General features: G+C 49.0%; 3 protein-coding genes across 3 annotated transcripts; all 3 read right to left on the reverse strand.

Annotated features, from left to right (window-relative positions):
- Positions 1-1351: 1351 nt before the first annotated feature.
- LOC122121443 (PRAME family member 8-like) lies at positions 1352-4424 on the reverse strand. Its single transcript, XM_042695658.1, has 3 exons — positions 4147-4424; positions 2732-3310; positions 1352-1895 (listed from the first exon to the last, which is right to left on the reverse strand). Exons 1-3 carry the CDS (start codon positions 4422-4424, stop codon positions 1352-1354), a joined length of 1401 nt encoding a protein of 466 aa, XP_042551592.1.
- Positions 4425-13697: 9273 nt separating this feature from the next.
- Positions 13698-16891, reverse strand: LOC122121444 (PRAME family member 8-like). The gene is made up of 3 exons (XM_042695659.1): positions 16614-16891; positions 15066-15629; positions 13698-14241 (listed from the first exon to the last, which is right to left on the reverse strand). The coding sequence occupies exons 1-3, from the start codon at positions 16889-16891 to the stop codon at positions 13698-13700; spliced, it is 1386 nt and encodes a 461-aa protein (XP_042551593.1).
- A 12468-nt stretch (positions 16892-29359) lies between these two features.
- On the reverse strand, positions 29360-39340 carry LOC122121445 (PRAME family member 8-like). The gene is made up of 6 exons (XM_042695660.1): positions 39254-39340; positions 36239-36339; positions 32488-32784; positions 31076-31654; positions 29900-30341; positions 29360-29497 (listed from the first exon to the last, which is right to left on the reverse strand). Exons 1-6 carry the CDS (start codon positions 39338-39340, stop codon positions 29375-29377), a joined length of 1629 nt encoding a protein of 542 aa, XP_042551594.1. The 3' UTR covers positions 29360-29374.
- Positions 39341-53807: the final 14467 nt, after the last annotated feature.

Consider the following 53807-nt stretch of genomic DNA (forward strand, 5'->3'; position numbering starts at 1 on the left):
GCTCTCTCCCTTAGCCTTTTCCCCCTTGGCTGTCAGTCACTCAGCCACTTGACACAGTTCCAAGTCTGAAGTTTGGTCTGTCCTAACAAAAGTTTGTAGGAGAAAAGAAACTCAAGGATTTTCTTCCTGGACTGTCTGGAAATTGGTATTCTCCAAAAAATTCTCCTGTATACCTAGGATTACAGAAACTGAGCTACTGGTGCCTAAGCCTCACTAGTAATTTTGCTTTTTTCAGTTGTTGCTCATGGGGCATGCACTTTCAACCAGGGTACTGTCCCCGAGTAATTGAGTTCAATGCAAGAGCTCTAGCATTTGAGCATCACCACCACCTCTGGTTTTCTGGTGGTTCATTGGAGATAAGAGTCTGGTAGACTTAGGCTGGGAAGGTGGCTAAGTGGTAAAGTGCTTGCCTTGCACGCCTGAGGCCCTAGGTTCGATTCCTCAGCACAACATAAGCAAAAAGAAAAAAGCTGGAAGTTGGCCCTGTGGCTCAAGTGGTAGAGGGCTAGCCTTGGGCTGAAGAGCTGAGGAACAGCGCCCAAGCCCAGAGTTCAGGCCCCATGACTGGACCCAAAAAAAAAAAGAGTCTGGTAGACTTTCCTGCCGAGACTGGCTTTGAACTGTGATCCTAAGAACTCAGCTTCCTGAACAGCTAGGATTACAGGTGTGAGCCACTGGCACCCGGCTTAATTTTTCTTTTTGTTTAGTCTTAGGGTATGAACTCAGGACCTGACACTATCCCTGAGCTTTTTTGCTCAAGTCTAGCCTTCTAGCAATTTGAACCACTGACCCACTTCAGCTTTGGGGGAGAAAAGAAGGATAATTGTAATGAAAAGTCTCACAGACCTTCCTGTCTTGGTTGATCTTGAATGGGGATCCTCAGATCTCAGCCTCCTGAGTAGCTAGGATTACAGACATGAACCAATGGCACTCTGCTTACAATAACTTATTTATTGTCACACACTAAAATGAACAGAGTAAGTGACTTCATCAGAATGCATTCACTTCTACACAACCATTCAGGAAACAGAAATTCTCTCTTGTTCCTCCCAGGCTGAATGCACACCACTCAGATTTCTTTTTGAGAAGACAGGACACAGGAGCCCATGGTGAGTAGAACATCCCACATCACCGTCCTGACACTGAAAGTGGAAAGCAAAGGAACTTGTTCTCTCCTATATTTTGACCTAGGGAGTGGCAGAGGGTTTGTGTTCCCACTAGGATGTACCAGTGTTCTCCACTACAGTCCTCCACTCTACCAACTGAGCTATCGAAGGCTCCGCTGGATGTACCAGTGTTCTAAAGGAGACATTCAGGATCATTTCGAAGGAACCTAAGGAAACAGCATAAACTATTCCTGGGCACAAACCCCACAGTAGTTGAAGTCCCTTGTAAGGGAATATTCCTCTGTTAAAACCCAACTGTCACTGGGGGCCAGGTTATAGAACTGGTTCTTTTTACAGCCTGTGCATGAGTAAGTGCAGATCTGGACCTTATGGGCTGGCTGTAGGTCCCTCAGGATCTGTACCAAGCTCACACAAACCTGGGCAAATCTCTCCTTGTTGACTTCACATCCATACAACAAACATTCGTGGTCATAGCTCTCCACAGGGGCCGGATACAGCCCTCGCTGCAACTGCCTCAGCCTGGCTGTGTGGCTCAGCAGGTTCTGCAGGGCAGCCAAGGACATGCGGTTCCCATAGATGCTGAAGAAGCTCAGCTGGGAGCACTGGCTCAGGGCGGGCAGGATGGCAGAGAGCTGGGCCTCAGTGATCCCACAGTGCTCTATGGCCAGGGCCTCCAGGGTGCCAGACACTCTCTCCAACAGAGCTCGGAGGGGCCCAGGACCCAAGTCACCCAAATACACAGTCCTGAGACGCAGGTGCTTGAGCTGACTGGTGGAGGGACACAAGGACAGACACCTCAGGTCTGCTTCATTCAGTGGACTTGAAATCAAAGACAGAGTGGTCAGAGGCTTGAGGGTCCTGAGGAGAGAGCAGAGAGACTGGGTGAATGGTGGTGGTGAGCAGAGCAGACTCGGGTAGGAGATGGTCAGCAAAGGTTGTCCTGCTGCACCGAGGGAGACCAACCACACGATGCAGCTGGCTGAGACCCCTGTCACTCCACCATCCCAGCCTGATGCCTGTCAGTGCCACCTGAGCCTGGCCCAGGCCGCACCCTCTCCAGCCCACTCTCTAGTCCCCTCTCCTCACTGTCTGGACACACCACTGGGCTTCCTGCCTGAAGGACCCAACCACCCATGCATCTGAGCATCGCAGCACAGCATGCTTTCCTCTTCCCCTTGCTTCCAGTTTCTATCCTGTGAGCTCAGACTTGCTTCCTGTAGAGGAACTCACAGCCACTCACTTCTACATAGGACTCCACAGCGGGCTTCCTGCCCTGAGCACACTCCCAGCATGCACCCTGCTTTCTGATGTCATTGGAGACCAGGGCAGAACTAAGCAGCACCCTCAGGAGGAGGAGCCTCTTCCTGTGTCTCCTCAGTCCCCTCAGCCCCGCAGTCACCCCACACAGTTGAGCCCCTTTCATATCTACCCACCCCAAGTTCAGCTCAGCCCTGTGTGCTCACTGAGCTTTTCTGCTCAAGTCTATCTTTCTACCAATTTGAACCACTGCTTCACTTCCAGTTTGGGGGAGGAAAGGCAGATGACAATAGGTAAAAGTCTCACAGACAATCCTCTCCCTGGCAGCTTTGACTTAGAATCCTCACCTGAAGACCTTCTCCAGCTTCTCATGAGGGAAGAAGCCTTCACATTCATTAATTTGGCGATTTCCATGCAGCACCACTTCAGACAAGTATTTGAGTAAATTCTCCAAGATGCAAGAACAACATTCCATTTTCATCTTAGCCAGAGAAAGCTTGCGAAGGTTCTTCATCTGGGTCAGATAAGGAACCATACTTTCCAGTGTTTTGTGATGCCAGAAATCATCCACAACCAGCTCCTGGATGGAGTCCAGATGAAGCACTCCAAGAGTGCTTTGTATTTGAGAGGTGGAGCCAGAGGTGGAGGCAAACAGAACCTGCAGCTTCTTAGAGCACAGCTGAACCTGGTCTCTTCTTGTCTCCGCCCACTGGAGCACGTGGGCCAGCACACAATCCCAGGGGCCATCACTGATGGTGACATCCAAGAATATCCTGAAGGAGGGCTCCTCCCTCAGGGCTGCACAGTGATTGGCTGCTGGCTTGTCAGTCAGGGCTGCTGCTGAGCAGGCTTGAGACATTGCTATGTACCCTGACGTCCAGATGTTCAGGGACATATTCTGCAGATCTAACACTTGCAGTTTGCATCTACAGGGGAGACACAGGACAGTCTCAGAATAGACATGGCAGAACGGCCACTTTCTGCTTCATCATTATTTGATCTAGCCAATATAACGTACTATATTTCCTCCTCCTTTTTCCTAGTTTCTATCTTTGTCTTTTTTCTTTTTATTGTGCACGAGTAATGGGTCCTGAATACAGGGCATGGATGCTGTCTTTTACGTTGTTGTTCTCCAGGCTCGTTGTTCTACCATTGGAACCACACCTCAACTCTTTTTGGGGGGTGGGGCAGGGGTGTCTGGTCATGGGGCCTGAACTCTGGGCCTGGATGCTGTCCCTAAGCTGTTCAGCTCAAGGCTAGTTCTCTGTCACTTGAGCCACAGGAGCAAGGAGTAAGAGACTCAGAATTTCCAGCCCAGGCTGACTTTGAATCTAATTCTCGGATCTCAGCCTCCAGAGTAGCTAGGATTACAGGAGTGAGCCGATAGGGCTAGTCTTTGGCTTTATTTGGATTAGAGATAAGAACCTCAGACACTTTCTTACTCAGGTTGATTTTTCAACTTCTCAGCCATCTAAGTAGATAGGATTATAGGAGTGCACCATTGAAATCAAGAAACTTTTCCCAGCCTTTCCCCACTTCATCACCACAGCCAGCTGTAGGTGGTAATCCGGCAGCCATGCCTGCAGCCATCCCTAGCAACCCTCCGAACCCAGGGGCCACTTCCACAAGGAGCTCTGCAGGAATTCCTAGGATCCTCTGGACCCCAGGTCTCCCCTGAGTCCATCGTACTCTGGCCGACTCCAGTTTGTCTCATCCCCAGACTCTGTGGTCCTCCCTGGCTCCCAAAATGTGTCCCCCTTACCTGGGCCCCGCTCCCTGCTCAAGCAGCACATCAAGGCCCTCCAGGGTGACTTGTAAGATCTCCAGGTCAGCTGAGCCCACCAGGGCCCCCAGGGGGAGGCAGGCAAAGGGCCAGGCCTGCACCATGGCCTTCAGCACCTCCATGCGTCTCTTGGCAACCACCTCTCTGCACAGCGTGGAGAAGAGATCCAAGGGGAGGACGTCCAGAGCAGAGATGGCCAAGGCCTGGTCCTCTAGCAGGCTCTGCATGGCCAGCTGCCGCAGTGTGGGCAGGGACATGGTGCTCAGTGTGCTGGAGCCGCAGGGAGAGGGCCTGGGAGCACACAGGAAGAGGCAGCTTTAGCGGTTGAAGCTGAGAAGTCCCTTCTCAGAGAGAACTCATCTCAAAGTCCACATCCCGACTCCAGCCATGGGGAGATGTCAGTTCACGCCCTTTCCACATAGCCCTGATGCCCCCCCAACCACAGCGCTGGGACACAGGGCAGCAGGATGCTCCCCACATAGACAGCCCCAAGCTCATCATGGTCCCATCCAGTTCCAGCCACTACTCTGAGCTCTGGACCCAATTGTCAGGGATAATGAGGAGCCTAAAGGTCAGCCCAAGCTGTGTGTGTGTGTGTGTCCCTGTCCTGTGACTTGAACTCAGATCCTGATACTTTCCTTGGGGGCTAATATTAGTGCTCTACTACTTGAGCCATAGCTGCCTTTCTGTCATTTTCATGTTTAATTGAAGATCAAAGTATCAAAGACTCTCCTACCTGGGCTGTCTTGGAACACAGACCCTCAGATCTCAGCCTTCTAAGTAGCTAGGAGGCCTGGAGTTAGCAAAGAGCACATGAAACACCCTAGCTAATATACTTAAGATCTGGCCATCACTCAGAAGTGCTAAAAGAAAAGCCACAGGAATGCCAGCTGTCTACTCTCTGTCCTCTTTTCTATCCGGATGAGAACTACATCCAATAGGCTCCATTCGTTTTCAGTGTCACCACTGGTACTGAGCAATAGTTACACAGGAACAGGTTGGTGCTGTGTATGGAAAGCACCACCTCTGAGATGGGACCCTCACCCAAGACTGACAGAAAGACAGACTCACTGGGCTGCTCTTCCACCCAGGAGATGTTCCCCACTGCCAGAGGAGGAGGGGTTGGGGGGACACAGATCAGGACAAGGCTCCACCTTTCAGGAACTGCTTCTGTCAAGGAGGTGGAGCTGTATGGTGGGAGGTTCCCCAGCACCTAGGAGGACCTGGGTTAGAACACAGGACCAACACAGAGAAAGAGAATCTCCAAAACACCCAAAACTTGTCCTATAGCCACTCCCCCCACACACCCTCTGAAATGAATTACTATACAGAAGAAAGAGAGTCATAAAAAAGGGAGAGAAAGCCAGCATCCCCTAGAATGTGGGGCTTGAACTCAATGCCTCTTGTTTACCCTTAACTTCCCTACTCAAGGCTGCCAGTCTTCCACCAGAACCACATATCCAATTCTGAAATTTTGCTGCTTACATGAAGAGAAGATCTCAAGAACTAGAAATGTGGCTTACTGGTAGAATGCTTGCATAGCACGCATGAAGCCCAGGTTTCCATTCCTCAGTACCACAGCCAAAGAAAACACAAAGTGGTGCTGTGGTTCAAGTGGCAGAATGGTAACCTTGAGCAAAAGCAACTCAGGGACAGCTCCCAGGTCCTGACCTCCATCCCCAGGACTGGGAAATAAAAGCCTCATGGATTTCTATCTGGGCAGGATCTGAACCACCTCTGATACCAGTCTCCTGAGTAGCAAGGGTTAGTGGTATAAAACTCTGGTATCTGACTGGATTTATTGGTGCTTAAATTTGTATTGGTTTTTGTGCTAGCACTAGAGATTGACCTTTAAGGCCTGGGTGCTCTTCCTGCGGGCAGGTCAAAGCCAGTGCTCTACCACTTGAGTCACAGCTCCTGTCAAGGTTTATTTATTTTTGAGGAGATCAGAACCTTCTCCACCCAGAATATCCACTTACTTGGATTCTTCACTCTTAACTAACCTCAAGTTGATAGGATTACAAACAGGAGCCACAGATTCTTTTTTTTTTTTTGGGTCCGGTCATGGGACCTGAACTCTGGGCCTGGGCGCTGTCCCTCAGCACTACAGCTCAAGGCTAGCGCTCTACCACTTGAGCCACAGCGCCACTTCCGGCTTTTTTCTTTTTGCTTATGTGGTGCTGGGAATCGAACCCAGGGCCTCAGGCATGCAAGGCATGCACTCTACCACTGAGCCACCTTCCCAGCCTGAGCCACAGATTCTTGACTTGAACTCAATATTTAAATAATCAAAATTGAAGCGTGGCCTAGTGGCTCTCACCTGAAAGCCCAGCTCCTGTGGAGTAGAAATTGAGAGAATTGAAGTCCTATCCCATCAGTTACCAACCACTTGGCATGGTGGTTCTTATCTGTCATCCCATAATGCCAAGCATGAATTACTAGGGTCCTGGGGACTCAGCCTTGTAATCCTAGTTGCTCAGGAGGCTGAGATCTGAGGATCCAGGCTCAAAGCCAGCTTGAGCAGGAACGTCTGTGAGACCCTCATCTTCAATTGACCACCAGAAAACTGGAAGTGGTGCTGTGGCTCAAAGTGGGAGAGTGCTACTTTTGAGCAAAAAGATCTCAGGGTCAGCAGCCAGGCCTCTACTAAAAGCCCCACAACTAATTAAAAAAAAAAAAAAAAGCATGGATGTTTGGATCTGAGTGTTCAGGATAAATATTGAGACTCTATTTAAAGCTGGAAGAGAAGTTGTGTCTTTAGGAGTATAGTGAAAGCCTTGAAGGAAAAAGTTGAATGACAATGCCCAGACCTTAATTTCAAGCTCTAGTACAAACAATAAGAAAGTAAAGAATTATTGAAAAATTACAAGGCAAGCGCTGGTGGCTCACACTCCTAATCTAGCTCCTAAAGAGCCTGAGATCTGTGGAACAATTCAAAGCCAGTCTAGGAGGAAAAGTCTGAGACTCTTTTTCCCCCCTACAGTGAAGGGCTTTGAACTCTGGGCATGGCTCTGTCCTTCACCATTTCAGCTCAATGCTAGTGCTCTACCACGTGAGCCATAGAGCCATGTCTGGTTTTCTGGGTGGTTTATTGGAGATATTAGGCACACAGACTTTTCTCAACTGGGCTGCTTTTGAACCCTGATCCTCAATCTCAGCCTCCTGAGTAGTAAGGATTTCAGTTGTGAGCCACCCATGTCTGATAAGTCTGTGACTATGTTCAAAAACACAAAAAAGCTGGAAGTAGATCTGTGGATCAAGAGGTAGATAGCCTTGAGGAAAAAAATCAGGACGGTGCCAAGGCCCTGAGTTCAAGCCTCAAAATTGGCACATATACACACACACAAAACCAACCCCAGGGAATGGTAATGTGGCTTAGTAGTAGAGTGCTTGCCTAGCATGAATCGAGCCCTGCATTCCATTCCTCAGTACCACAGACACAGAAAACCAAAAGTGTTGCTGTGGCTCAAAGTGGTAGAGTGCTAGCCTTGAGCAAAAGAAGCTCAGGGACAATGCCCAGACCCTGAGTTCAAGCCCCAGGACAAACACAAAAGAAGAGGTCCAAATCACAATGCTCTGTGGCATACTGGACCTCCTGTCACCCCTGGCACTGGCTGAGGGGAATGCTGGCGGGTCCTCATGGAGTTGGGTCTTACCAGATGTGGACAAATCAGCAGGGCTCTCTGAAGGGAGCAGGCACAGGCAGTGACTCCACTTACCAGGGTTCTTAACTCCCCTGGCTCCTCTGAAGCTTTATTCCCCCTGTCTACTGGTCCTACCCTTGGCCAAACTCACAGTGTCCAATCAGAAAGCAGCATCTGCTCAGTCCTGAAGCTCCACCCACTTGATCCTGATTGGATTTCTGCCTTGTCCAGGGGGTCCTGGAGGAAAGGGGGAGGGTAGGGAGAAGGAAAGTTTAACACCCAGTCCTGACTTGTGTGCGCTGCAACGCTGGTGCTTCCCTCACTCCTCTGTGTCCTTCACGTCCAAGTGTGTGAGACAGACAGGCTTGCTCTGCTCTCCACCACAGGCCGTAGATGTTTTGCCTCTAGCTAGGAGGCCCATAGTCACTGACAAAGATAATCTGGCTGTGTGTGTGTGTGTGTGTGTGTGTGTGTGTGAGAGAGAGAGAGAGAGAGAGAGAGAGAGACAGACAGACAGACAGACAAACAGAGAATCCGACACAGACACAGACACAGACACAGAGAGTGTGTGTACTGGGGCTTGATCTCAGTATCTCACACACTGCCCCTTCAGTTTTGCAGATCAAGCCTAGCACTCTGCTCTACCACTTGAGCTACACCTCCACTTCAGGCTTTTTGGGGGTTAAAATTGGAGATAATAGTGTTCAGGAAACCAGGCACAGGTGGCTCATGCCTGTAATCCTAGCTACTCAGGAGGCTGAGATCTGAGGATCATGGTTCCAAGCCAGGCTGGGCAATGAAGGCCTGAGACTCTCATATCCAAATAACCAAATAACCACCAGAAAAATGGAAGTTGCAGGGGTCTTCAAGTAGTAGAGTCCTTGTTTTTTGCTAAAGAGCTCAAGGACAGTGTCCAGGCCCAAACTTTAAGCCCTTGGACCATGGAGAAAAACAAAAAACAAAAAACAAAACAGGCTTCAGGCATCTGGGAAGGTGGCTTAGTGGTAGAGTGCTTGCCTAGCATGCATGAAGGCATGGGTTCAATGCCTCAGTACCACATAAACAGAAAAAGGCAGAAATGGTAGAGTGCTAGCCTTGAGCACAAAGAAGATTAGGGACTGTGCTCTTTCCAGGACTTCAAGGCCTAGGACTGGCAAAAAAAAAAAATTCTTCAGGTCATTTTTCCTTATCTGGGCTGGTGTCCAACCTGGATGATCACATCTCAGCCCCCTGAGTAGACAGAATTACAGTCCTGAGCCACTAGCACTCAGATGATAAGTTTTCTGTGTGTTTAAGGGGAGAAATAAAGTGATCTTGTTGATCTGAGGTTTGTTTTTTGTTTTTGTTTTAGCTTTTTTGCTTTTGCCTGATAAATGCACCCAAATTCAATGTGGCAGTTTACTGCTAGACTCTCAGCTGTTAGGGATGCTGAAGGGAAAATTACTTGCAGAATGGCTTAGTACTACATTCTGATATCTTGTTTTGGTTAAACAAACCACCAAATAATGAAAACAGAACTATAAGCCAAACAACATGGCTCCTGCCTGAATCTTAGCTACTCACGTGGCAGAGTTCCAAGGATTGAAGTTCAAAATAAGGCTGGGAAGAAAATTGTGAGACATTTTCTTGTTGTTTTTACTGTCCTCAGGTTGGGCCTGGGCAATATTACTAAGCTCTTCAGCTCAAGGTGAGCGCTCTACCACTTGAGCCACAGCACCACTTCTGGTTTTCTGAGTGGTTTATTGGAGATGAGAGTCTCCTGGACTTTCCTGCCTGGGCTGTCTTTGAACTTCCATCCTCAAATCTCAGGCTCCTGAGTAGCTAGGATTACAGGCAAGAGCCACCAAGGCCTGGCTGTGAGACTCTTACAACCCATTAATCAAGAGGATTATGCCCTGAACTCCAAGACAAACAACAGAGAGGCAGAGAGAAGGACCTGGAGGCAGAGAGGGGGAGAGACAGATAGGGAGGGGGGAGGGAGAGGGAGAAAAGGAAGAGGAGAAAGGAGGAAGAGGAGGAGGAGGAGCAGGAAGAGGAGAGAGAGAGAGAAAAGGAGAGGGAGAGAGATAAGGATCTGGCTATATTATTCTGGAGAAATGCTATCAGGACACACTGGACTACAAATCGTATATTTTGTTTAGTTTAGGTTTGGTTTTTTTGTTGGGGGTGGGGGGGTCCAGTCCTGGGGCCTGAACTCTGGGTCTGGGCACTGTCACTCAGCACTTCAACTCAAGGCAAGCGCTCTACCACTTGAGCCATAGCACCACTTCCGGCTTTTTTTTTTGCTTATGTGGTGCTGAGGAATCGAACCCAGGACCTCATGCATGCAAGGCAAGTGCTCCACCACTGAGCCACCTTCCCAGCCCCAAATCATATATTTTTGTTGTTGTTCTTTGGTTTTGGTTTTGCTCATTTTCCAGTCCTAAGGCTTGAACTCAGGGCCTGGGCACTGTCCCTGAGCTTCTTTTGCTCAAAGCTAGCACTCTACCACTTGAGCCACAACACCACTTTCAGCTTTGTTTACGTGGTATTGAGGAATGGAACCCAGGGCTTCATGCATGCTAGGCCAGCAGTCTACCACTAAGCCACCTTCCCAGCCCCCTGTACAATGTTTTGCATTCAGAAAATAATTCAGCACTGCTTTCTATGTTAGCACATGTCATGTCTGTCTGTGCTTGAGTTAGATGCTGGGCTGTTGTGCTGCCAGTCAAGATCTCCACACTGAGCCATGTCCACAAGGCCTTCCTCCTTTCCTTCCTTCCTCTTCTCCTACCTTCCTCCCTGGGATTCTTCCTTCCACTCTCACTCCCTTTCTAGAACTCCAGTGACATCTTGATTGCTTTATACTTCTGCAGCCTTCTCTATTGAACTGCAGAGAACCTGTCTGGTGAGTGGGGTCTGGGGAATACCAGCATTCCAGGACACCTGCACTTGTGGTCAGACCCCTGAAGGGTGGCTGTGACTGCAATCAGGATCTTCACCACACAGCATCCTGGCTGTGGTCACAGCAGCCTGGATCCTGTTCCACATGGTCCTCTCCTTGGAGGCAGTCCCCACCCCGAAAGTCTCCAGCAGTTCTCAGGTGTAGCCATTTGCTCTCTCCTCAGGTGCCTGAGGAGCCCCTTGGAGTTCTTCATTGCTGCAGACGGCTGATGGTAGGTCAGCGTCCTTGTGCTGGGCATTGGCTGTGGCACCGTGGCTCTGAGGAACTCCCCAGAGTCTGGGGCACAGGCCTAAGACTACATCGCGTCCCTGCCTCCACTCTGACTGGGGGGATCCCAGGTTTGCCATTTGCCTCACAGGTGGAACGAGGCTCGGTAGACTTTAGGTGGCAATGAGAGCCAGTCCCTGGAGCAAGGCCCTCCTTCCCAGAGCCCCTCCCTGCTGGCCAGATGCCAAAGCCCTGGACACTCCTCACAGTTGGCTCAGGAGCCTCAGGTGTGGGCTTTGTGTGTGCTGACAACAGGCTTCTCTGCACTTGGCCGGCCTCTGCTGCCCCCTGCAGGTCAGACTCTGCAAGGTGTATGCACCACAGCTGTGTCCCCACCTCCCCATGCTGCCTGCCACCATGGGGGCTTCCAGCTACTCTTGTATTCAACCAGGGGTGGAAAAGGAAGATGGCTGCCTTGTGAATGATGATGGGTCTGGGGAGGTTGAGGAATCACTCCAGTGATTCAGAGGTGGATGTCAGCTTCACCATGTGTAGTGTGGTGAGCTGGCACTCAGGGCTGCAGCAAGGTGTGTAAGGCCTCACAGCCCCTGTGGTGAAGCAGTCTGACCCCAAGTGAGTTAGTGGGCTCCATGGTCAGTGCTCAATGCACAGGTGCCAGCGGCTTCCTGTAGTCATGTCACAGCAGGAAATCAGCCACGGGTTCTCCACTGCACCTGGATTTGGACAGGACTCCAATCCTTTTTTTTTATTTTTTTAGTAATCCCTATTTTATTTTTATTTTATTTTATTTTTAAATTTTATTTTATTTTATTTGAGAACATACTGTACAGAGGGGTTACAATTACATGGGCAGGATAATGCATACATTTCTTACCAAGCATTGCAGCCTCCTCCTTTGTTTACCCTTCACCTCCCTTCCCAGCCTCCCCCCTCCCCCCTCCATTCCTTTTTTTTTTTATCTTTTTCTTTTTCTGCCAATCCTGGACTTGAACTAAGGCACAGGCCACCTTTTCTGAGCCTCTCTGTGCTGAAGCCTAACCCTACCACTTGAGCCCCAGCATCACTTTAGGCTTTTTCTGTGTGTGTGGTACTGAGGAGTTGAACCCAGGGCTTCATGCATGCTAGGCAAGCACTCTAAGATTGAGCCACATTCCTAGACTTAGGACTAGTTTTCTATCAAAGACTCATGAACACTATATTTTCTTCTTTATGCAGGTACTGAGGATTGAATTGAATGCTTGGTTGTGTCCCTTTGCCTTTTTCCCCTTGGCTGTCAGTCACTCTGCCACTTGACACAGCTCCAAGTCTGAGGTTTGTCTGTCCTCACAAAAGGCTTATGGGAGATTAGCAACTCAAGGATTTCCTTCCTGGGCTGCCTGGAAACTGCCATCCTCAGGACTCACTCTCCTGTGTACCTAGGATTACAGATATTCATTTTCTGGTACCTAAGCTTCACTAGTAATTTTGGTTTATTTTTATTCTTGTTGTTCATGGGGCATGCACTCTGGACCTGGGTAATGTTCCTGAGCAATTCAGCTCAAGCAAGAGGTCTACTACTTGAGGCACAGTGTCACTTCTGGTTTTCTGGAGGTTCCACGGAGATAAGAGTTTTGTGGACTTTCCCTCTGAGACTAGCTTTGAACTTTGATCTTCAGATCTCAGCATTCTGAATAGCTAGGATTACAGGCCTGAGCTACTGGCACCCAGCTTAATTTTTCATGTTCTGTTTTCAGTCCTAAGACATGAACTCAGGGCCTGGACGATATCCCTCAACTTTTTTATTTTGTTTGTATTTTTTGTTCTGTCGTGGGGCTTGACTTTTGGGCATGGGCACTGTCACTCAGCTCTTCAGCTCAAGGGAAATGATCTACTACTTGAGCTAGAATGCCACTTCCAGTTTTCTGGTGGTATATTGAAGATAAGAGTTTCAAGACTTTCCTGCCTGGGCTGGCTTTGAACCAATATTCCCAGATCTCAGCCTCCTGAGTAGCTAGGATTACAGGCATGAGCCACCGGCGGGTGGCTCCCTCAGATTTTTGCTCAAGTCTAGTCTTGCACCCATTTGAACCACTGGCCCATTTCAACTTTGGGTGAAGAAATAAAGAAAACTGAAGACAAAAGCCTCACAGAGGGGCTGGGAAGGTGGCTCAACATGAGTAGAAAAGACAGGAAGTGGCCTTGTGGCTCATGGGGGAGAAGTGCTAGCCTTGAGCTGAAGAGCTGAGGGACAGCGCCCAAGCACAGAGTTCAAGCCCCACAATAAGGGGAAAAAAACCTCTCACAGACCTTCTTGTCTCAACTGGTTTTGAATGGGGATGCTCAGATCTCAGCCTCCTGAGTAGCTAGGATGACAGGCATGAACCAAAGGCACTCTCCTTACAATAACTTATTTATTGTCATAAAATAAAATGAAGAGAGGAAGCCTCTCCCTCAGGATGGGTTTATGTCTATATAATACAGGAACCAGGAATTCCCTCTTGTTCCTCACAGGTTGAATGCACTCCACTCAGATTGCTTTGATGAGGACACAGGACACGGGAGCCCATGGTGGCCAGAGCACCCCACATCACCGTCCTGACAATGAAACTGGAGAGCAAAGGAACCTGTCCTCTCCTATATTTTCCCCTGCGGAATGATAGAGGGTTTGTGTTCCCACTAGGATGTACCTGTGTCCTAAAGGAACATTCAGGTTCACTTCCAAACAACAGCATGAACTACTCAGGTGCACAAACCCCGCAGTAGTTAGACTCCCGTGTAAAGGGATATTCCTCTGTGACTACCCAGTTGCCACTGGGTGCCAGGCTATAGAACTGGTTCTTCCTACAGCCCATGCATGAGTAGGTGCAGATCTGGAACTTATGGACTGGCTGTAGGTTCCTCAGGATCTGCACCAAGCTCACACAAACCTGGGCAAATTGCTCCCTGTTGACTCTGCATCCATACAACAAACATTCGTGATCATAGCTCTCCACAGGGGCCGGATACAGCCCTCGCTGCAACTGCCTCAGCCTGGCTGTGTGGCTCAGCAGGTTCTGCAGGGCAGCCAAGGACATGCGGTTGCCATAGATGCTGAAGAAGCTCAGCTGGGAGCACTGGCTCAGGGCGGGCAGGATGGCAGAGAGCTGGGCCTCAGTGATCCCACAGTGCTCTAAGGCCAGGGCCTCCAGGGTGCCAGACACTCTCTCCAGCAGAGCTCGGAGGGGCACAGGACCCAAGTCACCCAAATACACAGTCCTGAGACGCAGGTGCTTGAGCTGACTGGTGGAGGGACACAGGGACAGACACCTCAGGTCTGCTTCATTCAGTGGACTTGAAATCAAAGACAGAGTGGTCAGAGGCTTGAGGGTCCTGAGGAGAGAGCAGAGAGACTGGTGTGAATGGTTGTGGTGAGCAGCGCAGACTCGGGCAGGAGATGGTCAGCAAAGGTTGTCCTGCTGCACCGAGGGAGACCAACCACACGATGCTGCTGGCTGAGACCCCTGTCACTCCACCACCCCAGCCTGATGCCTGTCAGTGCCACCTGAGCCTGGCCCAGGCCGCACCCTCCCCAGCCCCCTCTCCTCACTGTCTGGACACAGCACTGGGCTTCCTGCCCCCAGGGCCCAACCACCCATGCATCTGAGCATCGCAGCACAGCATCCTTTCCTGTTCCCCTTGCTTCCAGTTTCTATCCTGTGAGCTCAGACTTGCTTCCTGTAGAGGAACTCACAGCCACTCACTTCTACATAGGACTCCACAGTGGGCTTCCTGCCCTGAGCACACTCCCAGCATGCACCCTGCTTTCTGACTTCATTGGAGACCAGGGCAGAACTAAGCAGCACCCTCAGGAGGAGGAGCCTCTTCCTGTGTCTCCTCAGTCCCCTCAGCCCCGCAGTCACCCCACACAGTTGAGCCCCTTTCATATCTACCCACCCCAAGTTCAGCTCAGCCCTTGTGCTCACTGAGCTTTTCTGCTCAAGTCTATCTTTCTACCAATTTGAACCACTGGTTCACTTCCAGGTTTGGGGAGGAAAGGCAGATGACAATAGGTAAAAGTCTCAAAGACATTCCCCTCCCTGCAAGTGTTCACTTAGACTCCTCACCTGAAGACCTCATCGAGCTTTTCATAGCGGAATAACCCTTCACGGTCATTGATTTGGCGATTTTCCTGTAGCAGCACCTCAGATAAGTATTTGTGTAAATTCTCCAAGGTGCAAGAACATTCCATTTTCATCGTAGCCAGAGAAAGCTTGCGAAGGTTCTTCATCTGAGCCAGATAAGGAACCATACATTCCACTGTTCTGAGATGCCATAAATCATCCACAACCAGCTCCTGGATGGAGTCCAGATGAAGCACTCCAAGAGTGCTTTGTATTTTAGAGGTGGAGGCAAACAGAATCTGCAGCTTCTTAGAGCACAGCTGAACCTTCTCTCTTCTTGTCTCCACCCACTGGAGCACGTGGGCCAGCACACAATCCCAGGGGCCATCACTGATGGTGACATCCATGAATATCCTGAAGGGGGGCTCCTCCCTCAGGGCTGCACAGTGATTGGCTGCTGGCTTGTCAGTCAGGGCTGCTGCTGAGCAGGCTTGAGACATTGCTATGTACCCTGACGTCCAGATGTTCAGGGACATATTCTGCAGATCTAACACTTGCAGTTTGCATCTACAGGGGAGACACAGGACAGTCTCAGAACAGACATGGCAGAAAGGCCACTTTCTGCCTCATCATTATTAGACCAAGCCAATCTAACGTACCATGTTTCCTCCTGCTTTTGCCTAGTTTCTATCTTTCTTTTTTCTTTTTATTGTGCACTAGTGGGGCCTGAAGACTAGGGCATGGATGCTGTCCAATACATTTTTCTACTCCAGGCTAGTTGTTTTACCATTTAAATCACACCTCCACTTTTGGCTTTCCCTTTTCCTTTTTTTGTTGTTGGTGGTAGGGTATGAAAGATGGGCCTGAGTGCTGTCCTTAAGCTCTTCATCTCAAGGCTAGTGCTCTATCTCATGAGCCACAGGGCCAAGTGCTAAGAGTCTCAGACTTTCCTGCCGAGGGTGGCTTTGAGGGTGGCTTTGAGGGTGGCTTTGAGGGTGGCTTTGAGGCTGGCTTTGAGGCTGGCTTTGAGGGTGGCTTTGAGGGTGGCTTTGAGGGTGGCTTTGAGGGTGGCTTTGAGGGTGGCTTTGAGGGTGGCTTTGAGGGTGGCTTTGAAGCGTGATTCTCAGATCTCAGCGTCCTGATTACCTAGGATTACAGGAGTGAGCCACTGGCTCACAGCTTTCCCTTCATTTTGATTAAATAGACATAGGAACCTCAGACATTCTGTTGACCAGGCTCACTTTTCAACATGTCAGCCACCTAAGTAGGTAGGATTAGAGGAGTGCACCATTGACATCATGAAACTTTCCCCAAACATTCCTAACTCCATCACCCATGGCCTGAAGTAGTTGGGGATCTGGCAGCCATGGCTTCGGCCATCCCAACCAACCCTCCACACTCAGGGACGCTGTTCTTCAAGGAGCTCTGCAGGAATACCTGGGATCCTCTGGCCACAGGTCTCCTGTGAGACGAACTCACTCTCCCTGACTCTGGTTTGTCTCATCCCTGGACTCTGGGGTCCTTCCTGGCCCCCAACCTGGGTCCCCTTACCTGGGCCCCGCTCCCTGCTCAAGCAGCACATCAAAGCCATCCAGGGTGACTTGTATGATCTCCAGGTCAGCTGAGCCCACCAGAGCCCCCAGGGGGAGGCAGGCAAAGGGCCAGGCCTGCACCATGGCCTTCAGCACCTCCATGCGTCTCTTGGCAACCACCTCTCTGAACAGCGTGGCGAAGAGATCCAAGGGAAGGACGTCCAGAGCAGACATGGCCAAGGCCTGGTCCTCTAGCAGGCTCTGCATGGCCAGCTGCCGCAGTGTGGGCAGGGACATGGTGCTCAGTGTGCTGGAGCTGCAGGGAGAGGGCCTGGGAGCACACAGGAAGAGGCAGCTTTAGCGGTTGAAGCTGAGAAGTCTCTTCTCAGAGAGAACTCATCTCCAAGTCCACATCCCGACTCCAGCCATGGGGAGATGTCAGTTCACGCCCTTTCCACATAGCCCCATCCCCCCCTCCCCAAGCACAGCGCTGGGACACAGAGCAGCAGGATGCTCCCCACATAGACAGCCCCAAGCTCATCATGGTCCCATCCAGTTCCAGCCACTACTCTGAGCTCAGGCCCCAATTGTCAGGGATAATGAGGAGCCTAAAGGTCAGCTCAAGCTGTGTGTGTGTGTGTGTGTGTGTGCGTGTGTGTGTGTGTGTCTTGTGCCTTGAACTCAAGTCCTGGCACTTTCCTTGGGAGCTAATATCAGTGCTCTACCACTTGAGCCATATCTGCCTTTCTGTCATTTTCATGTTTAAGTGAAGGTCAAGGTATCAAAGACTCTCCTGCCTGGGTTGTCTTGGAACCCCGACTCTCAGATCTTTGCCTTCTGAGTTAACAAGGAGGAGAGGAGTTAGCCAAGGACACATGACACACCCTGGCTTGTTGTCTTAAGGTCTGGCCATCACTCAAAAGTGCTACAAGAAAAGCCACAGGAATGGCAGCTGCCCAATCTCTGTACGCTTTTCCTTCTAAGATATCCCAGCCTATGTGGATGAGGACTACAGGCAAGGGCACCATTAGTATGCACTGTCACCAGTGTTACTGAGCAATTGTAATGTCAGGCACAGGCTGGTGGGGTATACAGAAAGCACCACCTCTGAGATGGAGCCCTCACCCAAGGCTGACTCTGAGAGAGAGACTCACTGGGCTGCTCTTCCACCCAGGAGATGTTCCCCACTGCCAGAGGAGCAGGAGGTTGGGGTACACAGATCAGGACAAGGCTTCACCTTTCAGGAACTGCTCTGGCAATGAGGTGGAGCTGTGGGGTGGGGTGGGGCCCAGCACCTAGGAGGACCTGGGTTAGAACACAGGACCAACACAGAGAAAGAGGAATCTCTAAAACACCCAGAACTTCTCCTATAGCCACTCCCCACACACACCCTCTGAAATGAAATACTATACAGAGAAAAAGAGAGAAGAGAGAGAAAGAGAGCATCCCCCAGAGTATGGGGCTTGAACTCAATGCCTCTTGTTTACCCTTAGCTTTCCTACCCAAGGCCGGCAGTCCTCCACCAGAACCACATATCTAATTCTGAAATTTTGCTGCTTAACTGAAGAGAAGAATCTCAAGGACTGGAAATGTGGCTTAGTGGTAGAGTGCTTGCATAGCACGCATGAAGCCCAGGGTTCCATTCCTCAGTACCACATCCACAGAAAACCCAAAGTGGTGCTGTGGCTCAAGTGGCACAATGGAAACCTTGAGCAAAAGCAACTCAGGGACAGCTCCCAGGCCCTGACTTCCATCCTCAGGACTGGGAAAAAAATAAAGCCTCATTGAGTTTTTTCTATGCTGGATATATATACCACCTTATATATCAGTCTCTTGAGTAGCTAGGGTTAGTGTTTAAAGCACTGGTATCTGACTTGGTTTATTGGTGGTTTAAATTTCTTTTTTCTTTTTTTTTGCCAGTCATGGGGCCTGAGCTCTGGGCCTGGGTGCTGTCCCTCAGCTCTTCAGCTCAAGGCTAGTACTCTACCACTTGAGCCACAGCGCCACTTCTGGTTTTTTCTGCTTATGTGGTACTGAGGAATTGAACCCAGGACCTCATGCATGCAAGGCAAGCACTCTACCACTGAGCCACCTTCTCAGCCCGTGGTTTAAATTTCTATTGCTTTCTGTGCTTGCACTAGAGATTGACCTTGAAGGCCTGGGTGCTCTTCCTGCGGGCGGGTCAAAGCCAGTGCTCTACCACTTGAGTCACAGCTCCAGTCAAGGTTTATTTATTTTTGAGGAGATCAGAACCTTCTCCACCCAGAACATCCTGTTACTTGGATTCTTCACTCTTAGCCCCTCAAGTTGATAGGATTACAAACAGGAGCCACAGATTCTTGACTTGAACTCAATATTTAACTTATCAAAATTGAGGCATGGTCTAGTGGCTCCCACGTGAAAGCCCAGCTTCTGTGGAGTAGAAATTGAGAGAACTGAAGTCCTATCCCATCAGTTACCAACCTCTTGGCATGGTGGGTCTTATCTGTCATTCCATATTGCCAAGCCTGAATTAGTGGGGATCTGGGGGCTCAGCCCTGTAATCCTAGCTGCTCAGGAGGCTGAGAGCTAAGGATCCAGGCTCAAAGCCAGCTTGAGCAGGAAAGTCTGTGAGACTCTCATCTTCAACTGACCACTAGAAAACTGGAAGTGGTGCTGTAGCTCAAAGCGGGAGAGTGCTACTTTTGAGCGAAAAGAACTCAGGGACAGCATCCAGGCCTCTACTAAAAGCCCCACAACTTATTTAAAAAAAAAAAAGCTTGGATGTTTAGATCTGAGTCTGAGTGTTTAGGTAAAATATTGAGACTCTACTTAAAGCTGAAAGAGAAGTTGTGTCTTTAGGAGTATAATGAAAGCCTTGAAGGAAAAGTTGAACCACAATGCCCAGACCTTAGTTTCAAGCTCTAGTACTAGTTCAAATAATAATAAAGTACAAAATTATTGAAAAATTTCAAGGCAGGCACTTGTGGCTCACACTTGTAATCTAGCTCCTAAAGAGCCTAAGATCTGTGGAACACAGTTCAAAGCCAGTCTAGGAGGAAAAGTCTGAGACCCTTTTTCCCCCCCTATAGTGAAGGGCTTTGAACTCTGGGCATGGCTCTGTCCTTCCCCTCTTCAGTTCAATGCTAGTGCACTACCACTTGAGCCACAGTGCCATGTCTGGTTTTCTGAGTGGTTTATTGGAGATATTAGGCACACAGACTTTTCCTGCCCGGGCTGCCTTTGAACCCTAATCCTCAGATATCAGCCTCCTGAGTAGTAAGGATTTCAGTTGTGAGCCACCCATGCCTGGCAAGTCTGTGACTATCTTCAAAAACACCCAAAAGCTGAAAGTAGATCTGTGGATCAAGAGGTAGATAGCCTTGAGGAAAAATATCAGGTCATTGCCAAGGCCCTGAGTTCAAACCCCAAAAGTGGCGCGCACACACACGAACACACGCACACACGCATGCACACACACGCACACGCACGCATGCATGCACGCACGCATGCATGCACTCATGCATGCACGCATGCACGCATGCACGCACAAAACCAAACCCATGGGATGGTAATGTGGCTTAGTGGTAGAGTGCTTGCCTAGCATGCATGAATCGAGCCCTGGACTCCATCCCTCAGTACCACATACACAGAAAAAGCCAAAAGTAGTGCTGTGGCTCAGAGTGGTAAAGTGGTAACCTTGAGCAAAAGAAGCTCAGGGACAGGGCCCAGACCCTGAGTTCAAGCCCCAGGACAAGCTCAAAAGAAGAGGTCCAAATCACAATCTCTGTGGCATACTGGACCTACAGTCACCCCTGGCACTGGCTGAGGGGAATGCTGGTGGGTCCTCATGGAGGTGGGATCTTACCAGATGTGGACAAATCAGCAGGGCTCTCTGAAGATAGCAGGCACAAGCAGTGTCTCCACTTACCAGGATTCTCATCTTCCCTAGCTCCTCTGAAGCTTTATTCCCCCTGTCTACTGGTCCTACCCTTGGCCAACTCCCAATGTCCAATCAGAAAGCAGCATCTGCTCAGTCCTGAAGCTCCACCCACTTGATCCTGATTGGATTTCTGCCTTGTCCAGAGGGTCCTGGAGGAAAGGGGGAGGGTAGGGAGAATGAAAGTTTAACACCCAGTCCTGACTTGTGTGCACTGCAACGCTTGTGCTTCCCTCACTCCTCTGTGTCCTTCACGTCCAAGTGTGTGAGACAGACATGCTTGCTCTGCTCTCCACCACAGGCGGTAGATGTTTTGCCTCTAGCTAGGAGGCCCATAGTCACTGACAAAGATAATCTGGCTGTGTGTGTGTGTGTGTGAGAGAGAGACAGAGAGAGCGAGAGACAGAGACAGACAGAGACGGAGACAGAGAGAGACAGAGAGTGTGTGTACTGGGGCTTGATCTCAGTATCTCACACTCTGTCTCTCCAGTTTTGCAGATCAAGCATAACACTCTGTTCTACCACTTGAGCCACACCTCCACTTCAGGCTTTTTTGTGGTTAAAAGTGGAGATAATAATGTTATGGGAGCCAGGCACTGGTGGCACAAGCCTGTTATACTAGCTACTCAATAGGCTGAGATCTGAGGATCATGGTTTAAACCCAGCTTGGGTAGTGAAGGCCTGAGACTCATATCCAAATAACCACCAGGAAACCGGAAGTGGCACTGTGGCTCAAGTAGTAGAGTCCTTGTTTTTTGCTGAAGAGCTCAAAGACGGTGCCCAGGCCCAAACTTTAAGCCCCTGGACCATAGGGAAAAGGAAAAAAACCAGAAGAGAATAAAATTAGAACTCAACACCAAAAGCCACCAAAGAACATCCTGTAACATATGGAGGCTGAACAACACACTGCTGAATTACGAATGGGTCATAGAAGAGATTAGAAAGGAAATTCAAATGTTCACGATATTCAACAAAAATGAACAGACAAATTACCAGCTCCTCTGGGACACAGCAAAGGCAGTACTCAGGGGCAAGTTTATAGCTCTGAGTTCCTACACCAATTAATTGGAGAGATCTGAAACCAGCAATGTAATGAGACATCTAAGCCTCCTTGAAAAAGAGCAGCAAGATAAACCCCAATCCTGTAGACGGAAAGAAATAATTAAAATTAAATCAGAATTAAATGAATTAGAATCCAAACAAAACATAGAAAGAATCAACAAAACAAAGAGTTGGTTCTTCAAAAAAACTAACAAAATTGACAGACCCTTAGCAAATCTTATCAGAAAAAGAAGAGAACACAGCCAAACAAATAAACTCAGAGATGAGAATGGAAACATCACCACAAAAACAACCAAGATTCAGAACATTATAAGGGAATACTTCTCAAACCTTTATGCTAATAAGTTTGAGAACTTGGCAGAAATGGACCTTTTCCTAGCAAATATCGACATGCTGAAACTAAACCAAGATGAGCTAAAACATCTTAACAGGCCCATATCAAGCATTGAAATAGAAACAGCAATAAGAGACCTCCCATCTAAGAAAAGCCCAGGACCAGATGGATTTACAGTGAAATTCTACAAAGCCTTCAAAGCAGAGCTCACACCAATACTCCTCCAATTCTTCAATGAAATTGAAAGAGAAAGTTCACTACCGAACTCATTCTATGAAGCCATCATAACCCTCATCCCAAAACCAGGCAGGGACTCATCAAAGAAAGAGAACTATAGACTCATTTCTTTGATGAACATTGATGCAAAACTTCTCAACAAAATTTTGGCCAATCGACTTCAACAATTCATCCAAAAAATCATACACCACGATCAAACAAGATTCATTTCAGGGATGCAAAGCTGGTTCAATATACACAAATCTGTTAATATAATTCATCACATCAACAGGAGCAAGGATAAGAACCACATGGTTACCTCAATAGACGCAGAAAAAGCATTGACAAGTTCCAACACCCCTTTATGATGAAGGTTCTGAAAAAATTAGGAATCCATGGAACATTCCTCAATACAATAAAGGCTGTACATGACAAACCTACAGCCAGCATTATACTTAATGGTGAAAAACTAAAGCCATTTCCTCTTAACTCAGGACTGATACAAGATAATCCACTCTCTCCACTCCTCTTCAATATAGTATTAGAATGCCTAGCTACAGCAATAAGACAAGATGCAAACATAAAGGGGATCCAAATAGGGAAAGAAGAAGTAAAACTCTCCCTCTTTGCAGATGACATGATCTTGTATTTAAAGAATCTCACAGGGCTGGGAAGATGGCTCAGTGGTAGAGCGCTTGCCTTGTATGCCCGAGGCCCTGGGTTCGATTCCTCAGCACCACATAAGCAAAAAGAAAAAAAGCCGAAAGTGGCGCTATGGCTCAAGTGGTAGAGCGCTAGCCTTGAGCTAAAGAGCTGAGGAACAGCGCCCAGGCCCAGAGTTCAGGCCCCACGACTGAACCCAAAAATAAAAAATAAAATAAAGAATCCCACAGACTCCACTCCCAAATTACTCAAGCTGATTCAAAACTTTGGCAAAGTAGCAAGGTATAAAATTAACCCTCAAAAATCAATGGCTTTTCTGTATGCCAACAACGACAAAAGTGTGGGTGAAATTAGGAAAGCAACTCCATTTGTAATGGCCCCACAAAAAAATAAAATACTTAGGAATTAACTTAACCAAAGAAGTGAATGACCTCTATGATGAAAACTTTAAAAACTTGAAAAAGGAAATCAAAACAGAACTTAGAAAGTGGCAAAAACCCCCATGCTCCTGGATTGGAAAGATCAACATTGTGAAAATGGCAATACTTCCCAAGGCTATCTCCAAATTCAATGCAAAACCTATCAACATTGTAACCTTCCTTCAAGGAAATAGAAGAGGCAATCCAAAAATTCATATGGAACAATAAAAGACACCGAATAGCAAAAATGATCCTCAACAGAAAGAACAGTGTTGGAGGAATATCAATACCAAATTTCAAACTCTACTACAAAACCATAGTAATCAAAATAGCTTGGTACTGGCACAAGAACAGACCTCAGGACCAATAGCCTACAGACCTATAGCCATCTAATCTTCGATAAGGGAGCTTAAAAAGTAGAATGGAAGAAAGACAGCCTCTTCAGTAAATGGTGCTGGCAAAACTGGTTAACTACTTGTAGAAAACTAAAGCTGGATCCTTATATATCACCCTGCACCAGAATCAACTCCAAATGGATCAAAGACCTCGGAGTCAAAGCAGACACTCTGAAAACATTACAGGATGGAATAGGAGAAACTCTAGGTCTCCTTGACACAGGCTGAAATTTTCTTAATAGAGACCCAGAAACACAACAAATCAAAGAAAGGTTGGAGAAATGGGATTGCATGAAATTGCAGAGCTTCTGCATGGCAAAGGACATAGCTAGCAAGATCAATAGAAAGCCCACGGATTGGGAGAAGATCTTCACTAGCTATACAACTGACAAGGGTCTCATATCTAAAATATACCTGAAACTCAAAAAATTAAATCCCCCAAAAACAAATCTTCAAAGAAACGACTGCCCAATAAATAAGTGGGCTAAAAACTTAAAGAGAAACTTCTCTGAAGAGGAAAGAAGGATGGCCAATAGACACAGGAAGAAATGCTCAATCTCCCTAGCCATAAAAGAAACGCAAATCAAAACAACATTGAGATACCACCTCTAGAACTCCAATAACAACAGATGCTGCAGGGGATGTGGACAGAAGGGAACCTTACAGCATTGTTGGTGGGAGTGTAAACTTGTTCAACCACTTTGGAAGGCAGTATGGAGGTACCTCAAAAGACTCCACATAGAGCTCCCCTATGACCCAGTAATCCCACTTTTGGGCATTTACCCAAATGTTCACAAACAAGACCACACTAAAGCTACCAACACAACTATGTTTATTGCAGCATTGTTTACCATAGCTAAGATATGGAACCAACCCAGATGCCCCTCAGTAGATGAATGGATCAAGAAAATGTGGTATATACACAATGGAATTCTATGCCTCCATCAGAAAGAATGACATTGCCCCATCTGTTAGGAAATGGAAAGACTTGGAAAAAATTATATTAAGTGAAGTAAGCCAGGCCCAAAGAAACATAGGACCCATGGTTTCCCTTATTTGCAATAACTAGTATATAACTAGTATATGTCTAAGTCAAGCAGAAAAGGTCACATAAGTTGATGTTAGGGAAATGAACCCTAAGATATGTATTCAAATGTTTTTTCTCTTTTCTCTTTCTTTTTTTTTTAGTGGGGGGGCGGGATCCAGTCGTGGGGCTTGAACTCTGGGACTGGGTGCTGTCCCTCAGCTCTTCAGCTCAAGGCTAGCGCTCTACCACAGCGCCACTTCCGGCTTTTTTCTTTTTGCTTATGTGGTGCTGAGGAATCAAACCCAGGGCCTCAGGCATGCAAGGCAAGCGCTCTACCACTGAGCCACCTTCCCAGCCCCTCAAATGTTTTTTTCTTTCATGCAATTGTTTCTAACATAATTATAAGATTATTTCTTTGTTGCTTTGTATGTCCCTCCCCGACGGTATAACCCCTGCTTTCACTGTATTTGATGTTGGTATAATTTGTGGAGGGGAAGGGAAAAAACAAGTCATTTAAATAAGGATACAGGTGGACCCATTGCAACAATGAGATGTACGAGTCATTATATTGAAAACGAACTTTACAACTTTGGTGGTGGGGAGGAGGGACGGATGAGAAGGGATGGGAAGGGGAAACAAAGAAGGAGCATTGTAACCCCTCTGTACAGTATTTCCAAAATAAAAAAACATACACACTCACACCAAAAAAAATTAAACATGAATTGAACTGGAAAAAAAAAAAGAAAAAGAAAAAAAAAGGCTTCAGGGATCTGGGAATGTGGCTTAGTGGGAGAGTGCTGAACCCATGAAGGCATGGGTTCAATTCCTCAGTACCACATACACAGAAAAGGCAGAAGTGGCTCTGGGGCTCAAGAGGTAGAGTGCTGGCTTTGAGCACAAAGAAGATCAGGGACTGTGCTCTGTCCAGGACTTCCAGGCCCAGGACTGGCAAAAAAAAAAAAAAAAATGTTTTCAGGGCTTTTTTTCTTATCTGGGCTGGTTTCCTACTGAGATAATCACATCTCAGCCTCCAGAGTAGACAGAATTACAGTCTTGAGCCACTAGCACTCAGATGATAGGTTTCCTGTTTGTTTAACGGGGAAAATAAAACAATCTTGTTTATCTAAGGTTTGTTTTTTGTTTTTGTTTTCGCTTTTTTGCTTTTGCACCATAAATGCACCCAAACCCAGTGTGGCAATTTTACTCCTAGACTCCAGCTGTTAGGGAGCCTGAAGGGAGAATTACTTGCAGAATGGCTTATACAGCACTACATTCTCATATCTTGTTTGGATTAAACAAAACAACAAATAATCAAACAAAACTATAAGTCAAAAAATGCTGGCTCATGCCTGAATCCTAGCTACTCAGGTGGCTGAGTTCTGATGACTGCAGTTCAAAACCAGCCTGGGAAGAAAAGTGTGAGACTTTTTCTTGTTGTTCTTTTTACTGTCGTTGGGCTTGAACTCTGGGCCTGGACACTATTACTCAGCTCTTCAGCTCAAGTGGAGCGCTCTACCACTTGAGCCACAGTGCCACTTCCAGTTTTCTGAGAGGTTTATTGAAGATAAGCCCAGACTTTCCTGCCTGGGCTGGCTTTGAACTGCAATCCTCAGATCTCAGGCTCCTGAGTAGCTAGGATTACATCCTGAGCCACCAAGGCCTGGCTGTGAGACCCTTATTTCCAATTAATCAAGAGGAATATGCCATGAACTCCAAGCTGAACATCAGAGAGGGAGAGAAAAGGAGAGAGAGGGAGAAAGGGGGAGAGAGGGACAGGGAGAGGGGCGGGGGAGGTGGAGAGGAGGAGAGAGAGACAGAGACAGAGAGACAGATACAGAGACAGAGAGAGAGAGAAGAATCTGGCTACATTATTCTGGAGAAATGCTATCAGGATACACAGGACAACAAATCATATATTTTTGTTGTTCTTCTTTGGTTTTGGTTTTGCTTATTTGCCAGTCTTGGGGCTTGAACTCAGGGCCTGGCACTGTCACGGAGCTTCTTTTTCTCAAAGCTAGCACTCTACCACTTGAGCCACAGCACCACTTTCAGCATCGTTTATGTGGTACTGAGGAATTGAACCCAGGGCTTCATGCATGCTAGGCCAGCAGTCTACCACTAAGCCACCTTCCCAGCCCCCTGTTCAATCTTTGGCACTTGAGAAAATAATTCAGCACTGCTTTCTATGTTAGCACATGTCATGTCTGTCTGTGCTTGAGTTAGATGCTGGGCTGTTGTGCTGCCAGTCAAGATCTCCACACTGAGCCTGTCCACAAGGCCTTCCTCCTTTCCTTCCTTCCTCTTCTCCTACCTTCCTCCCTGGGATTCTTCCTTCCAGTCTCACTCCCTTTCTAGAACTCCAGTGACATCTTGATTGCTTTATACTTCTGAAGTCCTATCCGCCTATTGAACTGCAGAGAATCTGTCTGGTGAATGGGGTCTGGGGAATACCAGCATTCCAGGACACCTGCCCTTGGGGTCAGACCCCTGGAGAGTGGCTGTGACTGCAGTCAGGCTCTTCACCACACAGCACCTTGGCTGTGGTCACAGCAACCTGGATCCTGTTCCACATGGTCCTCTCCTTGGAGGCTGTACCACCCCGAATGTCTCCAGCAGTTCTCAGGTGTAGCCATTTGCTCTCTCCTCAGGTGCCTGAGGAGCCCCTTGGAGTTCTTCATTGCTACAGACGGCTGATGGTAGGTCAGCGTCCTTGTGCTGGGCATTGGCTGTGGCACCGGGGCTCTGAGGAACTCCCCAGAGTCTGGGGCACAGGCCTAAGACTACATCGCGTCCCTGCCTCCACTCTGACTGGGGGGATCCCAGGTTGGCCATTTGCCCCACAGGTGGGCACAAGGCCTGGAAGGTTTTAGGTGGCACTGAGAGCCAGTCCCTGGAGCAAAGCCCTCCTTCCCAGAGCCCCTCCCTGCTGGCCAGATGCCAAAGCCCTGGACACTCCTCACAGTTGGCTCAGGAGCCTCAGGTGTGGGCTTTGTGTGTGCTGACAACAGGCTTCTCTGCACTAGGCCGGCCTCTGCTGCCCTCTGCTGGTCAGACTCTGCAAGGTGTATGCACCACAGCTGTGTCCCCCCTCCCCATGCTGCCTGCCACCCTGGGGGCTTCGAGCCACTCCTGTATTCAACCAGTGTGGAAAAGGAAGATGGCTGCCTTGTGAATGATGATGGGTCTGGGGAGGTTGAGGAATCACTCCAGTGATTCAGAGGTGGATGTCAGCTTCACCATGTGTAGTGTGGTGAGCTGGCACTCAGGGCTGCAGCAAGGTGTGTAAGGCCTCACAGCTCCTGTGGTGAAGCAGTTTGGCCCCAAGTGAGTTAGTGGGCTCCATGGTCAGTGCTCAATGCACAGGTGCCAGCGGCTTCCTGTAGTCATGTCACAGCAGGAAATCAGCCACGGGTTCTCCACTGCACCTGGATTTGGACAGGACTCCAATCCTTTTTTTTCTTTTTCTGCCAATCCTGGGCTTGAATTCAAGAACAGGCCACCTTCCCTGAGCCTCTCTGTGTTCATGGAGAGCACTCTACCATCTGACCCCCAGCACTTCAGGCTTTTTCTGTATGTGTGGTACTGAGGAATTGAACCCAGGGCTTCATGCATGCTAGGCAAGCACACTACCATTGAGCCAGATTCCCAGACTTAGGACTAGTTTTCTGTCAAAGACTCATGAGCATTATATTTTCTTTTTTTTTTGGTTCCGGTGGTAGGACCTGAACTCTGGGCCTCTGTGCTGTTCCTCAGCTCTTCAGCTCAAGGCTAGCGTTCTACCCCTTTGAGCCACAGCTCCACTTCCGGCTTTTCTATTTTTGCATATGTGATGCAGAAGAATCAAACCCAGGGCCTCATGCATGCAAGGCAAGCACTCTACCACTGAGCCACCTTCCCAGCCCTATATTTTCTTCTTTATGCAGGTACTGAGGATTGAATTGAGGGCTTGGTTCTGTCCCTTAAGGTTTTCCCCCTTGGCTGTCAGTCACTCTGCCACTTGACACAGCTCCAAGTCTGAATTTTGGTCTATCCTAACAAAAGGTTGTGGGAGTAAAGAAACTCAAGGATTTTCTTCCTGGGCTACCTGGAAATTGGTATTCTCTGAACAAATTCTCCTGTATACCTAGAATTACAGAAACTGAGCTACTGGTGCCTAAGCCTCACTAGTAATTTTGCTTTTTTCTGTTGTTGTTTATGGGGCATGCACTCTCAACCTAGGTACTGTCCCTAAGCAATTCAGCTCAAGGCAAGAGCTCTACCTCTTGAGCAACAACACCACTTCTGGTTTTCTGGTGGTTCATTGGAGATAAGAGTCTGGTAGACTTTCCTGCCGAGACTGGCTTTGAACTGTGATCCTAAGAACTCAGCTTCCTGAACAGCTAGGATTACAGGTGTGAGCCACTGGCACCCGGCTTAATTTTTCTTTTTGTTTAGTCTTAGGGTATGAACTCAGGACCTGACACTATCCCTGAGCTTTTTTGCTCAAGTCTAGCCTTCTAGCAATTTGAACCACTGACCCACTTCAGCTTTGGGGGAGGAAAGAAGGATAATTGTAATCAAAAGTCTCACAGATCTTCCTGTCTTGGTTGATCTTGAATGGGGATCCTCAGATCTCAGCCTCCTGAGTAGCTAGGATTACAGACATGAACCGATGGCACTCTGCGTACAATAATTTATTTATTGTCACACACTAAAATGAACAGGGTAAGTGACTTCATCAGAATGATTCATTTCCATACAACCATTCAGGAAACAGAAATTCTCTCTTGTTCCTCCCAGGCTGAATGCACACCACTCAGATTTCTTTTTGAGAAGACAGGACACAGGAGCCCATGGTGAGTAGAACATCCCACATCACCGTCCTGACACTGAAAGTGGAAAGCAAAGGAACTTGTTCTCTCCTATATTTTGCCCTGGGGAGTGGCAGAGGGTTTGTGTTCCCACTAGGATGTACCAGTGTTCTCCACTACAGTCCTCCACTCTACCAACTGAGCTATCGAAGGCTCCGCTGGATGTACCAGTGTTCTAAAGGAGACATGTAGGTTCATTTCTGAGGGACCCCAAGAAATAGCATAAACTATTCCCAGGCACAAACCCCACAGTATTTGATCTCACTTGTAAAAAGACTATTCCTCTGTGAAAATCCAACTGCCACTGGGTGCCAGGCTACAGAACTGGTTCTTTTTACAGCATGTGCATGAGTAAGTGCAGATCTGGACCTTTTGGGCTGGCTGTAGGTCCCTCAGGATCTGCACCAAGCTCACACAAACCTGGGCAAATCTCTCCCTGTTGACTCTGCATCCATACAACAAACATTCGTGGTCATAGCTCTCCACAGGGGCCGGATACAGCCCTCGCTGCAATGGCCTCAGCCTGGCTGTGTGGCTCAGCAGGTTCTGCAGGGCAGCCAAGGACATGCGGTTACCATAGATGCTAAAGAAGCTCAGCTGGGAGCATTGGCTCAGGGCGGGCAGGATGGCAGAGAGCTGGGCCTCAGTGATCCCACAGTGCTCTAAGGCCAGGGCCTCCAGGGTGCCAGACACTCTCTCCAGCAGAGCTCGGAGGGGCCCAGGACTCCATTGACCCAAATATATGGTCCTGAGACGCAGGTACTTGAGCTGACTGGTGGAGGGACACAGGGACAGACACCTCAGGTCTGCTTCATTCAGTGGACTTGAAATCAAAGACAGAGTGGTCAGAGGCTTGAGGGTCCTGAGGAGAGAGCAGAGAGACTGGGTGAATGGTGGTGGTGAGCAGCGCAGACTCGGGCAGGAGATGGTCAGCAAAGGTTGTCCTGCTGCACCGAGGGAGACCAACCACACGATGCTGCTGGCTGAGACCCCTGTCACTCCACCACCCCAGCCTGATGCCTGTCAGTGCCACCTGAGCCTGGCCCAGGCCGCACCCTCCCCAGCCCCCTCTCCTCACTGTCTGGACACAGCACTGGGCTTCCTGCCCGCAGGGCCCAACCACCCATGCATCTGAGCATCGCAGCACAGCATGCTTTCCTCTTCCCCTTGCTTCCAGTTTCTATCCTGTGAGCTCAGACTTGCTTCCTGTAGAGGAACTCACAGCCACTCACTTCTACATAGGACTCCACAGCGGGCTTCCTGCCCTGAGCACACTCCCAGCATGCACCCTGCTTTCTGATGTCATTGGAGACCAGGGCAGAACTAAGCAGCACCCTCAGGAGGAGGAGCCTCTTCCTGTGTCTCCTCAGTCCCCTCAGCCCCGCAGTCACCCCACACAGTTGAGCCCCTTTCATATCTACCCACCCCAAGTTCAGCTCAGCCCTGTGTGCTCACTGAGCTTTTCTGCTCAAGTCTATCTTTCTACCAATTTGAACCACTGCTTCACTTCCAGATTGGGGGAGGAAAGGCAGATGATATTAGGTAAAAGTCTCACAGACGATCCTCTCCATGCCAGCTTTGACTTAGAATCCTCACCTGAAGACCTTCTCCAGGTTCTCATGAGGGAAGAAGCCTTCTCGTTCATTAACTTGATGATTTCCCTGCAGCAGGTTTTGGGACAAGTATCTGTGTAAATTCACCACAACACAAGAACAACATTCCATTTTCATCTTAGCCAGAGAAAGCTTGCGAAGGTTCTTCATCTGGGTCAGATAAGGAACCATACTTTCCAGTGTTTTGTGATGCCAGAAATCATCCACAACCAGCTCCTGGATGGAGTCCAGATGAAGCACTCCAAGAGTGCTTTGTATTTGAGAGGTGGAGCCAGAGGTGGAGGCAAACAGAACCTGCAGCTTCTTAGAGCACAGCTGAACCTGGTCTCTTCTTGTCTCCACCCACCGGAGCACGTGGGCCAGCACACAATCCCAGGGGCCATCACTGATGGTGACATCCATGAATATCCTGAAGGGGGGCTCCTCCCTCAGGGCTGCACAGTGATTGGCTGCTGGCTTGTCAGTCAGGGCTGCTGCTGAGCAGGCTTGAGACATTGCTATGTACCCTGAGGTCCAGATGTTCAGGGACATATTCTGCAGATTTAACACTTGCAGTTTGCATCTACAGGGGAGACACAGGACAGTCTCAGAACAGACATGGCAGAACGGCCACTTTCTGCTTTATCATTATTTGATCAAGCCAATCTAGCGTACTATGTTTCCCCCTGCTTTTTCCTAGTTTCTCTCTTTCTGTCTTTTTTCTTTGTATTGTGCACTAGTGGGGCCTGAAGGCAGGGCATGGATGCTGGGCAGTACATTTTTCTACTCCAGGCTAGTTGTTCTAACATTTGAATCACACCTCAACTTTTGGCTTTCCCTTTTCCTTTCCTTTTTGTTGGTTTTAAGGTTTGAACTCTTGGCCTCAGCAATGTCCCTAAGCTCTTCATCTCAAGGCTAGTGCTGTATCACTTGAGCCACTGGGCTAAGTAGTAAGAGTCTCAGACTTTCCCACCCAGGCTGGCTTTGAATCTAATCTCAGATCTCAGCCTCCAGAGTAGGAGGATTAGAAGAGTGAGCCACTGGCTCTAGGCTTTGGCTTTATTTGATTGGAGATAAGAACCTCAGACATTTTCTTACCCAGGCTGACTTTTCAATATCTCAGCCACTTAAGTAGATAAGATTATAGGAGTACACCATCGACATCATGAAAGTTTCCCCAACCTTTCCCCACTCCATCACCATAGTCTGTTATAGGTGGGGATCTGGCAGCCATGGCTGCAGCAATCTCCAGAAACCTTCCACACCTAGGGGCCCACTTCCACAAGGAACTATGCAGGAATCCCTGATATTCTCACCCCCAGGTCTCCCCTGAGTCCACTGCACTTTGGCTGACTCCAGTTTGTTTCATCCCTGGACTCCAGGATCCTCCCTGACCCCCAACCTGGGTCCCCTTACCTGGGCCCCGCTCCCTGCTCAAGCAGCACATCAAGGCCCTCCAGGGTGACTTGTAAGATCTCCAGGTCAACTGAGCCCACCAGGGCCCCCAGGGGGAGGCAGGCAAAGGGCCAGGCCTGCACCATGGCCTTCAGCACCTCCATGCGTCTCTTGGCAACCACCTCTCTGAACAGCGTGGAGAAGAGATCCAAGGGAAGGACGTCCAGAGCAGAGATGGCCAAGGCCTGGTCCTCTAGCAGGCTCTGCATGGCCAGCTGCCGCAGTGTGGGCAGGGACATGGTGCTCAGTGTGCTGGAGCTGCAGGGAGAGGGCCTGGGAGCACACAGGAAGAGGCAGCTTTAGTGGCTGAAGCTGAGAAGTCCCTTCTCAGAGAGAACTCATCTCAAAGTCCACATCCCGACTCCAGCCATGGGGAGATGTCAGTTCATGCCCTTTCCACATAGCCCCGATGCCCCCCCAAGCACAGCGCAGGGACACAGGGCAGCAGGATGCTCCCCACATAGACAGCCCAAGCTCATCATGGTCCCATCCAGTTCCAGCCACTACTCTGAGCTCAGGGTCAATTGTCAGGGATAATGAGGAGCCTAAAGGTCAGCCCAAGCTTTGTGTGTGTGTGTGTGTGTGTGTGTGTGTGTGTGTGTGTGTGTGTGTGTGTGTGTGTGTGTGTGTGTGTGTGTGTCCTGTGCCTTGAACTCGGGTCCTGGCACTTCCCTATGGGACTAGTATTAATGCTCTACCACTTGAGCCATAGCTGCCTTTCTGTCATTTTCATGTTTAATTGAAGATCAAAGTATCAAAGACTCTCCTGCCTGGGCTGTCTTGGAACCCCGACTCTCAGATCTCAGCCTTCTGAGTAGCAAGGAGGAGAGGAGTTAGCCAAGGACACACGACACACTGTAGCTTGTTGTCTTGAGGTCTGCCCATCTCTCAAAATTGCTAAAAGAAAAGCCACAGCAATGTCAGCTGCCCAATCTCTGTCCTCTTTTCCTTCTTAGATATCCCCGCCTCAGATGAGGACTACAGGCAATAGACACCATTAGTAAGCAGTGTCACCACTGTTATTGAGCAATAGTAAAGACAGGCACAGGCTGGTGTGCTGTATAGAAAGCAGCACCTCTGAGATGGAGCCCTCACCCAAGGCTGACTCTGAGAGAGAGACTCACTGGGCTGCTCTTCCACCCAGGAGATGTTCCTCACTGCCAGAGGAGCAGGAGGTTGGGGTACACAGATCAGGACAAGGCTTCACCTTTCAGGAACTGCTCTGGCAGCGAGGTGGAGCTGTGCGGTGGGGGTCCTCTGCACCTAGGAGGATCTGGGTTAGAACACAGGACCAACACAGAAAAAGAGAATCTTCAAAACACCCAGAACTTCTCCTATAGCCACTCCCCGCCACCCCCCCCACTCTGAAATAAATTACTATACAGAAGAAAAAGAGACAAAAAAAGAGAGAAAGAGAGCATCCCCGGAGTATGGGGCTTGAACTCAATGCCTCTTGTTTACCCTTAGCTTTCCTACCCAAGGCCGGCAGTCTTCCACCAGAACCACATATCCAATTCTGAAATTTTACTGCTTAACGGAAGAGAAGAATCTCTTTTTTTTGGAGAGGTGGGGTGGGAGTGGTCCGTTCGTGGGGCTGAACTCTGGATCTGGGCGCTGTCCCTTAGTTCTTCAGCTCAAGGCTAGCGCTCAAGTGGTAGAGTGCCACTTCTGGCTTTTTTTTTTTTTTTGTCAGTCATGGGGCTTGAACTCTGGGCCTGGGCGCTGTCCCTCAGCTCTTGAGCTCAAGGCGAGCGCTCTACCACTTGAGCTACAGCGCCACTTCCGGTTTTCTGGTGGTTTATTAGAGATAGGAGTCTCACGGTCTCTCCTGCCCCGGCTGGCTTTGAACCGCGATCCTCAGATCTCAGCCTCCTGAGTAGCTAGGATTACAGGCGTGAGCCACCAGCGCCCGGCCTGGCTTTTTTTTTTTTTTTTTTGCTTTATGTGGTGCTGAGGAATCGAACCCAGGGCCTCATGCATGCAAGGCAAGTGCTCTACCACTGATCACCTTCCCAGCCCCTGAAGAGAAGAATCTCAAGGATTGGAAATGTGGCTTAGTGGCAGAGTGCTTGCATAGCACGCATGAAGCCCAGGGTTCCATTCCTCAGTACCACATCCACAGAAAACACAAAGTGGTGCTGTGGCTGAAGTGGCAAAATGGTAACCTTGAGCAAAAGCAACTCAGGGACAGCTCCCAGGCCCTGACTTCCATCCCCAGTATGGGGGGAAAAATAAAGCCTCATGGAGTTCTATCTAGGCTGGATCTGGATCACCTCAGATTTCAGTCTCTTGAGTAGCTAGGGTTAGTGGTATAAAGCACTGGTATCTGACTGGTTTTTTTGGTGCTTTAAATTTGTATTTCTTTTTGTGCTTGCACTAGAGATTGATCTTTAAGGCCTGGTTGCTGTTCCCGAGGGCTGGTCAAAGCCAGTCTCTACCACTTGAGCCACAGCTCCAGTTAAGGTTTATTTATTTTTGAGGAGATCCGGACCTTCTCCACCCAGAATATCCTGTTACTTGGATTCTTCACTCTTAGCTAACCTCAAGTTGATAGGATTACAAACAGGAGCCAAAGATTCCTGATTTGAACTCCGTATTTAACTAGCATGGATGTTTGGATATTGTCTGAGTGTTCAGGTAAAATATTGAGATTCTACTTAAAGCTGGAAGAGAAGTTGTGTCTTTAGGAGTGTTGTGAAAGGCTTGAAGGAAAAAGTTGAATGGCAATGCCCAGACCTTACTTTCAAGCTCTAGTTCTAGTGCAAATAATAATAAAGTACAAAATTATTGAAAAATTCCAAGGTAGGCGCCGGTGGCTCACACTTGTAATCTAGCTCCTAAAGAGCCTAAGATCTGTGGAACACAGTTCAAAGCCAGTCTAGGAAGAAAAGTCTGAGACTCTTTTTTCCCCCCTACAGTGAAGGGTTTTGACTCTGGGCCTGGCTCTGTCCTTCATCTCTTCAGCTCAATGTTAGTGCTGTACCACTTGAGCCACAGTGCCATGTCTGGTTTTCTGAGTGGTTTATTGGAGATATTTTCCTGCCCGGACTGCCTTTGAACTGTGATCCTTAGATCTCAGCCTCCTGAGTAGTAAGGATTTCAGTTGTGAGCCACCCATGTCCGGCAAGTCTGTGACTATCTTCAAAACCACCAAAAACCTGGAAGTAGATCTGTGGATCAAGAGGTAGACAGACTTGAGGAAAAATATCAGGACAGTGCCAAGGCCCTGAGTTCAAGCCCCAAAGCTGGCAGCACACACACACACACACAACAACACCAATCCCAGGGCCTGGTGATGTGGCTTAGTGGTAGAGTGCTTGCCTAGCATGCATGAATGGAGCCCTGGACTCCATTCCTCAGTACCACATACACAACAAAAGCCAAAAGTGTTGCTGTGACTCAAAGTGGTAGAGTGCTAGCCTTTAGCAAAAGAAGCTCAGGGACAACCCCCAGACTCTGAGTGCAAGCCCCAGAACAAGCACAAAAGAAGAGGTCCAAATCACAATGCTCTGTGGCATACTGGACCTCCTGTCACCCCTGGGACTGGCTGAGGGGAATGCTGGGGGGTCCTCATGGAGTTGGGACTTACCAGATGTGGACAGATCAGCAGGGCTCTCTGAAGGGAGCAGGCACAGGCAGTGTCTCCACTTACCAGGATTCTGAACTCCCCTGGCTCCTCTGAAGCTTTATTCCCCCTGTCTACTGGTCCTACCCTTGGCCAACTCCCAGTGTCCAATCAGAAAGCAGCATCTGCTCAGTCCTGAAGCTCCACCCACTTGATCCTGATGGGATTTCTGCCTTGTCCAGAGGGTCCTGGAGGAAAGGGGGAGGGTAGGGAGAAGGAAAGTTTAACACCCAGTCCTGACTTGTGTGCACTGCAACGCTTGTGCTTTCCTCACTCCTCTGTGTCCTTCACGTCCAAGTGTGTGAGACAGACAGGCTTGCACTGCTCTCCACCACAGGCTGTAGATGTTTTGCCTCTAGCTAGGAGGCCCATAGTCACTGACAAAGATAATCTGGCGCTGTGTGTGTGTGTGTGTGTGTGTGAGAGAGAGAGAGAGAGAGAGAGACAGACAGACAGACAGACAGACAGACAGACAGACAGACAGACAGACAGAGAGACAGACAGAGACAGAGACAGAGACAGAGACAAAGACAGAAAGAGATTGTACTGGGGCTTGATCTCAGTATCTCACAACTCCTCCCTTCAGTTTTACAGATCAAGCCTAGCACTCTGCTCTACCACTTGAGCCACTCCTGCACTTCAGGCTTTTTGGTGGTTAAAATTGGAGATAATAGTGTTCAGGAGCCAGACTCTGGTGACACAAGCCTGTAATCTTAGTTACTCAGGAGGCTGAGATCTGAGGATCATGGTTCAAAGCCAGCCTAAGCAGAGAAGGCCTTATATCCAAATAACCACCAGAAGCTGGGCGCTGGTGGCTCACCCCTGTAATCCTAGCTACTCAGGAGGCTGAGATCTGAGGATTGCGGTTCAAAGCTAGCCTGGGCAGGAAAGTTCCTGAGACTCTTATCTCCAATAAACCACTAGAAAACCGGAAGTGGTGCTGTGGCTCAATTGGTAGAGCACTCGCCTTGAGCTGAAGAGCACAAGGACAGCGCCCAAGCCCAGAGTTCAAGCCCCACGACCCACCAAAAAAAAAAACAAAAACACCAGAAAACCAGAAGTGGCATTGTGGCTCAAGTAGTAGATTCCTTGTTTTTTGCTGAAGAGCTCAAGTACAGTACAGGCCCAAACTCCAACCCCTGGACCATGGGGGGAAAAATAACAGTCTTCAGGGATCTGGGAATGTGGCTTAGTGGTAGTGCTTGCCTAGCATGCATGAAGGCATGGGTTTGATTCCTCAGTACCACATAAACAGAAAAAGGCAGAAGTAGCTCTGAGACTCAGGTGGTAGAGTGCTAGCCTTGAGCACAAAGAAGATCAGGGACTGTGCTCTGTCCAGGACTTCAAGGCCCAGGACTGGCAAAAAAAAAGTCTTCAGGACTTTTTTTCTTTTGTTTTTTTTTCTTCTTTTTTTTGGGGGGGAGGGGGGGTCCGGTCGTGGGGCCTGAACTCTGGGCCTGGGTGCTGTCCCTCAGCTCTTCAGCTCAAGGCTAGCGCTCTACCACTTGAACCACAGCACCACTTCGGCTTTTTTCTTATGTGGTGCTGAGGAATCGAACCCAGGGCCTCGAGCATGCAAGGCAAGTGCTCTATCACTGAGCCACCTTCCCAGCCCTGGACTTTTTTTGTGGGCTGGTGTCCAACCTGGATAATCTCATCTCAGCCTCTTGAGTAGACAGAATTACAGTCCTGAGCCACTAGCACTCAGATGATGGGTTTTCTGTTTGTTTAACGGGGAAATAAAACAATCTTGTTTATTTGAGGTTTGTTTTTTTTCTTGTTTTTGCTTTTTTGCTTTTGCATGATAAATGCACCCAAACCCAGTGTGGCAACTTCCTCCTAGACACAGCTGTTAGGGAGGCTGAAGGGAGAATTACTTGCAGAATGGCTTATACAGCACTACATTCTGATATCTTGTTTTGATTAAACCAACCAACAAATAATTAAAACAAAACTATAAGCCAAACAATGCTGGCTCATGCCTGAATCCTAGCTACTTAGGTTGCCGAGTTCTGAGTAATGAAGTTCAAAGCCAGACTAGGAAGAAAAGTGTGAGACATTTCATTGTTGTTGTTTTTACTGTCCTCTAGCTTGAACTCTGGGCCTGGGCACTATTACTGAGCTCTTTAGCTCAAGGCGAGTGCTCTACCACTTGAGCCAGAGTACCACTTCTGATTTTCTGAGTGGTTTATTGGAGATAAGAGTCTCCCAGACTTTCCTGCCTGGGCTGGCTTAGAACTGCTATCCTCAGATCTCAGGCTCCTGAGTAGCTGGGATTACAGGCATGAGATACCAAGGCCTGGCTGTGATACTCTTGCATCCAATTACATCAAGAGGACTATGCCCTGAACTTCAACCAAACAATGGAGAGGGAGAGAGAAGTAGAGAGAGGGAGAGAGGGGTTGAGAAGAACAGGGAGGGGGGGAGAAAATGAGAGGAGGAGGAGAGAGAGAGAGAGCGAGAGAGAGAGGGGCGGATCTGGGTATATTATTCTGGAGTAATGCTATCAGGATACACTGAACTATAAATCAAATATTTTTGTTGTTCTTTGGTTTTGGTTTTGCTCATTTTCCAGTCCTGGGGCTTGAACTCAGGGCCTGGGCACTGTCTCTGAGCTTCTTTGGCTCAAAGCTAGCACTCTACCACTTGAGCCACACCACTTTCAGCTTTGTTTACGTGGTACTGAGGAATGGAACCCAGGGCCTCATGCATGCTAGGCCAGCAGTCTACCACTAAGCCACCTTCCCAGCCCCCTGTACAATGTTTTGCATTCAGAAAATAATTCAGCACTGCTTTCTATGTTAGCAAATGTCATGTCTGTCTGTGCTTGAGTTAGATGCTGGGGTGTTGTGCTGCCAGTCAAGATCTCCACACTGAGCCTGTCCACAAGGCCTTCCTCCTTTCCTTCCTTCCTCTTCTCCTACCTTCCTCCCTGGGATTCTTCCTTCCATTCTCACTTTCTTTCTAGAACTCCAGTGACATCTTGATCGCTTTGTACTTCTGAAGTCCTATCCGCCTATTGACCTGCAGAGAACTTGTCTGGTGTGTGGGGTCTGGGGAATACCAACCAGCATTCCAGGACACCTGCCCTTGGGGTCAGACCCCTGGAGAGTAGCTGTGACTGCAGTCAGGCTCTTCACCACACAGCATCCTGGCTGTGGTCACAGCAGCCTGGATCATGTTCCACATGGTCCTCTCCTTGGAGGCTGACCCACCCTCAGTGTCTCCAGCAATTCCCAGGTGTAGCCATTTGCTCTCTCCTCAGGTGCCTGAGAAGCCCCTTGGAGTTCTTCATTGCTGCAGATGGCTGATGCTAGGTCAGCATTTGTGCTGGGCTTTGGCTGCAGCAGTGTTTCTCTAAGGAACTCCCCAGAGTCTGGGTCACAGGCCTAAGACTACATCGCATCCCTCCTTCCACTCTGACTAGGGGGATCCCAGGTTGGCCATTTGCCCCACAGGTGGGCATGAGGCCTGGAAGATTTTAGGTGGCAATGAGAGCCAGTCCCTGGAGCAAGGCCCTCCTTCCCAGGGCCCCTCCCTGCTGGCCAGATGCCAAAGCCCTGGACACTCCTCACAGTTGGCTCAGGAGCCTCAGGTGTGGGCTTTGTGTGTGCTGACAACAGGCCTCTCTGCACTAGGCCGGCCTCTGCTGCCCCCTGCTGGTCAGACTCTGCAAGGTGTATTCACCACAGCTGTGTCCCCCCTCCCCATGCTGCCTGCCACCCTGGGGGCTTCGAGCCACTCCTGTATTCAACCAGGTGTGGAAAAGGAAGATGGCTGCCTTGTGAATGATGATGGGTCTGGGGAGGTTGAGGAATCACTCCAGTGATTCAGAGGTGGATGTCAGCTTCACCATGTGTAGTGTGGTGAGCTGGCACTCAGGGCTGCAGCAAGGTGTGTAAGGCCTCACAGCCCCTGTGGTGAAGCAGTCTGGCCCCAAGTGAGTTAGTGGGCTCCATGGTCAGTGCTCAATGCACAGGTGCCAGCGGCTTCCTGTAGTCATGTCACAGCAGGAAATCAGCCACGAGTTCTCCACTGCACCTGGATTTGGACAGGACTCCTTTCCTTCTTTTTCTTTTTGCCAGTTTTGGGGCACAAATCATGGATAGGGCACGATCCCTAAGCCTCTCTGTGTTTAAAGCTAGCACTCTACCATTTGAGCCCCAGCACTTCAGGCTTTTTCTGTGTGTGTGGTACTGAGGAATTGAACCCAGGGCTTCATGCATGCTAGGCAAGCACTCTAAGATTGAGCCACATTCCTAGACTTAGGACTAGTTTTCTATCAAAGACTCATGAGCACTATATTTTCTTCTTTATGCAGGTACTGAGGATTGAATTGAATGCTTGGTTGTGTCCCTTTGCCTTTTTCCCCTTGGCTGTCAGTCACTCTGCCACTTGACACAGCTCCAAGTCTGAGGTTTGTCTGTCCTCACAAAAGGCTTATGGGAGATAAGAAATTCAAGGATTTTCTTCCTGGGCTGCCTGGAAACTGCCATCCTCAGGACTCACTCTCCTGTTTACCTAGGATTACAGATATTAATCTGCTGGTGCCTAAGCTTCACTAGTAATTTTGCTTTAATTTTATTGTTGTTGTTGTTCATGGGCACGCACTCTGGACCTGGGTACTGTTCCTGAGCAATTCAGCTCAAGGAAGAGCTCTACTACTTGAGGCACAGTGTCATTTCTGGTTTTCTGGTGGTTCAATGGAGATAAGAGTCTTGAGAGTAGCTTTCAATTGTGATCTTCAGATCTCAGCATTCTGAATAGCTAGGATTACAGGCCTGACCTATTGGCACCCAGCTTAATTTTTCTTTTTCTTTTTTCAGGCCTAATGCATGAACTCAGGGCCTGGACAGTATCCCACAGCTTTTTTGCTCAAATCAGTCTTCCACCAATTTGAACCACTGGCCCCTTTCAACTTTGGGAGAGGAGAAGAAATAAAGAAACTGAAGAGACAAGTCTCACAGAGGGCTGGGAAGGTGGCTCAATGGTAGAGTGCTTGTCTTGCATGCATGAGATTCTGGGTACGATTCCTCAGCACCACTTAAGTAGAGAAGGTGGGAAGTGGCCTTGTGGCTCATGTGGGAGAAGTGCTAGCCTTGAGCTGAAGAGCTGAGGGACAGCGCCCAAGCACAGAGTTCAAGCCCCACAATAGGGGAAAAAAACCTCTCACAGACCTTCTTGTCTCAGCTGGTTTTGAATGGGGATGCTCAGATCTCAGCCTCCTGAGTAGCTAGGATGACAGGCATGAACCAAAGGCACTCTCCTTACAATAACTTATTTATTGTCATAAAATAAAATGAAGAGAGGAAGTCTCTCCATCAGGATGGGTTTATGTCTATATAATACAGGAACCAGGAATTCCCTCTTGTTCCTCACAGGTTGAATGCACTCCACTCAGATTGCTTTGATGAGGACACAGGACACGGGAGCCCATGGTGGCCAAAACACCCCACATCACATTCCTGACAATGAAACTGGAGAGCAAAGGAACTTGTCTTCTCCTATATTTTCCCTTATGGAATGGCAGAGGGTTTGTGTTCCCATTGGATGTACCAGTGTCCTAAAGGGACATTCAGGTTCACTTCCAAGCAACAGCATGCACTATTTCTGTGCACAAACCCCACAGTAGTTAGACTGCCGAGTAAAAGAATATTCCTCTGTAACTACCCAGTTGTCACTGGGTGCCAGGCTGTAGAACTGTTTCTTCTTACAGCCTATGCATGAGTAAGTGCAGATCTGGACCTTATGGGCTGGCTGTAGGTTCCTCAGGATCTGCACCAAGCTCACACAAACCTGGGCAAAGTTCTCCTTGTTGACTTCACATCCATAAAACAAACATCGGTCGACATAGCTCTCCAGAGGGGCCGGATACAGCCCTCGCTGCAACTGCCTCAGCCTGGCTGTGTGGCTCAGCAGGTTCTGCAGGGCAGCCAAGGATATGGGGTTCCCATAGACGCTGAACCATCTTAGCTGGGAGCACTGGCTCAGGGCGGGCAGGATGGCAGAGAGCTGGTCATCAGTGATCCCACAGTGCTCCAAGGCCAGGGCCTCCAGGGTGCCAGACACTCTCTCCAGCAGAGCTCGGAGGGGCCCAGGACCCAAGTCACCCATATGCACAGACCTGAGACGCAGGTGCTTCAGCTGACTGGTGGAGGGACACAGGGACAGACACCTCAGGTCTGCTTCATTCAGTGGATTTGAAATCAAAGACAGAGTGGTCAGAGGATTGAGGGTCCTGAGGAGAGAGCAGAGAGACTGGGTGAATGGTGGTGGTGAGCAGAGCAGACTCGGGTAGGAGATGGTCAGCAAAGGTTGTCCTGCTGCACCGAGGGAGACCAACCACACGATGCTGCTGGCTGAGACCCCTGTCACTCCACCACCCCAGCCTGATGCCTGTCAGTGCCCCCTGAGCCTGGCCCAGGCCGCACCCTCCCCAGACCCCTCTCCTCACTGTCTGGACACAGCACTGGGCTTCCTGCCCGCAGGGCCCAACCACCCATACATCTGAGCATCGCAGCACAGCATGCTTTCCTCTTCCCCTTGCTTCCAGTTTCTATCCTGTGAGCTCAGACTTGCTTCCTATAGAGGAACTCACAGCCACTCACTTCTACATAGGACTCCACAGCGGGCTTCCTGCCCTGAGCACACTCCCAGCATGCACCCTGCTTTCTGATGTCATTGGAGACCAGGGCAGAACTAAGCAGCACCCTCAGGAGGAGGAGCCTCTTCCTGTGTCTCCTCAGTCCCCTCAGCCCCGCAGTCACCCCACACAGTTGAGCCCCTTTCATATCTACCCACCCCAAGTTCAGCTCAGCCCTGTGTGCTCACTGAGCTTTTCTGCTCAAGTCTATCTTTCTACCAATTTGAACCACTGCTTCACTTCCAGATTGGGGGAGGAAAGGCAGATGATAACAGGTAAACGTCTCACAGACAATCCTCTCCATGCCAGCTTTGACTTAGGATCCTCACCTGAAGACCTTCTCCAGCTTCTCATTAGGGTAGAAGCTTTCGCGGTCATTAATTAGGTGATTTCCCTGCAGCAGCATCTCAGACAAGTATTTGTGAAAATTCTCCAATAAGCAAGAACAACATTCCATTTTCATCTTAGCCAGAGAAAGCTTGCGAAGGTTCTTCATCTGGGTCAGATAAGGAACCATACTTTCCGCTGTTTTGTGATGCCACAAATCATCCACAACCAGCTCCTGGATGGAGCCCAGGTGAAGCACACGCAGAGTGCTTTGTATTTGAGAGGTGCAGCCAGAGATGGAGGAAAACAGAACCTGCAGCTTCTTAGAGCACAGCTGAACCTGGTCTCTTCTTGTCTCCACCCACTGGAGCACGTGGGCCAGCACACAATCCCAGGGGCCATCACTGATGGTGACATCCATGAATATCCTGAAGGAGGGCTCCTCCCTCAGGGCTGCACAGTGATTGGCTGCTGGCTTGTCAGTCAGGGCTGCTGCTGAGCAGGCTTGAGACATTGCTATGTACCCTGACGTCCAGATGTTCAGGGACATATTCTGCAGATCTAACACCTGCAGTTTGCATCTACAGGGGAGACACAGGACAGTCTCAGAACAGACATGGCAGAACAGGCATTTTCTGCTTCATCATTATTTGATCTAGCCAATCTCATGCACCCCGTTTCCTTCTGCTTTGTCCTAGTTTGGATCTTTCTGTCTTCTTTTTATTGTGCACTAGTAATGGGGCCTGAAGGCAGAGAATGGATGCTACCCCTTAGGTTTTTCCACTCTAGTTGTTCTTTTTTTTTTTTTGGTTGTGGAGTCTGAACTCTGGGCCTAGGCGCTGTCCCTCAGCTCTTCAGCTCAAGGCTAGCTCTCTACCACTTAAGCCACAGCGCCACTTCAGGCTTTTTTCTTTTTGCTTATGTGGTGCTGAGGAATTGAACCCAGGGCCTCAGGCATGCAAGGCAAGCGCTCTACCACTGAGCTACCTTCCCAGCCCCTCCAGGCTAGTTGTTCTACCATTTCAATCACACCTCCACTTTTGGCTTTTCCTTTTTTTGTCTGTCATCGGGTTTGAACTCTAAGCCTGAGCACTTTTCCTATGTTCTTCAGCTCAATGCTAGTGCCCTAGCACTTGAGCCAAAGGACCAATTCCAGTTTTCTGAGTGGTTTATTGGAGATAAGAGTCTCACTGGGAGGGTGGGGGGGGGCTGGGAAGGTGGCTCAGTGGTAGAGTGCTTGCCTTGCATGCCTGAGGCCCTGGGTTCGATTCCTCAGCAACACATAAGCAAAAAGAAAAAAGTCGGAAGTGGTGCTCTGGCTCAAGTGGTTGAGCGCTAGCCTTGAGCTGAAGAGCTGAGGGACAGCGCCCAGGCCCAGAGTTCAGGCCCCACCACTGGACCCCTCTCCCCAGAAAAAAAAAAAAAAAAAAGAGTCTCACTGGGACTCTTCTGGGGGCTGTCCCTCAGCTCTTAGTTCAAGGCTAGCGTTCTACCACTTGAACCACAGCACTACTTCTGGCTTTTTCTGCTTATGTGGTGCTGAGGAATCGAACCCAGGGCCTCATGCATGCAAGGCAAGCGCTCTGCCACTAAGGCACCTTCCCAGCCCCTCACTGGGACTCTTCTACCCAGGCTGGCTTTGAACTGTGATCCCCAGATCCCAACCTCCTGAGTAGCTAAGATTACAGGATTGAGCCACCAGCGCCTGGCTTTGGCTTTCAACTTGGATTCATTGGAGAGAAGAACCTCCGGCACTTTCTCCCAGGGTGACTTTTCAACATCTCAGCCACCTAAGTAGCTAGGATTATTGGAGTGGGTCACTGACATCATGAATCTTTGCCCAACCTTTCTCCAATCCTTCACCACAGCTTGCTTCAGGGGGGGATGGGTCAGCCATACCTACAGCCATCCCCAGCAACTTTCCACACCCAGGGGCTCTCTTCCACAAAGACGTCTTCAGGGATCTCTGGGATCCTCTGGCCCCTAGGTCTCCCCTGAGTCCACCCCACTCTCCCTGACTCTAGTGTGCCTCATCCCTGGACTCCAGGGTCCTCCCTGACCCCCAACCTGGGTCCCCCTTACCTGGGCCCCGCTCCCTGCTCAAGCAGCACATCAAGGCCCTCCAGGGTGACTTGTAAGATCTCCAGGTCAGCTGAGCCCACCAGGGCCCCCAGGGGGAGGCAGGCAAAGGGCCAGGCCTGCACCATGGCCTTCAGCACCTCCATGCGTCTCTTGGCAACCACCTCTCTGCACAGCGTGGAGAAGAGATCCAAGGGAAGGACGTCCAGAGCAGACATGGCCAAGGCCTGGTCCTCTAGCAGGCTCTGCATGGCCAGCTGCCGCAGTGTGGGCAGGGACATGGTGCTCAGTGTGCTGGAGCTGCAGGGAGAGGGCCTGGGAGCACACAGGAAGAGGCAGCTTTAGCGGTTGAAGCTGAGAAGTCCCTTCTCAGAGAGAATTCATCTCAAAGTCCACATCCCGACTCCAGCCATGGGGAGATGTCACTTCACGCCCTTTCCACATAGCCCCGATGCCCCCCCCCCCTAAGCACAGGGCTGGGACACAGGGCAGCAGGATGCTCCCCACATAGACAGCCCCAAGCTCACTATGGTCCCATCCAGTTCCAGCCACTACTCTGAGCTCTGGTCAGGGATCATGAGGAGCCTAAAGGTCAGCCCAAGCTTTGTGTGTTTGTGTGTGTGTGTGAGAGTGTGTGTGTGTGTGTCCTGTGCCTTGAACTCAGGTCCTGACACTTTCCTTGGGGGCTAATATTAGTGCTCTACCACTTGAACCATAGTTCCCTTTGAAGATCAAAGTATCCAAAGACTCTCCTGCCTGGGCTGTCTTGGACCCCTGACCCTCAGATGTCAGCCTTCTAAGAAGTAGCTAGGAGGATAGGAGTTAGCTAAGGGCACACAGCATACTCTAGCTTGTTGTCTTAAGTTCTGGCCATCACTCAAAAGTGCTAAAAGAAAGCCAGAGGAATGTCAGCTGTCCAATCTCTGTCCTCTTTTCCTTCTTAGAGATCCTGGCCTGTCTGGATGAGGACTAAAGGCAATAGGCACCATTTGTTTTCAGTGTCACCACTGGTACTGTGCAATAGTAATGCCAGGTACAGGCTGGTGCAGTGTTTAGAAAGCACCACCTCTGAGATGGAACCCTTGCCCAAGACTGACTCTGAGAGAGAGACTCACAGGGCTGCTCTTCCACCCAGGATTTGTTCCCCACTGCCAGAGGAGCAGGGGGTGGGGAGGGACACAGCTCAAGACAAGGTTCCACCTTTCAAGAACTGCTCTGGCAGGGAGGTGGAGCTGTGTGGTGGGGGGTCCCCAGAACATAGGAGGACCTGGGTTAGAACACAGGACCAACACAGAGAAAGAGAATCTCCAAAACACCCAGAACTTCTCCTTTAGCCACTCCCACAACCCACCCTGTGAAATGAATTACTATATAGAAGAAAAAGAGACAAAAAGGAGAGCATCCCCGGAGTATGGGGCTTGAACTCAATGCCTCTTGTTTACCCTTAGCTTTCCTACCCAAGGCCGGCAGTCTTCCAACAGAATCAAATAATTCTAAAATTTTGCTACTTAACTGAAGAGAGGAATCTCAAGGATTGGAAATGTGGCTTAGTGGTAGAGTGCTTCATAGCATGAAACTCATGGTTCCATTCCTCAGTACCACATCCACAGAAAACCCAAAGTGGTGCTGTGGCTCAAGTGTCAGAATGGAAACCTTGAGCAAAAGCAACTCGGGGACAGCTCCCAGGCCCTGACTTCCATCCCCAGGATGGGGAAAAAAAATAAAGCCTCATGGAGTTCTGTCTGGGCTGGATCTGAACCACCTCAGATGTCAGTCTCCTGAGTAGCTAGGGTATCTGACTGGTTTATTGGTACTTTAAATTTGTATTGCTTTTGTGTTTGCACTAGAGATTGACCTTGAAGGCCTGAGTGCTGTTCCTGAGGGCTGGTCAAATGTCGGGAGCCCTAAAGGGAGTCTCTCTGCATGATAAGCTTGACTATCTCCCTGGAACATCTCGAGGCTGTTTACAGAATCTGGTCTTTTCATCCTGCCCCAAACAAACACCAGGTAGCTGCTAAGGACCACCCTTTCTCACTGCCCTAAGCAAACATCCTGCAGCTGCTATGGCCAATGAAAAAGCTTCCTTATTCTAAGCATATAAATACCCCTGTGTGAAAAATAAAAATTGGCAGCTTGATCAGAATCCTTGTCTTGCTGTCCTTCTTCGTGTCTCTAGTCTCTTCATTCCTTCTCACTTAGGTTCATTGCCCTCGTTGAAGTCCCGCGGGTCGGGACAGTCAAAGCCAGTGCTCTACCACCTGAGTCACAGCTCCAGTCAAGGTTTATTTATTTTGGGGGAGATCAGGAACTTCTTCACCCAGAATATCCTGTTACTTGGGTTCTTTTCTTTTTTTTGGGGGGGGGGTCCGGTCGTGGGGCCTGAACTCTGGGCCTGGGCACTGTCCCTCAGCTCTGCAGCTAGCTCAAGGCAAGTGCTCTACCACTTGAGCCACAGCGCCACTTCCTTTAACTTAACAAAATTGAGGCTTGGTCTAGTGGCTCCCACCTGAAAGCCCAGCTCCTGTGGAGTAGAAATTTGAGGGAACTGAGGTTCTATCCCTTCATTTACCAACCACCTGGCATGGTGGTTCTTATCTGTCATCCCATATTGCCAAGCCTGAATTAGTGGGGGTCTGGTTCACTCAGCCCTGTAATCCTAGCTGCTCAGGAGGCTGAGATCTGAGGATCCAAGCTCAAAGCCAGCTTGAGCAGGAAAGTCTGTGAGACTCATCTTCAACTGACCATCAGAAAACTGGAAGTGGTGCTGTGGCTCAAAGTGGGAGAGTGCTACTTTTGAGCAAAAAGAGCTCAAGGACAGCATCCAGGCCTCTAGTTCAAGCCCCACAACTAATTAAAAATTTTAAAAAAGCATGCTTTTTTCCCAGCTCTTTTCTAGCTCTTTCCCAGCTCTCTCTCTTCTCTTTCCCTGCTCTCCCTATTTCCCAGCTCTTTCCCAGCCTCGTGGAGGGCCAACATGGCCTGGTGCCAGCCAGAATGATGAATAAACCTATCCCTTACCTGAATACCACATGCGTGGTGCTGTTCTTACTCAGCTACCTCTTTTTAAAAACCTAACATAAATGGTGCCATGACTCGGATGAGTTGGAAATATTAGAATTTCCTAACCACCCCTTTTCTGTGAACCAAACTGCCTTGAGACACCACATGAGATTTTTCACCAATACCATTGCTGGCCTTCACATCCATGTCCACACCACTTCTCTACTCTGGTGAGTGAAACTACTCTCTACGGTTCTCTGTTGCTCAGTCTCTGTCCAGATGTGGCACTATACCAGAGAGCTCTTACGGCCTTTAGCTGAAAGGCCAGTCACCTCTGAAGCCGAGGACGCTCGGTTTTGGGGGCTTGGCCATTTCTCTCTAGAGGGCTCTGGGGGAAGTCGGGACACCATTTCTGCCTGGTCAGCTCTCCTTCACTCACCAGATTGACTCTCCTACGCATTTAATAGGGTGCTGCAAGTCAATTTTTATGCCATTCTCAGTTTTAAACAGTTTTTGCCACTGCAATGGTAAATGGTCAGAAGTCTGTTTACTTTCAGGCTCTCTTTGCTCTCTCTCTGCCAATCATGTCTAACTTTCCCTATCTCTCTCTTTCTCTTTTGTACAACATTTTGGCTTGTGCCCTGAAGAGTGTGACGCAGGCTGGGTCCCAGGGACCCCCCTCTAGGTTCCCTCTCAAAGGCTAGCCAATGTAGGCTTGATCTATTTGTTCAGGGTTTCTTTGCATTTTTTTCAGAAATTCACCATCTTGAGTTCGCCATCTTGGCCACATCTGACCCTTAACCTTCCACCAAGCTTACTACTCCATCCATTCTAAGGTGCCTTGCTAACAAGTTGCTCTTTTCACAGGCCCTGGTAAGTGAGGCCCAACCATCTGATGTGCTTTGTTAGCAAAGATGTCTACACACTGTTGTCAAAAATTTTAGGTTTTGAGTTTTTTCCTTTTTTGTTTTGTGTTGTGTATTCTACTACTGACTACATGGTTCTAAAATACTGGGCCTATCTGTGCTAAAATTATCATTACATCTAACAAGTTTTGTCATTGTAGAATATTTGTTGGTCAATTCTTGATAAGGACCAGGTAAGCTCTATTCTATTTGATCTCCTTGTTGCTTTAATTGGAAATAATAAAGGGCTTTTGTGGCAAAGATTGCAGTTCAAAGCCAGCCCGGGCTGAAAATCCTTAAGACTCCATCTCCCAAATAACCTGCAAAGAGCCAGGCTGGAAACATGGCTCAAGACTCTTATCTCGAACCAGCAAACACTGCAAGTGGTATTATAACTCAATGTGATAGAGTGCTAGCCTTGAGCAGAAGTGCTCAGGGATAGTGCCCAGGCCTTGAGTTCAAATCTCCTTGAATACCAACTGGGACAAGCCATCCCAGCAACGAGCACCTAGACTCAGTCAGTCTGGGGAACAAGGGACCATGGAGAGGAGTAAGAAGAGATAATGTCACATCAGCTACTTTGTGCCTGCCCTTTCAAGATTAACCAGAGCCGGAAGGTCAATAGAAGTGAGAAGCCTGCCCATCTAGTGTCCATATCTGTCTACCTATTAACTGAACAGGAATTTATATTCTTGCCTTTGTCACCTGACTTCTCTAACCTAGTCGCCAGATGTCAGAAGTAGCTAGGGACATTTCTACCAACATTTTCAGCCCCAAGTCCTTCCTCTTGCCATTTATTTGCTCTCTAGTATTTTTTTTCCAGCCCCTTAATGCCTCATGAGACTTCTCCAAACTGCATCTAAGGACTCAATCCACCAAGGGACAGCTGCTGCTCGCTGCCTTCTCTGGGAGGGGACCAAATTCCAGCCTTTTACTCCTATTGTCAACGCCCCTTGTCAGCAGGAAGTAGCCAGAGAGAATCCGAGCCCTATTTCATGATTATTAAAAGGCTGGAATGTAAGGTCTGCTCCTGGATGGCGAGCAGACTCCACCCTCCTGGCAGCAAAGTCTCCACCCAGTACCTGCATTACCTAGGCAACTGGCACACCTGGAAGAGGTCACATCTGCATCCACTGAGGTCACATCTGAATTTGATGTGGCCACACCTTACTCCACCCATACCCTAGATAAGGCCTAGCCCAGGCCCAGATGCTCTTTTTTCTAGCTCTTTCCCAGCTCTCTCTCTTTCCCAACTCTCTCCCAGGCCTTTCCCAGCCGCCTGGAAGGCCAACATGGCCTGGTGCCAATCAGAACAATGAAGAAACTTGTCCCTTACCTGAATACCAAAAAAAAAAAAAGCATGGATGTTTGGATCTGAGTCTGAGTGTTCAGGTAAAATATTGAGACTCTACTTAAAGCTGGAAGAGAGTTGTGTCTTTAGGAGTGTAGTGAAAGCCTTGAAGGAGAAAGTTGAACGACAATGCCCAGACCTTAATTTCAAGCTCTAGTTATAGTTCAAATAATAAAGTAGAAAATTATTCAAAAATTTCGAGGCAGGCACTTGTGGCTAACACTTGTAATCTAGATCCTAAAGAGCCTAAGATCTGGGCTGGGAAGGTGGCTCAGTGGTAGAGCACTTGCCTTGCATGCATGAGGCCCTGGGTTCAATTCCTCAGCACCAAATAAGCAAAAAAAGAAAAAAAGCCGGCAGTGGCGCTATGGCTCAAGTAGTAGAGCGCTAGCCTTCAGCTGAAGAGCTGAGGGACAGAACCCAGGCCCAGAGTTCAGGCCCCATGACCGCGCCCCCCCAAAAAAAAGAGCTTAAGATCTGTGGAACACATTTCTAAGACAGTCTAGGAGGGAAAGTCTGAGACTCTATTTTTTCCCCCTACAGTGAAGGGCTTTGAACTCTGGGCCTGGCTCTGTCCTTCACCTCTTCAGCTCAATGCTAATGCTCTACCACTTGAGGCACAGCACCAAGTCTGGTTTTCTGAGTGGTTTATTGGAGATATTAGGCACACAGACTTCCTGCCCAGGCTGCCTTTGAACCACTATCCTCAGATCTTAGCCTCCTGAGTAGTAAGGATTTCAGTTGTGAGCCACCCATGTCTGGTAAGTCTGTGACTATCTTCAAAAACACCAAAAACCTGGAAGTAAATCTGTGGATCAAGAGGTAGATAGCCTTGAGGAAAAAAATCAGGACAGTGCCAAGGCCCTGAGTTCAAACCCAAAAGCTGGCTGGCACACACACACACACACACACACACACACACACAACCAAACCCAAGGGATGGTAATGTGGCTTAGTGGTGGTAGAGTGCTTGCCTAGCATGCATGAATCGAGCCCTGCATTCCATTACTCAATATCACATACAAAGTGGTAGAGTGCTAACCTTGAGCAAAAGAAGCTCAGGGACAATGCCCAGACCCTGAGTTCAAGCCCCAGGACAAGCTCAAAAGAAGAGGCCCAAATACTCTGTGGCATACTGGACCTACAGTCACCCCTGGGACTGGCTGAGGGGAATGCTGGGGGTTCCTCATAGAGGTAGGGACTTACCAGATGTGGACAGATCAGCAGGGCTCTCTGAAGGGAGCAGGCACAGGCAGTGACTCCACTTACCAGGGTTCTCAACTCCCCTGGCTCCTCTGAAGCTTTATTCCCCCTGTCTACTGGTCCTACCCTTGGCCAACTCCCAATGTCCAATCAGAAAGCAGCATCTGCTCAGTCCTGAAGCTCCACCCACTTGATCCTGATGGGATTTCTGCCTTGTCCAGAGGGTCCTGGAGGAAAGGGGGAGGGTAGAGAGAAGGAAAGTTTAACACCCAGTCCTGACTTGTGTGCACTGCAACGCTTGTGCTTCCCTCACTCCTCTGTGTCCTTCACGTCCAAGTGTGTGAGACAGACAGGCTTGCTCTGCTCTCCACCACAGGCGGTAGCTGTTTTGCCTCTAGGAGGCCCATAGTCACTGACAAAGATAATCTGGCTCTTTGTGTGTGGTGTGTGTGTGTGTGAGAGAGAGAGAGAGACAGAGAGAGAGACAGAGACAGAGAGACAGAGAGAGAGAGACAGAGACAGAGACAGAGACAGAGACAGAGACAGAGACAGAGACAGAGACAGAGAGTGTATACTGGGGCTTGACCTCAGTATCTCACACCCTGTTCCTTCAGCCTAGCTCTCTGCTCAGCCACTTGAGTCACACCTCCACCTCAGGCTTTTTGGTGGTTAAAATTGGAGATAAAAGTCTTCAGGAAGCCAGTCAGTGATGGCTCAAGCCTGTAATCCTAGCTACTCAGGAGGCTGAGATCTGAGGATCATGGTTCAAAGCCAGCCTGGGCAGTGAAGGCCTGAGACTCTTATCTCCAAATAGCCACTAGGAAACCGGAAGTGGCCCTGGGGCTCAAGTAATAGAGTCCTTGTTTTTTGTTGAAGAGCTCAAGGACAGTGCCCAGGCCCAGACTTTAAGCCCCTCGCCCATGGAGAAAAAAAAAAGGCTTCAGGGGTCTGGGAATGTGACTTAGTGGTAGAGTGCTTGCTTAGCATGGGGTCAATTCCTCAGTACCACATAAACAGAAAACAGCAGAGGTTGCTCTGTGGCTCAAGTGGTAGAGTGCTAGCCTTGAGCACAAAGAAGATCACGGCCTGTGCCCTTCCAAGATTTCAAGGCCCAGAACTGGGCTGGTTTCCTACCTGAGTAATCACATCTCAGCCTCTGGAGTAAACAGGAATAGTCCTAAGCCACTGACACCCAGAAGGTAGGATTTGTTTTTATATAACAGGAAAAAGAGAAGTTTTGTTTGTTTTTTTTTTGGTTTTGCATCCAAACTAGGTGTGGCAGTTTACTCTTAGAATCAGCTATTTGGTAGGCTCCAGGGAATTTTTTTTTTTTTTTGCCAGTTGTGGGGCTTGAACTCTGGGCCTGGGCGCTGTCCCTCAGCTCTTCAGCTCAAGGCTAGCACTCTACCACTTGAGCTATAGTGCCATTTCCAGCTTTTTCTGCTTATGTGGTGCTGAGGAATCGAACCCAGGACCTCATGCATGCAAGGCAAGCACTCTACCACTGAGCCACCTTCCCAGCCCAAATCTGTGAGACTCTTTTTTTTTTTTTTTTTGAGTCCGGTCGTAGGGCCTGAACTCTGGGCCTGGGTGCTGTCACTCAGCTCTTCAGCTCAAGGCTAGCGCTCTACCACTTGAGCCACAGCGCCACTTCCGGCTTTTTTCTTATGTGGTGCTGAGGAATCGAACCCAGGGCCTCACGCATGCAAGGCAAGCGCTCTACCACTGAGCCAACTTCCCAGCCCCGGGAAAATTATTTGGAGACTGGACTGCACTCCACTCTGAAATCCTGTTTTGATTAAAAAAGCCAACCATGAAATAATAAAAACAAAACTTTAAGCTCAGTGACAGTGGCTCACACCTATAATATTAGCCTTTTCTGCAATTAACCTCAAAAACTTTGGAAGTGGACCTGTGACTCAGGCGGTAGAGTGTCAGCCTTGAGCAGAAACAACTAAGGGGGCTGGGAATGTGGCTTAGTAGTAGAGTGCTTACCTAGCGTGCATGAAGCCCTGAGTTCGATTTCTCAGTACCACATACACAGAAAAAGTGGGAAGTGGACTATGGCTCAAGTGGTAGAGTCCTAGCCTTGAGCAAAAGAAACTCAGAGACAGTGCCCAGGCCCTGCTGGGCACCGGTGGCTCTTGC

This window comes from Dipodomys spectabilis, unplaced genomic scaffold (genome assembly GCF_019054845.1).
Source record: "Dipodomys spectabilis isolate Male_0828 unplaced genomic scaffold, ASM1905484v1 ptg000188l, whole genome shotgun sequence".
Taxonomy (NCBI): domain Eukaryota; kingdom Metazoa; phylum Chordata; class Mammalia; order Rodentia; family Heteromyidae; genus Dipodomys; species Dipodomys spectabilis.

Excerpts from the sequence above, each read along its gene's own strand:
- LOC122121445 (XM_042695660.1), bottom strand. The coding sequence starts at position 39,340 with ATGTGGAACATGATCCAGGCTGCTGTGACCACAGCCAGGATGCTGTGT. Across the intron at positions 32,785-36,238 it reads ACACTGGGAGTTGGCCAAGG|CTCCAGCACACTGAGCACCA; the intron begins GTAGGACCAGTA and ends CTCTCCCTGCAG. Across the intron at positions 30,342-31,075 it reads AACCTGGAGAAGGTCTTCAG|GACCCTCAAGCCTCTGACCA; the intron begins GTGAGGATTCTA and ends CTCTCTCCTCAG.
- LOC122121444 (XM_042695659.1), bottom strand. The coding sequence starts at position 16,891 with ATGTCCCTGCCCACACTGCGGCAGCTGGCCATGCAGAGCCTGCTAGAG. Across the intron at positions 15,630-16,613 it reads GAGCAGGGAGCGGGGCCCAG|ATGCAAACTGCAAGTGTTAG; the intron begins GTAAGGGGACCC and ends TCTCCCCTGTAG. Across the intron at positions 14,242-15,065 it reads AAGCTCGATGAGGTCTTCAG|TCAGCTCAAGCACCTGCGTC; the intron begins GTGAGGAGTCTA and ends TCCCTCCACCAG.
- LOC122121443 (XM_042695658.1), bottom strand. The coding sequence starts at position 4,424 with ATGTCCCTGCCCACACTGCGGCAGCTGGCCATGCAGAGCCTGCTAGAG. Across the intron at positions 3,311-4,146 it reads GAGCAGGGAGCGGGGCCCAG|ATGCAAACTGCAAGTGTTAG; the intron begins GTAAGGGGGACA and ends TCTCCCCTGTAG. Across the intron at positions 1,896-2,731 it reads AAGCTGGAGAAGGTCTTCAG|TCAGCTCAAGCACCTGCGTC; the intron begins GTGAGGATTCTA and ends TCCCTCCACCAG.